This window comes from Silene latifolia, chromosome Y (assembly GCF_048544455.1).
Source record: "Silene latifolia isolate original U9 population chromosome Y, ASM4854445v1, whole genome shotgun sequence".
Taxonomy (NCBI): Eukaryota; Viridiplantae; Streptophyta; class Magnoliopsida; order Caryophyllales; family Caryophyllaceae; genus Silene; species Silene latifolia.
The window spans coordinates 231,649,847-231,721,935 of NC_133538.1; the positions used below are offsets into that span (position 1 = coordinate 231,649,847).

A 72,089-nucleotide genomic window follows, 5' to 3' on the forward strand; every position below is an offset into this window, starting at 1 on the left:
AGACTTGGAGAGGAAGAGGAATCGACGGTACTTGGTAGTTGAGTTGGTGGCGACGCTTGTTCTAGCTGACATAAATGTCAACACAGACATTTTTGAAGCAAAGTTGAATGGGTTTATCGCTGGAAAAGAAGATTTATGGGCCAAGTTATAAAAGAAGCGCAAAATTAAGGCTGTGTTATCGAAAAAGTAAACAATTTGTGGACATATTTTTTATTGAATTGTATTTTGTTTGGCAATCTTGAACTTAGAAAAGAATGTTTTGTATTTTGGTTGGCAATGTTTACACAAATGTGTAATTTTTAAATTGCAAGTGTAATCATTACAGTAATGAAGTGTAATGGTAAATTACACTAATGAAGTGTAATGGTTGACTATTTTTTGGCAGTTATAATCATAGTTTTTTCAAAGTGTAAATGTGACTAAATTGCAAGTGTAACTGTTAACACACTTGTAATTTAGTCACATTTACACTTTAAGTATAACTGTTAACACACTTAAAGTATAAATGTTAACATTGTCAGTGTCAACTTTATCATACTGAAAGTGTGAATGTAAACACACTGAAAATAAATTGAATTTCAGTGTAAATGTGGTGACATGGGAAGTGTAAATGTGGTGACAGCCCAAGTGTAAATGTGAACAAAAAAAAAGTGTAAATGTGAACAAATACAAAGTGTAAATGTGATTATAGGAGAAGTGTAAATGTGAACAAATAAAATGTAAATCTGACTAAATTGGAAGTGTAAATGTGAAGATATTCAAAGTGAAAATGTGAGGATAGAGTATGTGTAAATGTGAAGATACTGGAAGTGTAAATGTGCAGATATGGCAAGTGTAAATGTTAACACCAGTTATTTGAAAATAAGTGTAACTGTTACTTGAAATAACATAAGTAATCCAAAATAAGTTCAAGTAACACAATGTTTGGCTATCTAATAAAACAGAGAGATTTTGGTCTTATGACAGTGTAACTCTAACGTTGGTGTTACTAAAAGTTACACCAACTGCAGTTCAAAGTTAAGCTGCCATGAGACCAATTCCTAATCGCCCGCTCCAGTTATAGCACACCAAAGTTTTAAGTTACACTGTAACAATATATGGAGCAACATTTGTCACTGATCTGACGTATATTCTTGTTCTGATTCCAGCTCTTCCTCCTCCTCTCCTTCATCCTCTTCGGGTTCAGACGACCCTTCGCACAATGGCGTGTGTGCTGAGAAGGGGTTAGGGCAGTTCCTCTTGTCGTGATTTGTCATTCTCTTGCAATTCTTACACTTACGTTTGGGTTTCCTAGCCAACACCATTGCTTTTGTTTTGGCTGACAACAATCTTTTTCCGGTCCCCTTGTTTTTCGAATTCTTTGGTGGCAATATCGTCACTACCTCACATGCCGTACAATTCAGAAATATCTCAATTTGTTGATTTTTATTCAACACTTCCCCTAATGGTGACAGGGACTGTTTAAATGCCCTAATTACAGCGGAAAAGCTGTCAACATCAGCTACTCCTTTGTCTCGAAGGAGCCCTACAGCTTCATGAACTTCTGACCACATTATTGACATTGCAATTTGTTTTTCATCGATGACTTGCATGTTTTCTGTCCCTTCACCATTAGTATTGAAATCCTTAATCGGAGATACTCTTTAATCCATCTATTTACAACATAATCTTCTGGTATAGTCTTTATCCCACTTGCTAAAAAAATCCATATTATATGGCGGCATAGGATTCCGGTTCTTTCAAACATCGTACAACTGCAGCTTGCTTTACGTGTACCTGTGTCATCAGTTAAAGCTAGCATGTAAGTGTGAACGTTAAAAATAGTGTCACTGATGTAAAGTGTAAATGTCATGAATTGTAAAGTGTAAATGTTAAGTTATTAGAAGTGTAAATGTAAACTAATAGGAAGTGTAAATGTCATGAACTGTAAAGTGTAAATGTTAAGTTATTAGAAGTGTAAAAGTTATAGGAATTTAAATGAGATAAAAACAGAAAGTGTAAATGTCATATGATTTAAAGTGTAAATGTCATGAATTGTAAAGTGTAAATGCTAAGTTATTAGAAGTGTAAATGTAAACTAATAGGAAGTGTAAATGACATGAACTATAAAGTGTAAATGTCATTAAGTGGAAAAGTGTAAATGTTAAGGTATAGGAAGTGTAAATGTCATATGATATAAAGTGTAAATGTCATCAATTGTAAAGTGTAAATGTTAAGTTATTAGAAGTGTAAATGTAAACTAATAGGAAGTATAAATGTCATGAACTATAAAGTGTAAATGTTAAGTTATTAGAAGTGTAAATGTTAAGTTATAGGGATTTAAATGTGTAAATGTCATATGATGTAAAGTGTAAATGTCATGAAATGTAGTGTAAATGTCATTAAGTGGAAAAGTGTAAATGATAAGGTATAGGAAGTGTAAATGTCATATGATGTAAAGTGTAAATGTCATGAATTGTAAAGTGTAAATGTTAAGTTATTAGAAGTGTAAATGTAAACTAATAGGAAGTGTAAATGTCATGAACTGTAAAGTGTAAATGTTAAGTTATTAGAAGTGTAAATGTTAAGTTATAGGAATTTAAATGAGATAAAAACAGAAAGTGTAAATGTCATAGGAAATGTAAACTACCTGGACTGTATGCAACTTCAAAATTCTTCTTTCTGGATGAATCTTTGACAGTAGTTACCTCTAGCTCGCCTCTCTCAGTGAAACCTCCTGTTCTACATGTATTAATTGAGAAGATGGCTTCTTGTTTGAATTTCTGAAAAGCTGAATACGTGTACACCTTTGCAGCATGAATCTCAAATGCCAGATGTGTTGACGCCGTTGCGGACGAGTGCTTATCCATGTTGTCAAGCTGCTTCTATGTATGTCTTTGTTGGTCCATAGCGCTCTCAAAACGCATCCAAAACTCAACCAATGTTCCTGACTTATGCTCAAACCTCTTTAAAAAGCTATTTTCGCTCTCTGATCTTTGATTCGTCCTCATAATCGACGCCATCCTCAAGTCTCTGCAATGCGCCATCCCCCACTGTCCCCTTATAGCATATTTATCTGCAAACCAATCATTTACGCCAACACCATGATCTTCAATTATTTGCTCCCAGATACCATCAAATTCTGCTGCCTCAAGCTCATCGTCCCATATAATGTCATTAATTTTACACATGAACTCATTATAATCACTCCTCGAGACACCAAACTTACTGGGCATTTTGTTCATTATATGCCACATACAGAACCGATGGCGCGCTGTCTTGAAAACAAGAGGGAAAGATTTGATAATACCTGGGTCCTAATCTGTAATTATGTACTCGGGTTCCTTACCCCCCATTGCTTGTAAAAACCGGCTGAAAATCCAACTAAACGACTCATAATCTTCCCTTGCAATTAGAGCCCTCAGAACGTCATAGATCGTTTATGGTGGTCAACACCTGTGAATGGTGTGAATACCATAGAATACTTATTGGTGGAGTAAGTTGGGTCGAATGACACCGCATCACCAAATTTTTTTTAATTATCCCGTTCGTGAATGAAAAATTTAACATCCCTATGGAAGTTCTTAAAATCATTTAAGTTTGCTCCAATGTTTTCGTATCCATTCACTTGTTCTTTGCAGGTCTGTATGTCTTTGTTGCTCCTATCTTCAGCTGCCAATCAATCATTAACAGATACGTCATATAAATATAACATGAATGGAATTATTTATTTAGTATAGAGAGTGATTATGTATTACAAACCCTTGAGTTTGAAACGATTATCATCTTGTGATAATCTGTTATGTTACGCGACAATTTCTGGAACTCTCTGTCCTTAAGTGAGATAAGCTCGTGATTGTGACCCTCGTGGAACCGGTCAATTAATAAAATACCATTCTTCATATATAGTCGTATCCTCGCTTTACACCCCACTCTAGTGACCCTGAATATCCTCTGTGACTTCTCCCCAACCAGTCCGTCATCCCGATCTTTACTGGGCGTCTTGTGAGCGAAACCTTCTCGATTACAGACGACGAGCTTTGACTTGATCTCACCGCCACGCCATTTTTTTGTTGTGTACCTACGTACATCAAACCCACAAGCAATGGCGTATATCTTATAAAAAGTCACCGCGTCCTCAACCCCCACAAACTCCTGGCCGATGTACGGTGTAAACCTCTCTCGACCTCCCTACACAGCTCCTGCCTGTCAGGTTGAACTCCATTCTGTTTTAGCAAGTCTGTAAATGTGCACAGAGTGTAAGTGTAAATGTAAATGTCATCAGATATGAAGTGTAAGTGTAAACGTAACTCAAAGTAAAGTGTAAATGTAAAGGGAATGTTCCATAAATGTAAATATTCCAAAAGTGTATATGTGCAAATTATGATGTCCCAAAAGTGTAAGTGTAAATGTAAACATCCAAAAGTGTAAGTGTAAATGTCACAGGTTTAAGTGTAAATGTGCTTTTAAAAGTGTAAATGTCGAAAAAAGTGTAAATGTCAAAAATGCGATGTAAATGTGATGCTTTAAAAGTGTAAATGTCAACAAAAGTGTAAATGTTTTCAGAATGCTAACTCAAATTAAAACTATAATAATAACAATTAAAAGGTGACTATAACAATTAAAAAGTGTAAATGTAAAACTATAGCAAAACTAAATATCCAAAAGTGTAAGTGTAAATGTCGTGACTTTTAAGTGTAAATGTGTCTTTGTTACGAAAGTGTAAATGTCGGAAAAGTGTAAATGTCGGCGAAAATGCAGTGTAAATGTGATGCTTTAAAAGTGTAAATGTCAACAAAAGTGTAAATGTTTTCAGAATGCTAACTCAAATTAAAACTATAATATTAACAATTAAAAGGTGACTATAACAATTAAAAAGTGTAAATGTAAAACTATAGCAAAAGTAAACATCCATATGTGTAAGTGTAAATGTCAGCAGAAACGAAGTGTAAATGTGATGGTCTGAAAGTGTAAATGTCAACAAAAGTGTAAATGTTGTCAGAATGCTAACTCACATAAAAAATATAACAATAAAAAGTGTAAATGTAAAACTATAGCAAAAGTGTTCATATAAATGTTGTCAGAATGCGTTGATGCTACTCAAAACTCAAATTAATGAAAACCCAGCATGAAGATTTACTTCTAACAAAATTCATTTCAAACCCAGTAACAAATAATAAAAACAAGAATGAACAAATTCGATGACATGCAAAATTTATCATTACCTTCATCCATCCTATTAAACTAAAAATATTAAAACGTGACTGAAAACAATGAATAAAATGAAGAAATACCATTGATGCCATCTATTATTTGCATGTTTACGCTGATTTGCAGGATTTAGAGAGAACTTTAGCTGAAAACTTCGTTTTCAGATGGACGAACCTAGTTTTAGAGAGAAGAAAGAAAGAATAAAGTTGGAAATAAGTGTGTTAAGGAAGGAAGAATGTGGGGAGTGTAAACATAGTACAAAGGATATATCCTTTTGTCCGCAGGAAATGATCATTGGTAAGGACAATTTGCAGGAAATGTTGTCCTCTTTCCTACCCAAGTTTTTCCCTTTTTTTTTGGCCTATATTTTGTAAAAAATCTCCACCTTAGATGTTGTCCATTCAAGGGTCCTTATAAGGACTTAAGGACTCAAATGAGGTAAGGGACTCATTAGATCTCCTCTATATATAGGCTGGATCTCGTAAGTTTAGTTCTTATGGTGAGTTTGTGCTTTAAAATCTCACCCATTAGATAAAAAGGAATGAATGGCTGAGATTGAACCTAATATTAACAAAACCACAAGAAAGGAAAGCCTTACAACTTGAATATCAAAATAAACCCACCTGTGATCCTCTCTCTAATCCCCCCCCCCCAAAAAAAAAAAAAACTCTTGGAAATACGATTAATAGCTAGAAATCGCGCAATTCATCTTCACCGATCAAATTTATCACTAAAATCACTGGAAAAATCAATTTTTTTTCCTAAATTTATGAATAATTGATCAATTTCCAGTTAATTTGAACAATTGATATGCGAAGTTTTGCGAATTTTTGCAGAACAATTCAAATCAAGATTGTAATTATACGATATGAAGTATAGCAAAATTACTAAGTAAAATTCCTCATTTTCCTTGTTTTTGGGAAGGTGAGAAGGAAAAAGTGATGGCATAATCGCCATCAAATTAGAAAGTTGTGTATGGAGGTTGGATGGTTAGGATTTGGAAAAGGAAAATCGGTCGATCTTTGTAATACTACGGTTTTATGAGCCTCTGGGTACTCTATCGAGTGGGTCTTACTCTGTCGAGTAAGGGTGTTTTGAATTTTAAAACAGTGTTCTGCCTGTAGGGTACTCGATCGAGTAGCCTGGTACTCGATCGATTAAGCGGCACTCGATCGAGTACGTTAGTTGCTCGATCGAGTAGCTCGGTTTACGGGTAATGTTTTGTCGGGTTTTGTTAATAATTCGAATAGGTATATAAAGATTTCCGTCATCAACACTAAACACTTTTATCAAACCTAATTACTTCAAAAGAGATTTCAACCTACGTATTTCGCATCTTTCGCATTATTGGCAAATCCCGGAGCTTGGGAGGTCGAAATTCATCATCCTCTACATTCTTGTGATCCTTGCGTCGAGGGTAAGATCTACGTGCCGATTTTATAGTATTTTATTAAGTTTGGTTAAACCCTAATTTGGGGGTTTGGGGGTTTTGTTGTCTTTTATGATTGTTAATAATTGTATGATCATATGTTAGGAGGAGGATTCGTAGAAGAGGAGTTTTGATAACAGTTGTTGAGACCGTCTGATTGTATTGCATTCCAGGTAGGGTTTCCTTACTCAGTATTAGTCACATGATGTGTTGGTTGTGATGTGTGATCGTTGAATATTATCGTACGAGTATTGTGACGGTTGTTGGGTTTGCTTACTGATTAGTAGTTGTGATTGATTGTATCTGTCTGTGTTCTTCGGGGTGCATCCCTGGCTGAGTGGAGTCACTTGCGGGAGTGGCTTCACGCCCATTATTCGCCTTCTGTGGAACCCGCCACATAAGGGATGTGCACATTAATGGATTTGGGTTTATCGCTCGATGGAGATGAGCGGGGCTTAGGTGGGAACGGCTGCGGTCCCCCACTGGCGGCGAGGAGTAACCTGTTGCGATGGGTACTCAGGCAGGGCTACACACTTTAGTGTGTAGTCAGTATTGTGGAGTTGGTGATGGAGTTCGGAGTATATCTGTGATGACTGGGCTGTGTTGTGTGTTGTTTTGTTGAGTTATGTAAATTGTGTGATTAGTACTGACCCCGCTTAATTGTTTTAAAAACTGTGGTGATCCATTCAGCGATGGTGAGCAGTTGTTGAGCAGGTATGAGTCGAGATACAAGGAATAGCTGGGATGTGTCGCCATCAGATGATAAAGTCTTTCGCTGTAGTTTTAATAATTTTTAGACAGTTGTTTTGAGATCATGTAAACCATATTTTGGCAGTTGGTTTTGGATTGTATTTACTCACTTAAACATTATGCTATTTAAATGTTGTTTCTTCATTGTCTTTTGATTATCATTGCCTCGGGAAACCGAGATGGTGACATCTTTATACCTGAGTGGTCCTGGTAAGGCACTTGGAGTATGGGGGTGTCACGAAGTGGTATCAGAGCGACGATCCTGAAACCTGTAACTAATGAATTTAATGAACATAGGGAGTCAATTAAAATGAACCCGGGGTAAAGGTTTTAGGAGCTAATGCAAAGGCTTGGGAGACGTCCTAAAGTCGCGAACTCGCCCTACAATTTTGAACCGGTCACATGGGGGGTATATGTCAAGGTCGTATGTGGTGTCTGTTAGTTTGTATGTGAACGCAACGATATATGTTGTGAATTGCTGGATGTTGGGGGCGGAGGTTGAAATTGTGATTGAAAAGTTGGTGGGGTGTGTTTATATGTTGAATTGAATAAAGAGGCATGTTAATTGTTTATAATGTGGCACTTGATAACATGAAGTAGATTATTATGATGATTATATGAGGAATTGTGTAGAATTGCATGCGTAGTTATATTATAATGTTGAGATTATGAAGGTTGCATAGTACGTTGGTGTAGGAAATATCGGTATACATCATCAAGAAATTTGGATTATAACGAAATTATAATTATGAAATTGCTAGTCATAAACGAAATTGCATAAACAAAAAGAGTAGAGATTAGAATCAACCTTTAGTCCTAGCAATTTGGCCTAAGAACAAATATCGAAATCGATATTCTCCTAATTGTTGCACCCAAAATGTTTTGAGAAATGCCTCTTTTATTTGCTAGAATAGATCCCCAATTTCTTATGAATTTTTAGGGTTTTGTGATGTGAGAATTAGGTCAAAAATTAGGTTAGAAAAATGATCCCCTTCTTCCCCTTTAAGCCGTGTAAATGGGAGGAGAATAAGGGAAATTGTTTTTTTCTTTTTTTCCTCTTTTTCGGTCAACAACCCAAACAAAAATAAGGAGAGAAATCTTCTTATTTTTAGGTAGTTAACATATTGTATAAAATGTGTATATATTATCAATTGTCAATTATGTCAACACGTATTTAATAAGTCTACACACAACAGTTTGTAGTCGATTTATTAATGCCGGTCTGTCAATAATTTATTATGACAATGTCGTATAATATATACTTTAACTATAAATATTGCATATTTATAATTTGCTAATTAAATATAATTGGTTACGTTTAATTACGAATTAACATCTTAATTCTTTTAAGCTAACATTATATACATTAATTAAATATAACAGTTTATATTCAATTTACGAATTAACAATTAATTCGTCTCAGCTAATATTATTTAATTATATTAAATAATCGTCTCATCATCACATTGACTAACTTATTAGTCAAATACATGGACTAACCTTTTAGTCATATAAGGCATCAATGTGATTATATTTCCACACAATCACATCTCTCAAACACATCCTTTAGGTGTGACTTTTAGGGACCAGTTGATCACCGCCATCAGTATGATAATAACGTCAAACTTCTAGCAAGCCAACCGTTATTAAGTAAATGTTAATCAACTGATAAAATACTAAGTATACCCTGTGAACCTATAAGAGATTTATATATGTTATCACACTAACTGTGGAGGACACAAGCTCCAACAAACTCCCACTTGTCCTCACAAGTGTATGTGCGATAACCGATTCTCATATCCTAAAATTTCTCCCACTCAATGTAAAACAATTTGCAAAATCCGTATTCATAAAGGTCGTATTTTACAAGTGATCAATATCAAGAGTGGTTTTCCCGACTAGAGAGTAACTTAACTGATAAACGAATCATCATTCGAGCATGGCCATGCATTTCAGTTACAACTCCTCGAGTGGCCCTGAGAAATGACTAAACCTGATAAAGGTTGGATATTTTCTTCAACTCGAATCCTGCAGATATAAGCACGATGAAATGACCCAAGAAAAATCGCTTCGCCTCCTGTTACGGTCGACCATGAGAAAGAAACCAAAGTCACCCAAAAACTGCCTTAATCTCAAGAGACAGTCGATAGTCAAAAGAATCGACTCTAGGAACACAATGGACGTCCAATCCACGACCTGGCACCGAATGTTTTGTAAAAATTTAGGACTCCATTACGTTGTCACAATTGTCCTACGAGGTATCGTTATAACTGGCATCTGTGATCGATCAGCCAACCGTTTGACTTATGGCTCGTTGAACCCACCATCAATCAACTTCACAATATAATAGCCAGAGTTATCAGCTCATGTAGGCGATTACGGACCAAAACAAATATAATGTAATTCAGTTCACTTTGTGGCGTTCAATGTTGTCGTACAATCCACATGAAAAACAAAATATGAAATAATACGATGAAGTTATAAATAGCATATGAAAAGAAAATGTATCGAATTCTTAAGCAACTAGTACAACTCTGGAACACGTTTAATTCCCATGGAAATAACGTGCCCATCATGCTTATCATATTTCAATGGTTTAGTGAGAGGGTCCGCGATGTTGTCATCCGAAGCAATCTTGTCAATCACTATCTCTTCTTGCTCCACGTAATCACGGATCAGGTGAGTTTTCTGATGTACATGTCTAGACTTGTTGCTAGACTTAGGCTCCTTGGCCTGGAAGATGGCACCTCTATTGTCACAATAGATGGTGATAAGGTCATTCGAACTAGGAACTATGGATAGTCCTTGTAAGAATTGACGCATCCATATAGCTTCCTTTGCTGCTACTGAAGCGGCATAGTACTCGGATTCAGTAGTAGAATCTGATACAACTTCCTGTTTGAAACTCTTCCAGCTGACCGCAACACCATTAAGAGTAAAGACGAATCCAGACTGAGATTTCGAATCATCTCGATCTGTTTGGAAGCTAGCATCTGCGTAACCGATTGCACATAGCTTAGTATCTCCTCCATAAGTCAATACCCAATCCTTAGTCCTCCGTAGGTACTTAAGGATGTTTTTAACATCCATCCAGTGTGTCTCACCTGGATTGCCTTGGTACCGACTGGTCATACTCAATGCATATGCCACGTCTGGACGTGTGCATATCATGGCATACATGATTGATCCTATGGCTGATGCATAAAGAACACGACTCATGCGTTCAACCCCTTCAGGTGTCTTGGGTGACTGAGACTTGCTCAAATGCATCCCAGACGTCATTGGAAGGTTCCCCTTCTTGGAGTTGGTGATGCTGAACCTTTCAAGAATCTTATCTAAATAATACTCCTGACTCAGTGATAACATCCGTCGTGATCTATCTCGATAGATACAGATTCCCAATATGCGTTGTGCCTCACCAAGATCTTTCATTTGAAAATGGTTCTTCAACCATCCTTTTACCGAAGATAAGAGAGGAATGTCATTTCCAATCATGAGTGTTTCATCGACATACAATATCAAGAAAACAATCTTGCTCCCACTCGACTTGATATATAAGCATGGTTCCTCGACCAATCGAGTGAAACCATACTCTTTTATCACCTGGTCGAAACGATGATTCCAACTCCGAGAAGCTTGCTTAAGTCCATAAATGGAACGTTTAAGCTTGCACACTTTCTTAGGATTTTCAGGATTTATGAAACCTATGAAACCTTTGGGTTGTACCATGTACAACTCCTCCTCCAAATAACTGTTTAAGAAGGCGGTTTTCACATCCATTTGCCAAATTTCATAGTCATGAAAAGCGGCAATCGCTAAGATTATCCGAATGGAACGCAGCAACACTACGGGTGCAAAAATTTCATCATAATGCAATCCGTGCACTTGAGTGAAATCTTTTGCCACTAACCATGCTTTATAGGTATCTGGTTGCCCGTCTAGAGAATGCTTTATTTTGTAAAGCCATTTGCACTGAAGAGGTCGTACCTTGTTAGGTAAATCAACAAGATCCCATACGTCATTCTCATACATGGAGTCCATCTCGGATTGCATGGCTTCAAGCCATAGCTTAGAGTCGGAACAGGTCATGGCACCTTTATAGGTAGCGGGTTCATTAATCTCTAGGAGCAAAACGTCATTTTCCTCGACCATACCAATGTATCTGTCTGGAGGATTAGAGACTCTACCCGACCTCCTAGGTTCCTGAGGAATATTAACCGTATCATTAGTTGAAGGAACAACTTCCTCCATCTGTACCTCGGTTGTTGGTTCTTGAATCTCCGACAGCTTGAAGGTTCTATTACTTGACTTGTTCTCGAGAAATTCTTTCTCTAAGAACTTTGCACTAGCCGCAACAAAAAGTCGATATTCGGTAGGCGAATAGAAGTAATGACCAAACATTCCTTTTGGATAACCAATAAAGTATGTCTTGACCGATCGTGGGTCGAGCTTATCCTCGTGTCTCCACTTGACATAAGCCTCGCAGCCCCAAACCCGAATAAAGGACAAGTTAGGGACCGTTCCCTTCCACATTTCATATGGAGTCTTGTCGACAGCTTTAGACGGACTTCGGTTAAGTATAAGAGCAGTTGAAAAAAGAGCAAAGCCCCATAAAGAATCAGGTACTACCGTATGACTCATCATGGATCGAACCATATCAAGTAGTGTTCGATTTCTCCGTTCGGACACACCATTTAATTGAGGTGTTCCAGGTGGAGTTAACTGCAAAACTATTCCACAGTCTTTAAGGTGTTGATCAAACTCATTTGAAAGATATTCGCCACCACGATATGGACGGAGTGCTTTAACCTTTCTTCCCAGTTGTTTCTCAACCTTATTCTGGTATTCTTTGAATTTTTCAAAAGACTCACTTTTATGCTTCATTAAGTAGACATATCCGTATCTACTCAAATCATCCGTGAACACTACAAAAAGAATTAAAATAGGCGACTGATTTTGGCGACTAAAATCAGTCGCCAAACGTCAGTCGCGGACCTTAGTCGCCTTTTCTTACTTTGGCGACTGAAAAATCAGTCGCCAAATGACTAAAATGGCGACTGATATGGTAGTCGCCAATTTGGGGACTGATTCGAGGTAGTCGCCAAATTGGCGACTGAAATTCAGTCGCCAAATTTGGTATTAGTCGCCAAATTTGGGTGACGTAGCCAGTTTGGCTGAGGAAATTTGGCGACTGAATTGAGATTTGGCGACTGAATTTCAGTCGCCATTTTGGCGACTACCATAAATCAGTCGCCAAATCTCAATTCAGTCGCCAAAGCCACTGTATGTTTTGGTGGTTTTTTTCGTTTTCATTGCTAGCCAAATATTTACAACCTGCATACAAACCGATGTTCCACAACACCATACATCCCAAATTTCAACACACACAACACCATACATTTCAACCCAACACCTCCCATTTTCTCAAACTTCATTTCATATATTGAAAATGAAAGTTTTACAAGCTAAGCTATTCTAATGTTCAAGTCTAAATTTCAAGTTTTACAAGCTTACATGCTAAAATCATCTTACTTGGAAGCCAACACCGGCTCCACTCCCCCCATGTGGACCATGCGGATCATTTGGATGTAGTTGGGTCTAGGTCCGGGGTTACAACCTTGCAACCAATTCTCAAACATTTCCATTCTTTCCTTCATTTGGCGGAATTCTTCATCACGTTTGGCAAGTTCTTCATCACGTTCATCACGCTCTCTTATTTGACTTTGAAGTTGACTAATAATTCCCGGTTGATACGTGTTGCTGGGAATTGTTGAAGTCGATCTTCTACGCGTTTTCTCATAGAAAGCCGGTGATGAACTTCCGGTACCATACACGTGCCCTTTCTTGAAGCCATCCACCAACTCATACCATATGTCATTATCCGGTTTTTCTGGATTGGCGGCTTTTTCTTGTTCAAATGCTTCCTACAATATTAAACAAATGGTTGTAAGTTAATATGGTAACCACCTTATATACGACATTTTAAAAGAGAATAAATTAACAAAAATTAAGTGTTAGGGAAAACTTACATATAATTGCTTGTCTTTTGGCTTAGTCCAAGTTCTAACCCCTTTGTGGTCAACCCTGGAATGCGTGTCCAAAAACAGTTCCGGTACCGTCGCAATCGGCTTTGACTTCTTCATTCCTTTCTGAATGAAAAAAAAACATACATGTTAGAAAATCAACAAAAAATCTAACATAAAATAAACATGTTGCATTGAAAACAAAAAAAAGTGTGAAATAATAGACAAACTTACACCCAATACTTTATCCCAGAACGACCGTGAACCCGCGTAATGAGTAGGCTCGTTCACGGCATCTTCCTTTCCTCCTCTTTTGTTGAGGGATGCTTGCTTAGACTTCTTCTGAAAAGCTTCACTTTTGGTATGCTTTATTAAGCCTTCATACTTGTCACCTGCAATTACACATATGAAATCATAACTAATAAGTTACTGATATTATTTATAATATAAGAGAGTATATGCTAATTAATACAAATAAAAAAACAAGTTAATTAAATACCTTTCATGTGCTCTGGTTCCTTTGGGCGCCTAATTACCTTCCAGATCACATCCCGATATCGTCGAGTACCGACGTCATTGTACCTGTTACGGACATTATGTTCTTGAGACGGTGACCAAGCAAATGATAGCTACAAAAAAAAGCGACAAAATTTCATATTAGTATAAAATAAAAGTATAACCTTGGTTCTTAAAAAATTTATCGAAATTAATTATTTGGTTTCTAAAACAAAGAATTACGAAAAATATATACCCGAAAGTTATTGAACCACGCCTCTCTTTGTGCATTAGAAGCTTGTGTCCACGATGTAGGAATTGGACCCACGAAATTAGTCTTCGTGCTTTTCGTGACACCTCGTATCACGCAATCGTCCATAAACCTGCATTTATTTCGAACATGTAAAATTACAAACAATTATTATTTTACAAAAAAAAAAGAAATAAAAATAGTAGACTAATAAAGAATAAAACTTACCATAATCTCGCCGGCTCAAGAATCATCCGATGATCCGAAGTCTACCGTATCGGCACCCGTGCTGGCTCGTCGGTAGCGTCAGTCTCCTCACCGTCACCGTCTGTCTGCATCGGATCCTCCTGCACAAACTCCTCTTCCTCCTCCGGACGCGTACTCTGTCCAGAACCTGAGCCGCCTCCACGCTTCCTACCTCGACCTGCTCCAGCCATCTGCAGTAATACAAATAAAAATTAACACAAATAATGATAAATGAAAATTATACAGACTTCTAAATTTTAATAATTTAATCTTGAGGAATACAAAATTATACCAATTTAATCATCTTCATCTCCAAACCCCTCGTCCTCATCCTCATCCTCTTCCTCATCCTCATCATCGTCATCATCATAATCATCTTCATCTCCAAACCCCTCGTCCTTCCTCCTTTTCTCCTCCTCCCTTCTCCTCCTCACCTCATCTTCCCCCCTCCTCTCCTCCTCTTCTTCCCTTCTCTCCTCCTCCTCCTCCTTCGCCTCATCCTCCCCCCCGCCTCTCTCTTCCACATCATAATATTCTTCCTCTTCCATGTCTTCACCATCTTTATTCTCATGCTCATAGTTGATTTCATCGGGTGGAGACAAAAGCGTTTCATTTGAAACGTTTTCTTCTTGGAAAAAAGTTGTATCAACTTGTGACCGTGCCTTTGTCTTAAAGATTGCACACCACGCATTTTGATTTCTATCATTTGTTGTGCTTGGATAAGTAGCAAAATACACTTGATGAGCCTGATGTGCAAGTATAAATGGATCATACTTAGAGTATGTTCTAGTACGATTCACTTCTACAAGCTTGTATTGTTCATGTATTCTCATTCCAACCACAGAATTATCCTTCCAGTCAACCTTGAATAAGACAGTTTTATAAGCTCGGTCACGTCCACTATAACTAATTTCAAAGATATCTTCAACTATACCATAGTATTCGTTGTCATCAAGAGAAGAAATAGTAACCCCCCAATTGCACCTAGCCTTACCTTTACCGTGGTTGAATGTTTGAAAATTAAACCCATTAACTGAGTATCGATTCCACGTTCTTACCATTTTTGAAGGACCAAAAGCCAAACTTCTTATCAAATCATCTTGAATATTCAACTCAATGACATGTTTCTGAAACCATGATGGAAATTGGTCCTCATGTTTGTCCCAAACATCATCCTTACTTATATTAGGATTCCTCTGAATGAAATCATTAACAAACTGTGTTTCGTATGACTCCAAGAGGTCACAATTAGATAGCACGTAAAGGTGGGCACGATTATACTCCTTATCATCCAAATATCTTGTTTGCCCCTTTGATGAACACCCTTCATCATCTTGAGTTTGAAAAAATTCGGGTAAACTTCCGTCTACTTCATCCGGTTTCTCAACATTCAAGTTTTTTGCTTTGGTTTCTATATGTTTTTCAAAGTAAAGAGAACAAAAGTTTGCAATCTCTTCCGTTAAAGAAGCATTGCATATAGAACCTTCCACCCTAGCTTTATTACCAATTTTTTTCTTCAAATGATTAAGAAACCTATAAAAGTTAATGATGAGTTTTATTAATAATAAAGTTAACATATAATAAATAGATTAGTTATTATTATTAATTTTAATTTAAAAATAGCTAGATTATCTTAATTACCTTTCAAATGGATACATCCACCTATATTGGACGGGTCCCCCAACTTTGGCTTCATATGGCAAATGAACCGGTAGATGCACCATGGAGTTAAAAAATGCAAGAGGAAAGATCATTTCAAGCTTACACAATATCTCGTGGTATTTGCTCTTCCAGATTTAATCATGTCATTAACACATATTGAAGAGGCACATAAATCTCGGAAGAATTGACTAATCTCAACAACTGCATTCCAAACGTTTGTCGGCACGAGGTGTTTCAAAGCAACGGGTAATAATCGCTCCATGAATACATGACAATCATGACTTTTCAAGCCTTGCAACTTGACTTCTTAAGATCAACACATCGACTAAAATCTGATGCATACCCATCAAGAAACTTCAAATTTTGTAACCACTCACACAATACTTTTCTCTTAGCTTTGTCGAGAGTGAAAATGGATGTTGGCTTAGACCCGTCGCCGCGAATGTGTAATTTGGGACGATGACAAAATTTCTGCAAATCTTTTCTAGAAGCAATGCTATCACATTTTCACCTTCTACATCCATGATCATGTCAATTAGTTGCTCAAAGAAATTCTTTTCTATGTGCATTACATCCAAATTATGTCTTATCAACATTGTCTTCCAATAAGGAAGGTCCCAAAGAATGCTTCTTTTAAACCAACCGTTTTTCCGCTTTTTCAATTCTTTAAATTCTTCCTCGGTACCATCAATAGGGGATGGTAAATCACATACCGTCTTCCATATCTCATCCCCAGGCACTCGTTTCGGAGGGGCATCAAGCACCTCTTTACCTTTTGTGAAAGCTTTCTTGTTCTTCCTATGTGGATTTCCCTCTCGTAAGAAGCATCTATGACAATCAAACCAGCTTATTTTCTTGCTATTGGGAAGCCAAAATGCTTTACTTTCCTCCATGCAACAAGGACATGCTTTTTGTCCTTGTGTAGACCACCCAGATAGCATACCATAGGCGGGAAAATCATTTATTGTCCACAAAAGGGAAGCTTTAAGTTGAAAATTTTGTTTTTTAGACACATTATAAGTTTCCACCCCAACTTCCCACAAATATTTCAACTCCTCCACCAATGGTTGTAAATAAACATCCAAATTACGTTTCGGGCTTTTTGGTCCGGGAACAATAAGTGACAAGAAGATAAATGGTCTTTTCATACATAACCAAGGTGGTAAATTGTATGGTGTGACCATAACGGGCCAACAAGAATACTTCCTCCCAAAATTACCGAAAGGATCAAATCCATCCGTACACAAGCCAAGTCGTACATTGCGGGGTTCCTTGGCAAAATCAGGATACATCTGATCAAATCGTTTCCATTCTTCCCCATCAATAGGATGACTCATCTTCCCCGGAGCACGTGGGTTTTCTTTGTGCCATCTCATTTGTTCGGCAATGTTTTTTGGTGGCATAGATTCTTTGAAGTCTTGGTGCGAGAAGAAAGTAAAACAATTGGTTACATGCTATTGGTTTCTTACTCTTTTTTGCCCTCTTACTACCGTTGCCTTTTTTCAACACCAAAACTGTATCTCCTTCACTTGTCTCATATCTATCCGCCCCACAATCTTTACATTTGTCAAGCAAAGCATCATCTTTCCAAAATAGCATACATCCTTCAGGACATGCATCAATCTTTTCATGCGATAATCAAGACCTTTAACTACTTTTTTGGTAGTATAGAAACTTCGGGTCATGATATTATCATCGGAGAAAGATTCCTCAAGGAACGAGGCAATGCCATCAACAGCAACAAATGGCATATTAAACTCACATTTCAAGGTAATTAGCCTAGAAGCGGCTTGTAACAATGTCATTCTGCTGCCTTCATACAAGGGTTTTTCCGAGGCTTTTAACATGTCAAGAAAGGCTTTTGCTTGTGGGTGTGGCGGTTGTTCTTCAGAAATAGTTGTATGGTCATCACTATTAAAAATAGTGGAATCCATAGCATCAACAACCATCTCTCTATATGGGTTCTCATCATTTTGTATTTGTTGGGTGTGAGCTTGTTCATGAATTGGAGAATATGTTTCTCCATGTGAAATCCAATTGTAATAATTTGGCTTAAACCCGTTTATAATGAGATGTTCTTCTACTACAATGTCAAGCTGGTATTTCAGGTTTTTGCATTTGGCACAAGGGCACCTAAGTTTTTTGTCTACCAAGTCATATTCATCTTGTTGTTTAGCAAATTCAATAAACTCGCTAACACCCTTTATAAATCTAGCGGTAGGACTTATTTTCTTATTGGAATGGTCTAATCTTCCTTCATACATCCATGAACGTTCCAATCTCTTCATTTTAATCTAAAGAAGACCCCACAATAATTTAAACATTTTTAAAAAATAACAATAATATTACATACAAAATTTAAACATTATACAATAAACATATGAAAACAATATATAAATATTGTCAATAAGTAATCCATCTTCGAATGGGGTCCTTATCACTCCAACATAAACCCGTCAATGTACGTTTCAAGTCACTAGCAAACACACTTGTAATTTATTAATGAGGAAAAAATTCGGCAGCAATTCCCTTCAGTTCTCCAAATACACATCTATGTAGAATAACTAATTACTCCACATATACATGTATTCGGAGAACATTAAAGGGATCGCCACCAAACTCATTCCTTATTAATAAATCACAAGTACATGTTTACTACCTAAATGACTTGAAACGTACAAAGACAGTCCCAAAATGGGGACTATTCAAGAATTACTCCTAATGAGTAATTCGTGAACGGGTACTAAGTCAACATCAAATCAAACAACAACACAATCAAGTACTAAATTAATTAAGTCAATCAATAGCCCAATTCAACCACATAATAAAGGCTTCTATCCTAAAGTCCGTAACATAACTTGAACTAAAATTAGTAAATTTAAAAGGTAACTGGTAAGAGGAGGTTACCTAATCAAGTAAAACCAAAAATGAAAAGAAAACAAGAAGCAACAAACTACTGCGTGCGGTGGTGCCTAGCAAAGCATGTGACAACCCTGAAAAGAGAAAAGAAAAACAAAAATAACAAGGTTATTCTACCTCAATTCATCAATAACATGAATTATCAAACTAAATTTATCAAAATCAAGTCCTAAATAAGGTTCCACTTAGCTAATAGCTAATTTCTCTTAATCCAAAAGACGGTTCCACTTAGCTAATTCCATTAATGCAAAAGACGATTTCACTTAGCTTAATATTAATAATAATACGACGATTTCACTTAACTTAGTAATAATAATAATATTATTATTAATTAAGACGGTTCCACTTAGCTTAATACTAATGATAATGAGACGGTATCACTTAGCTACCCAACACCATACACCACCCACGACCCACCCACCCATGGCCACCCCACGACCCACCCACCCACGGCCGACCGCCACCCACCGGACCACCCCCACCCACAGCCGAATATCCCCCCCCCCCCCGCGCCCCCCAAAACCTAAAGACAAACCTCAAAATCATTCCCTTTTAATTCAAACACAAATTAAACTAAATCTAACTACAAATTAATCTAACATACAAACTACAAATAAATCTAACAAACTAACCACAAATTAATCAAACTAACTACAAATTAATCTAACAAATTAAACTATATAAACTGAAATTAAACAAAAAAAACAAACCTAATTGAAGAGGGTGGTTGTGGCGGTGGAAATGGCGGTGGAGATGGCGGTGGAAGGGTGGTTGTGTGGTGTTGTTCGTTGGTGTCGTCGCCGCTGTTAATCGCTCGTCCCCTTTTTTTTTTTTTTTCGCAAAGAGTAAAGTAGGAGAGAGGAGCGCTGAATGTATTAAAAAATTTGGCGACTGATGTTTTTAATTTGGCGACTGAAATTCAGTCGCCAAATTTGGCGACTACCGTTATTTCAGTCGCCAAATTAAAAACATCAGTCGCCAATTTGATTCCTTTTTTAAAAAAGACAGCCTGGTTTCCATTAAAACTGTTGGCGACTGAAATTCATTTTGCCGACCGAATTTCAGTCGCCAATTTGGCGACTACCCAAAAATCAGTCGCCAAATTTAAAATATCGGTCGCCAAGTTTGATTCCCTTTTTAAAAAAGACAGTCGCCATATTGGCGACTGATTTCAGTCGCCAATTTTAAAATCAGTCGCCAAATTGGCGACTAAATATATCAGACGCCAAATTTCGGTCACCTGTTTTAGTTTTTCTTGTAGTGGAAAGTGATAAAATATCTGTAGCCGTCTCTTGCGGTAATTGACAAAGGTCCACATACATCAATATGTATGAGTCCTAATAGGTCATTAGCGCGCATTCCAACACCTTTGAAGGAAATTCGAGTCATTTTGCCGATAAGACATGATTCACACGTGCCAAACGATGAGAAATCAAATGTGGAGATAGTTCCACATTCAATGAGTTTCTTTACACGTTTTTCATTTATGTGTCCCATTCGACAATGTCATAGATAAGTTTGATCTTTGTCACCAACCTTTAATTTCTTATTATTCACATGTAATATATCTGTGGTTTCATCTAATATATAAATTCCATTCATGGAAACTGCTTTGCCATAAACCATTTCATTAAAAGAGAAAATACAGCTATTGTCCTTTATTGAAAATGAAAAACCGTCTTTATCAAGTACGGAAACAAAAATAATATTCTTTTTTTTTTGGTGAAAGGTTAGAAATTCTCATTAAGATCATAAACAAGCTATTACAAACTATCCATTTTGTGGATACAATTCTAAGGCTAAGTAAAAGGCAGCTAATAAATTACTGTCTTAAACCAAGCCCTATCACTACTCCTTTTAATACAAACATGCCACTCTAAGAATCGACATTTAAGTAAGCACTGAACCTGCTGAACAACATTTTCAGGTCGCTGAACAACCCCTTCAAGTCTAGCCTTATTCCTCTGATGCCAAATAGAATAGTACAAGGCTTGAATCCAAACAAGAGTAACCATTTTCTTAATTTTTGCCCAAGGTTTAGTCTGCAGCCAGACTAAGAGATTAGCAACAGGCAGACCAATATGCAGTTTCTGACTGAGTAAGGCAACCAGTTTTCTGGTATAACAGCACTGAATGAACAGATGCTGATGGGTTTCAGATGCTATGCCACAGAGAAAACATCTATCATCAGGGATAATTCCAAGTAGGAAAAGCTTATCTTTCAGCTGCAGAGCTTCACGAGCAAGAAGCCAACTTATAAAAGAGTGCTTTGCTATGCACCAGGAATTCCATACCATTTTATTCCAAGTAACAGTAGGGTATTTAGGTCTGATCCACTGGTAACCACTGCTAACTGAGTAACCAGAAGAACGTGGCAACCACAGTCCAGTAGAGGAAAAACCAGCTGAGAATTTGTCTTTGACCTTACAAATTGTTTTCCAAGTCCAAGGAGCATCAGGTTTAGGTTGATAAAGAGACCAGGGAACATCTTTCATATAGATGTGGTGTACCCACTGTACCCGCAGACTATCCTGACTAGAATAAATCCACCAGGAGAGTTTACAAATTGAAGCAAGATTCTAGGCAATGCTATGCCTAATACCAAGTCCACCTTCATCTTTTGGTACACACACCTTTTCCCAACTAACAAGAGGGGATCTAACATACTCAGTTGAGCCATCCCATAGGTAATTTCTGCAAAGAGCATCAATTCTCCTTAACACTCCCTTTGGCAGCATGAAGATGGAAGCCCAGTAGGTATATAAAGTGGTAAGCACTGAGTTCACCAATGTTAATCTACCAGCATAGGATAATTTTTTGGCAGCATAACCATGTATACGTTCAGTAATCTTCTCAATAAGGCAAGTGCAGTTCTTAACAGTGAGCCTACCAGCAGAAATAGGCACCCCCAAATACTTAAATGGCAAGGCCCCTTCAGAAAAACCAGAGATCTGCAAAATATCACATTTGACCCTAGAAGCAACCCCATTAAAATAGATGTTAGACTTCAGAGAGTTCATCTGAAGACTAGTGGCTACAGAGAAGGTTGCAAAAGCTCTAAGAAGAATCATGATGGAAGTAGTATCCCCCTTAGAGAAAAGAAGTAGGTCATCAGCAAACATGAGGTGGGATAATTTGAGTTGGCTACACAGGGGGTGAAACTTGAAAGGCATAGTAGCAGTAACATGAGTCAAAATCCTACTTAGGTATTCCATGGTAATGGTAAAAAGGAGGGGGGAAATAGGATCCCCTTGCCTCAAACCTTTTGCCCCCTTAAAATACCCAAAGTTCTCTCCATTAAGCACCAAAGAGTAGGAAGCAGTTGTGACAGAAAGCATAACCAGATGAATAAATTTAATAGGGAAGTTTAAGGCAGTAAGCATTTATTCCACAAAGTCCCAGTGCACAGAATCATAGGCTTTTTTGAGGTCAATTTTCATCAAACATCTAGGAGAAACAGCCTTCCTATTATAGAGCCTCACAAGATCTTGGCAAATGAGAATATTTTCAGCAATACTCCTCCCCTTAACAAACCCTCCTTGATTCTTACTGATAATAGAAGGCAAGACAGAGGAAAGTCTAGTGCACAAAACTTTAGAAATAACTTTGTATAAGATATTACAGCAGGAAATTGGACGAAATTGAGTGACATTTTGAGGGTTGTCAATTTTTGGAATCAAAGTAATGAAAGTATGATTGATCTGTTGAAGCATCTTACCAGACTGGAAAAAATCCAAAATGGCATCACACACCTCATCACCAACAACAGACCAAGAATCTTTAAAAAAGGCACTTGAGAAACCATCAGGCCCAGGGGCCTTATGGTTGGGAATAGAAAAGAAAGCCTCCTTAATTTCCTTCTTAGTGACAGGGGCCAGCAGTACAGAATGATGCTCAGAGTTGCAAATAGGCCCTTGATGAACCACAGAGACACAGACAGGGGTGGTATGTCCAGCAGTCCCAAGTAAGTTTTCATAATACTTCAAAAAGGCAGATTGAATATGGGATCCATCAGAATGAACATGACCTTCAGTATCCTCAATGAGGAAGATTTTATTTTTCACACTTCTTGCCCTCAGGAGACTATGAAATTATCTAGTGTTGTTGTCTCCTTGATTTACCCAGGTGGCCTTTGATTTTTGAGTCAGGAAACTGTCACAGGCAGCCTGCAACTCCCTGTAAACACCAGCAGCTTCCTTTTCCTTAATTAAAAGAGTAGAGTCACCAGGGACAGACCTCAATTGATCTTGAATATTGTCTAAAATCTTCCAGGCATGAACTGCACTATTCTCAATATCATCAAATAATTCTTTGTTTAACTCTTTCAGAGGTCTCTTGAGGCTTTTCAACTTCATAACAACCTTAAACATTTTAGTCCCTTGCCAGGATTGGTTCCAATGATGAATAATGCAAGGCTTAAATTCAGGCACTTGGCTCCACATGTTGAAGCACTTAAAACTCCTTTTCCCCTTCATAGAGGTATCAGGTTCTTGAATAATACAAGGAGTGTGATCAAAAATACCTTCATTGTAAAAATGAGCATAAGCATTGGGCCTATAATGAGTCCAAAGATTATTAACAAGGACCCTATCTAATCTGGAATAAACTGTGGTCTGAGGGTCCTGTTTGTTGTTCCATGTATAATAAGAACCAGCAGCTGGGCTATCCATCATCTGACAATAATCTAAATAAGCATTAAAATCCTTCATCTCTTCATCAGATGAAGACCCACCAAGTCTCTCAGAGGGTTTGAGGACACAGTTGAAGTCACCACAAAGGATCCATGGATCATGAATAGAATCAGCAAAAGAACAAAGGTCTTGCCATAAACTTTTTCTGTCAGTGGTATCATTATAGGCATAAACCATGGTGCAAAAAAACTTGAAGTTGGAGCTAATTTCAGTAACCAACATATGGACAGACTGGGCACTATAATGAACAAAATGCACATAGAAAAGAGAGGGATTCCAAAGTACCCATACTCTGCCTCCAGGGTGATAAGAAGAATTAGTGGAAACAGACCACCCATCACACACACTTTTTCTAACAGAATTTAGAGACAAAGGCTTTACCTTTGTCTCAAGGAGACCAAATAGACCCACCATATGAGAATGAAGAAACTATTTAACTTGCTTTTGCTTAAATGAGCTATTTAGCCCCCTCACGTTCCAGAAACCAATGTTATGCATCACTCCCAGGGGGAGTAATGCACTACCACTTGTACCCACACCAACTCTTGGAGGATTATTCACTAAAACACTTCCAACACCAGATTTTTTGGCAGCATTGTTAAGAGCATCCTGGAACGTGTACTAGCTTAAATGAGTAGTAGCTTTACCAGCACGTATTATATCTTGCCTGCTAAGAGTAGTAACTGGTCTGAGAGGAGGCTGGCCATACTTACCATCCTTGGACCAGGTGACCTGCAAATTATGCTGAATTTCCTCAGGAGTCTTAAAGACCACAGGAGTAGCAGCTATACTCACAGGAGAGGTCACAGGTATAGTTTGAGGCACAACCACTTTCTGTTTGGGGACCCATTTCTGGTTGGTAGGAGCAGGTTTAGGAGCCACTTTCTGCTTTGGTTTCCTGCAGGAAATACTCTCATGCCCTACCCCTCCACATTCATTGCATAAAATGGGTTTCCATTCACTCTCTACTTCAATCTTAACTTCCTGAGAGAATTCATCTAAGAAAAGCACAGAGGCAGGGAGTTTCTTGCCAAAGGGAACCTCAATCAGAACCCTAACAAACCCTAACCTAGTCTTCTCCATAGTTGACACATCACTACGAATATACTTCCCAACAAGGCCTGCAATTCTAGGAAGGCATTTACCCCAAAATTTTAGAGGTAAATCCCACAACTTGATCCACACAGGCACATTCTTAACATTATCCTTTGTTAACTCAATATTTGCAGACTAATTCCTAACAATCAGGGGCTTATTATCAAACAGGAAGTGTCCCTGTTTGAGAACGGCCTCCTTACTCTGTTCATTCATAAAACGGACGAGAAAAATGCCATTAGGAAGGAAGGATACCTTATCAATTGAAAAATTCACCCAAATCCTTCGAATGAAACCCTCCACCACTTCCGGAGGAGGATTTGCACCCAAGATGAAGCAGTATACTGAAGGTTTCCAAAAATTCAGCTCATCACGCACATCCTTAACTGTAAACTGCAGCATCTCTGTTGGTTCTTCAGGAATAGAGGCTAAAGTTTTCTTCTTTTTTCCCTGGGTAACCCACTCTTCCCCATTCTCATCGACTTGAACAGTTTCCAAGTCAAAAGGAGCCAAACCCACAATTTCATTGACGTTCTTCTGTTTATTAACCTCCGATGGTGAAGGTCCGCTCTTTTTTTGGTTGTTATTTGGTAAAGGAGATGAAGTTTTTGGATTTTTTGTTGCAGAATTTGTTTTGGACGAGGAAGATCTCGCCATTATTGTCATGACGGCAGCACTGAAAGCAAGGAACGTATGACCTAATTTTTAGAGCTTTTTCTCTCTTCTTTCTCTCTCATCTTTTGCAAAGTCGGGGATTGTCAATCTAGTAACCTTAGGTCCTTTAAAAAAAAAAAAAAATAAATAAATAATATTCTTAGACAAATTGGGTACATAGTAACAGTTATATAAATATAACTCAAAACCACTAGGGAGTTGGATTACGTATGTTCCCATTGAGACTGCAGCAACTCGTGCTCCATTCCCGAATCGCAGGTCCACATCACCCTTTGCGAGGGGTTTGATATTTTTTAGGCCCTGCAAATGATTACACAAATGAGAACCACAACCAGTATTAAGTACCCAAGTTCCGAAACTTGCATGGTTAATCTCAATCATATGAATATAAGATGACATACCAACAGGAGTGACGCGGCCTGCTTTTATGTCCTCACGGTACACGGGACAGTTCCTCCTCCAATGTCCAGTCTTGTGACAATGGTGGCATTCAACGTTACCGTCCTTGCTCTTTGCCTTGCCTTGTGAGCCACTAGTCTCACCAGGCCCACTATTACCGTTTCCTGACTTTTTAAACTTTGGCTTTCCTACAGTTAGGTCGCCGTGAGCTTTGCCCTTACCCTTATTCTTGTTGGAAATCATGAGAACATCTTGCTTCATGCTCCCACTCAATTTCATATCCTTCTCGGTCTGTACAAGAAGTAAGTGTAGCTCATGAGGACTTTTCTTCATGTCATTCATGTAGTAATTTGCCCTGAAAAGGGCAAAACCATCATGAAGTGAATGAAGCATACGGTCAATGACTATGCTCTCACTGATTTTGCAATCAAGTGCCTCCAGTTTTTCGACATTCTCAATCATGTTAAGAATGTGTGGGCTAACCGTTGGCCCTTACGAGTTCGCATCAAAGAAGCGACAGGTATGCTCATAAGTAACGATTCTCGGTGCTTTTGAGAACTCATTAGTGAGCGTGGTGAAAATCTTCTTTGCACCTTGGGCAATGAAGCGTCTTTGCAAATTGGTTTCCATTGCAAAAATGAGTACGTTCTTTATCGCACCCGCTTCCATGACAAAGTCACTATAAGCAAGTGACTCGTTAGCTCTTGCATTGGGGCCTGGGTTTGGCGGTATTGGCTCGATTAAGTACCGAGCTTACCGTCGAATGGCACATTCCGTAATGATGCCTCCCGTCTGCAAAGTTGGGCCCGTCATTCTTCAGTCGGGTGGACTGATTCATGTGGTCCATGAAAGTTTTGAGCCAGGACTCGCGTGCAAGTGTGGCACTTGGCATAGGGATTTCGTTATTTCCAGCCATTTGTTGTAAGCAGTATTATCAATATAAAACGAATTCTACACTGCGAAAAGAAGAATAAAAACATAATAAGCATACTCATCGTTATGATTTAAGTCTAATGCAAAACTGTTATAAGCGAAGACTCAAGCATTTATACAATTGACCTCCCTCAAGAATTATATAAATGACCCCAAGACTCAATTATCTGTAAATTGATAAGCCAACCTCTTGGCTAATTCTACTGTTATAATTCTTGGTTGATAAATTTCTGTAAATTCTATCTATAGTCCATCATAATCACGAGAAACTCTTCGAATTATAATGTTGAGGTAAAATAAGTCAACACAAACTACTTACCCAACGTAGAAGGGGTCACATGGAGAGTAAGGTCCTATATGCCTACCGACGAAGAAGGGATTCATAGTTGTTTGCCCTTATAAAGACTAGTCTCAATTTTAGTTTTAGAGGAAAATCCCATCAACTTAATTTTAATTCATTTTAAGTGAACTAATATCTAGCATGCGAGAATGAATAAATTTAGATGATGGCTTAAAAAGTGTGACATCTTTATGTCCATGATAACTAACATTCAATCTATATGAGTCAATTTTCATGCATATTAGTAGGTGGTTTGGTTTAGGCGGAATATGATGCACTAATTATCATGCGAATGAAAAGCAACGAGAATGAAAAACGTAAAACAAAATAAAGTCCTAGTGTGGCATATCTACCAAAATGAACATAAATACAACTTTGGAATCCTTCCTAGGACCCGAGAAGCTTGTCTTGATGTTCCATCTTGGTCCATGTAGCGGGAGTGAGCAATCAAATCTCCATCTTTAGTCTTCTCAAAATTACAATTAAAATTACAAAATAAACCTATTTACATTCTAATTTCAAAAACATAATACTAAAGAAAACCAAAAGGAGATTCGAGATCTCAAAATTACATTAAAATTATGTTTCCATCATTACAAAAACATAATTAACTAAGGCCACACTAGGTAATACAAAATTACAACCGATTGCAAAAATACGTAAATTAAACCATTTAACAATTCATACAACTAAATAAAAATGCATCAACTATAAATTAACCATTCAAGACATAATTCCTTAATTATGTAGAGTAATTTATCCAAACCACCTATTTTATAATTATCAAAATTATGTGATAATTTCTCAGTTACTCACAATAATTCCAATCTTAATTCACATTAGCTAGTGATATGAATTAATCCAACATTATTTTAAACCTCTTTAAAATAATTGGGTATCTTTAATTTGTGAACTTTTTCACAACAAACAATTATACATTATAAATTTAATTTATAATAATTATTGGCCAAAAATAAACAAAAAAAAATTTTGTTTTTTATAATTGCCCTCGGTATTCACTAAAAAAAAGAAAAACAGTTTTTTTTTTCAATGCTCTCGGCAAAAGCCTAAAAACGAAAAAAAAAGTTTTTTTTCTTAAAAAAAACTCTCGGCAAAACCGAAAAAAAAAAAAGAAAAACAGTTTTTTTTTTTATCTCGAAAACACAACCCTTTTAATGTGAACAATTTGTTTAAAGTTGCTACTATAACAAGATTGGCATAAACATCAACATTTAATTTAAACATAGTGATTGGCGCATATTTAGCCCCCGAATTAGCCTTGTTTCCATGCTTTTTAGTGCTTATTTGGGTCATTTCTTATCTTTAGTTCTTTGTTTTGCATATTCTTTGAGATTTTGATCCCTTGGTAGGAAAGGAGTAAGAATCTTGCATTTTCATGGCAAAACGAGACTAAATTGACGAATTCAATGACCAAGCATCAAGGAGAGACAAGATTAGAAGGCCTTTGTACATATTATAGTAGAAGAGCAATGTTGAGAAAAGATCCTTGAGTCCCCAAGGAAATCCCCAAGGAATTTATGAAGAAAAGGGAAGAAAAGAAGAAGATTTGTTGCTGACTGACAATCCGAGCGGATTGTCACCAATCCGTCCGTCCCGCAGCAGCACAATCCGAGCGGCTTTGCCACAATCCGCTCGGATTCCCCTCCACAATCCGCCGGATTACCCCGAATCCGCTCGGTTCCAACGCCCAAATCCGCCCGTCCCGACCCTATTCCGCCTTGGATTCTAGCACAAAGACGGATTGTCTTCTCCAAGCTACGAAGAAAGAAGCCCTTCTCTCGAAAAATACCGGCTCCTCCTTGCTCAACTTAAAAAGTGTAATTACTAGTTTAGCCCTTAGTTAACCCTAATGCATCCTCCCTAATTTCCACTATAAATACCCCATTAGTCTAATTAGAGGAGCATGTTCTTCTTATCAATAATTAGTGTAGTTAATATCAATCAAATCTCTCTTTAATATTGTAATCGCTATTAATCAAGTTTTAATCCAAGTTTTAGTTCTTTAATCTCTCTTTTGTTCATCCTTTATTTTGGGTAATTGAAGATTATTTGGGTTATTGTTGGGAGATTGACAACCTCTCAATCAAGCATTCAAGTACTTCTTTTATCTTTGCTTTATTATTGGAATCATTAGTAGGTATAATCTCTTAATCCCTCTTTAATTATTGTTAATTATTTTCATTTATTCATCATGTTTCATATTGTTGGTATGATTGACAACCTTGCTAGCATGATCAACATGATAATGAGTGAGTAGTCTCTTAGCTAGGGTTAATGGGTGATTAGGGGAAACCAACATGGGGAATGATTCATGCTTAAATTAATATGCTTTCATGTTTTATTTGCTTGCTTGTTTTGATCTCAACTCATGCACATGTTATATTTGATGAAATGCTAAGCCTATGAATCCTTGCATTTACTATCATCTTCTATCTTTTCAATGAGACTTGTAAGACATAACCCAACTCGAGTCTCATTAGACCATGCATGTTGTTGAGTAGGGAAGATTACTTCTACTTGTAGGTGTTGTACAATCTAATCGATTCGGCTCCGGGACCCAAACTTTCCTAGGATTGTAAGAAATAACCCAACTCAATCCATCACAACAATAATTGCTTGCTTATAATTTGAGAACATGTTTGTATGGTCATATCCCATGATTCCCCAATGATCCCATGACACCCTAGTGCCTTTAATCAATTGTTTACACCCCTTTAATTCATCTTGCTTGATTATTTTCATTGCTATTTTAGTTTAGTAACCTTCTACATCAACCCAATTTGTGACACCCCCTTAGACACCACTAGTTACAATAGAAATCTCATTTCAACTCCCGTCCCTTGGGATCCGACCTTTACTTGCCTCTTTACTAATTGTAGAGTTGTTTGTGGAGCTATAAATTGTGTTTTGATTCGACCGTGACCAACGACCACATCTTAATTTGTGAACACTTAGCGGGATCGCATCAAAAATGGCGTCGTTGCCGGGGACGGTGTTTGTTTGATTTAGATTTCTTTTTATTGTCATTAGTTGTGTCTTTCTTCGCCTTGAGGAAGTAAAACTCCTCAAGGTTTGTTCTAATTGTTTTCGAGTTGTTTGATATTTTGCATGTCTAGAAGGTTACAAGGTGATTTGTTACCTTTTGACCGTGAAATCGAAAGAACCTTGACGAACAATAGGAGAGTTGTTAGGAGGAATTTACGAGGTATTAGTGAAGTTGTCCAACCCACTAGTGAGTTTGTCAATCCTTTCGCAATAGAAGGAGAAGAAAACCCATTACACAATACCTCACAAAATCCACCTACAATGCCAAAATTCTCGTCACACTCCGTACCCACCGAGGAGAATCTACCAAATGGTACTCCTACACCGCAACATCTAACCGGAAATTTTATTGCCAAGTCCGCCTTCATCCAATTAGTTGAGAGGAGCCAATTCGGGGGGATGCCTAGTGAGGACCCTCATTCTCATATGGAAACCTTTTGCGACTATTGTGATGCTATCTCTCAAACGGGCGTGACTCAAGACCAAATTAGATGGGTCTTATTTCCTTTTTCCTTAATCGGCACCGCGAAGAAATGGTTGAAGGGCCTTGATAAGGCCACCCTTGGAATAGATTCTTGGAAGAAGTTGGCTCTAGCTTTCTACAAAAAATTCTACCCACCGGAAAAGACTAACATGCTAAGAGCTCAAATTACGGGTTTTAAGCAAAGGGATGAAGAGTCTTTGTATGAAGCTTGGGAGCGGTTCAAGGGAATTTGTCGCTCATGTCCTCACCATGGACTTAGCGAATGGTTTTTGGTGCAACAATTTTGGAATGGTTTATATGAAGATTCTAGGAACATTCTCAATATGGGATCAAATGGAATGTTCACCGAAGTTGATGACAATCAAACATGGAACAAGATTGAGGAAATGGCGGTCCATAACTCACAATATAGTAGACCTCGCAAGGCTACTAGAGGAGGAAAGCATGAAGTGGACTCCGTTACTCAATTGGGTGCTCAACTTAGTGCTCACATTGACACAATCAACTTGAAGTTTGAACAAGCTATGGCTAGACTTGAGGAAAACTCAAAATCATCAAAGCATCATGTTAATGCCATGACGGCATCCTCATCAATCCCAAGTGGGATATGTGAGAATTGTGGAACTTTGGGACATGACCAAGGTGAATGTAGGGGAACAAATGAACAAGTGAATGCTTTCCAAGCATACAAGAGTGGTACCCCTTATTCCAACTTTTACAATGAAAACACCAAATTCCATCCAAATCTCTCATACAAAAGCCAAAATGTTCAAAACCCTCAAACAACATACACTCCACCACCCATGAGAAACCAAAATCAAAGACCCTTTTACAATCAAAACCAAGGTTACCAAAATCAAAATCCATACAATCACCAAAATGACCAAGGCTTTGATGTCCAAAAAGCGGTCCTCCAAATGCAAAAGAATCAACAAGAATTTTTCACTCAAATGCAAAAAGATAGCCAAGAAAAGGAAACCACCATCAACAATATTCTAGCTCACACCAAGATGTTGGAAACACAATTGACTCAACTAGCATCTTCAAGCTCACAAAGACAAAAGGGGCAATTACCACCTCAAAGTAATCCCCCTAGACATGAAACGGTTAGTGCCATTCACTTGAGAAGTGGTACAAGGTATGAAGAACCGAAGAAGCAAGTTGAGGATGAAGTTGTGGAAGCTAGTGAAAAGGAAGAAATTGTGCAAAACTCCAAAGATGGAGAATCCAAAAGAAGAAAGTTCAAAGAAAAATGAAGACAAGGCCAAGGAGAAGGAGCCCATTGTGATTAGACTTCCTTTCCCAAGTCGTCAAGCCAAGCCCAAATTTGATGATCAACTTGGAAAGTTCATGGAAATTGTGAAGAATTTAGAAGTCTCAATTCCTTTCACGGAATTAATCAATCACGTTCCGGCCTATGCGAAATACATGAAAGATATCCTCACAAAGAAGAAGTCGATCCGGAAGCTTGAGACTATCGCCTTCACTAAGGTGAGTAGTGCAATACTTCAAGGGAGTTCACCTCCAAAGTTAAAGGATCCGGGAAGCTTCTCAATACCGTGTACCATTGGCGACACAATGATTAACAAAGCCTTATGTGATCTAGGGGCTAGTGTGAGTGTCATGCCGTACTCGGTGAGTAAAAGGTTGGGGATGGGAGAGCTTAAATGCACCAACATCACACTTCAAATGGTCGATAGATCGATGAAGACACCGTTAGGGATATGGGAAGATGTCCCCGTGCGAATTGGGAAGTTTTTCATCCCGGTGGACTTTGTCATTGTTGATATGGAGGAGGATTCCAACATTCCAATCATCCTAGGAAGACCTTTCCTACACACCGTCGGTGCGGTAATTGATGTGAAACATGGTGAGCTCACTCTAGAAGTGGGAGATGAAAGCATAACTTTTAATCTTGACAAGACTATGAGAGCTCCTCGTTTGCATGAGCCATGTTTCATGATTGATCATTATAGCCGAAAAGATGAAAGGAAGAAAACGGAACTCCAATGGAAGAAGAAAATTGAAGATGCTCCATTCAAAGAGCAAGTGAATTGTGACAAGGAGAGCTTGCAAAGCTCATTAAAATCAACCAAGGAAGAAGAGGATGGCCTCATTGGCCAAGAGAAGAAATTGGGAGAGTCGTCTCCATCTAAGCAAGAGATTTTCAATGATCAACTCAATGAAGTTTGTGGTCTTTGGGACGACGAATTTGAAGGGATTTTTAATCCCTACATTGGTAATGCCATCGATCAAGACCAACAACAAGGGCCACGGTCTATTAAGAACCTCTACCATGATAATGAACAAGCTTTTGATTACTTCTTCAAGGTGTTGAGCAACATCAACAACACCTTGGACATGCCCCCTTGACATCTCATCAAGAATGAGAGTTTGGTGGAGTCCTCCCTAAACCACCGCTTGTAAATATTTCTAACTCCCTAACTTACATTTCAATTCTTGTATTGCATTTTTGTCATCTTTGGATTTTTATTTACTTTGATCAAAATAATTGTCATGTTTGAGAGAAGTGAGGGAGGGACTAACGATTTCAATTGATGTGTAGTGCTTTTAGTTTAGTGTGGGGATGGCAATTGCCTAGGCTATCCATGCCTTAGTAGTGCCCCCACAATGATGAACACAAGACTTTAAGAAATAATGGAAGAACGGTATGGGAAATGCAATGTGCACGGATGGAACTGAATCCGTGTACACAGGGGAAGAATCCGAGCGGATTCCAGAGAATCCGCCCGTCTTACAGAATCCGAGCGTATTGCAGAAAAGACGCCCGTCCTGAACTGAGCTAAATTTTGAAAAATTCTTGACTGTGACGGAATCCGGGCGTCCCGTGAAGAATCCGCCCGTCTTGAAGAATCCGTCCGTCTTGTAAAAAAGACGCCCGTCTTTGCAGCTGAGGAAAACAAGTAAAATTTTTCTGGACTGAAATCCGTCCGTCTTTAAGCAAATCCGCCCGTCCCGTGTTCAGCAAATCCGAGCGGATTGTCACAAATCCGCCCGTCTTTAGGCGAGTTTTGCAAAGTTCGAAAGAGCGAGAATCCGCACGGATTGGGCGAAATCCGCACGGATTGCCCTGCGCAGATTCGAAAATTTCGGTCTCTTTAAAACCCCTCCCACCTTCATTCATTCATTCATTCATTCATAAACACTACCCACAACATCAAAACCCTCATCCTCTCCATCACAAAAACAAAAACCCTCAACAACATTCACCAAAATCAAATCAAACCATCCTTCCAACAACAAATTAATCACTCCTTCCTCAACAAAAATCAAAACCAAGCACAAAATCTTCAACCTTTGAGTCGATTTTTGTTTCCATAAAGGCAAAGCCTTTCACCTTCAAATCGATTTGGGCATACTACAAATTGAAGATTTTTCATTCTTTTCTTGGTTAGTTCATCAATGGCAAGGACTAAGGGAGCAACAAAGGCAACAAAGGCACCAAAGGCTAAGGCACTCTCACAAAGGCAAAAGGCTCTTCAAACAAAGAAAGCATTGGCTATGGTGGTAGCAACACCAAACTTGGAAGTGCAACAACAACAACAACCTTCTATGGGAGCAACAACACCTTCTACTCCGGTAATTGATCAACTTTTACATTATCCGGAGGTAACTTTTATTTCCGATACCCATAGAAATACCTTTGTCAAGTTTGCTATGAAGTCATTACAATCCACCAAATTCATATGTGAAGATACCTTAGAAAAATTGGGTGTTCTTGAACAAACAAAAGCCTTTTTCAATGCCATGGGGTTGAAGAAATTGTTTGAAACAAGGGAATTGACATACCCCTCCCTTACCTTGGAATTTTTAAGTTCTTTGAAAGTCACCAAAGTTGAGAATAGGGAGAATATCGAGTTTCGTCTAGCTAATGTTAGTAGACGCATTACCTTTAGGGAATTGGGTGAAATTTTGGGTCTTAGTGATGAACCAAGTTATTTTAAGAGTTATGGAAAGTATGACCCCGAACCTCTTTGGGAGGCAATCTCCGGGAAGAAATTTGAGGATTTTCATGCGAGTCGTGCTCTTTTGGTCCACCATCCGGGCATAAGAGTATGGCACAAGGTCGTGGGTAACACCATAATTGCTAGGAAAGATACCAACCATTTCAAAAGACTTGATTTTATTCTCCTTGAATCGGCTTTGAATATCGGAAGAGTGCACACCAAGCCTTACAATTCTTTGAGGCTCTTGGTAGATAGATGGCTCAACATCGATTGTGGGAAGAAGGGCACGACCGTTATTGTCAATGGCGGCCTAGTTACACTCCTAGCCAAGCACTTTGATCCTAACTTCAATAAGTATAACAAGTACAAAGCAAAGGAGGGTGGCCATCTTGTTGATATGCATACTATGATTCACAAGTTCAAGTGGGTTGCCCATAACCCCCTTGACACTAAGTATGGATGGCTCACTAGTGAAGCTAGATCGTTCACCTTGCCTTCAAAGATTTTCCGTCTAAGCGTCCACCGGACCAATTATCTACTTCCCCTTTCCAAAGAAGCCGAGTATATCATTCAACAACAAAAGGGTGATCTTGAAATGCCCTCCTCTTCCATTGTCATACCACCTTACCCCTTTAAATATGAAGAGTTCAAGCCGGAAGGAGTTGAAGTTGGGAAAGACTATGTGACTCTTCTCATGCAAGCAATGCACAAGCAAGCCTATGAAGATCGGAAAAATGCCTACTTGGCTCAATATCCACCCTCCTACATTTAGCTAGGCAAGGACTACTTGATCCATCTTGTCCTTTGCCTAGTTGGGCGGATAGAGAAGTCTTATTTCCGGGTGCATCTAGGGTCGTTTTGGGTGACAATGAGGTTGTTGGAAATGATGAAGAAGTTGATGATAATATTGAGGAAGAAGCAAGTGAAGAAGAAAAGGATGGTGAAGATGATGATGAGGAAGATGAGGAAGAAAGTGAAGAAGCAAATGACAAGGAAAGTGGTAATGTGACCACTTCTCATGAGGGAAGTGGTGATGATAGCATGATGGAAGATTAGCAAGCCTTGGAGACTCCTACACTCTCATGGTTTGTCTATTTCTCTCTTTGTATTATATTTAATTTTGATCATTGTTGGAGTAGTCCTAGCCCCATTAGAGGACTCACACCTCGGTACCATTGAGGTGTTCTCATTCTATTGTTCCCGTTTTCAAAATCCAAAATGACAAATTAGTTTCATGCATAGCATAGTGTGTGCATGAACTATACCCATCCTTGGACATTAGCAATAGTGTCTCACTCGGTTTGGGGAAGTTAATGCATACGCAACGGGAGGTAATCTAAATTATCCTCTCCGTCATAACAAAAACCATGCATCATGTAGTGTAGCTTAGTATAGATTGCATTTAGTATAGAAATCATGCATCATCTTTGCATAATTTCCATCATTTTGGCCATTGAGGACAATGCCCATATTAGTGTGGGGATGGGAATTCTAACATTTAACTCTTATTCAAAAATCCAAAAAAATTGAAAAATTTCAAAAATCATAAAAATTTGAAAATTGAAAACCCTAAAACATGTTTATTTCCTTTTGTAGTCTTGTATATATTGTCTTGTATATATTGTGTTTGTTCTATCCTTGTTCACATCGATTGACTATGCCACATCCGAGACATGAGGATATTGAAGACCGCATGGTATGATCTTTCCAATCTCCTTTTTCCTCTCTATGTTAATGACTATGTGGCTTTATTTTGATTGATGCGGTATAACAATGTGAATTTAGGACTTGCATTTAGTTTATATGTCATAATAGTTGATAGAATCACTTGCATTAGGATGTTTATATTAGTTGCATCATGGCATGTAGTTGCATGTTAGAAATGTTTTGAAAAATGCCTATTTAGGAACTTTGACAAGAGCAACTAAGCCATTATAAATACTTGTTCAACTTAAGACTTTGCCTACTAGAATGGTTGTAAAACACCCTAGATAGTGTCATACTAGTGTCTTTTGACCCATGACCCAAGGCCTAGTCAAGGGTTTGCATGTGAGTCACCTATCCAACCCCGTGATGCGATGTGGACTTGGTTAACTTGTCTAGGTGACCTTGTTTGACCTTGTGGTAAGGCAACCCAAAAATATTTTTCTATCAATAAGCTTGAAGTGCTCATTTCAAAGAAATTTTGTCATGTGGAAGTAATGTAATGCCAAGGAAACCTCAAATGTTATGAATTGTTGAAAGTTGAGAAAGTTAAGTTGTTTTGATGGAGGCGTACCACTTCGATGTGCTTTGGTGTGGGATCCATTGAATTGGGCCCCCATACGGTTGTGAATTCGGCCGCCCAGAGACAGAGTGACTATCACCCCGAAAAGCTATTGTCTAGAGGTTAACCGGTTGCCTAATAAGCGATTGGCGAAAGCAAAGGACACTAGCCCGGAAGGGACAAACCCCATCTTAAATTTTTGAAATGTGAAAGTGAAATGAGGACAATTTTGAATACTAGTCATATCCACCCGTTGTGAATAAAGATTTGAGCATTTCATTCCCAAAAAGCTTTTTGTCAAGCCACTTGGTCGAGCTTGGGACGATCCATGACCTTTACTTTTGTAGAGAATTCGAGACTTGTCATGTCATATGCCACTACCATCATAGGGATCATCATTCCACCACCATCCGATCGCTCTTGACGAAAGCATTTGGAAATTGAGGACGAAAGTAGTCTAGTTTAACACCATTTGGAGGTGATTTAGTGCCATCCTCTTAGACTTATTAATTTGTTGAACTAGTATTTGTGAAGGATTACATGCTCTTAAATTTGTTCCTCTTTAGTGCCTCCGCCACTTGATGAGGGAGTGGCTATTCTTTTTGTAGATGCATCCATTATGTGTTTTTGTGTGCTTAAAGTTTGGATGTGTCGCCATTTTGGCAAGACCCACCTTGCCTTGATAGAAGGCATCCTACCTCATGGTTGTCTTGTTGTGAGTTGAAGGGGCGGAGTGAGACCCGCTAATTGTCTCATATCGGCTATATTATTAGGATAGGTTAGTATTGGTCCTAGTCTTTGTCACCTCTTTACTCGGGACGAGCAAAGGTTCGGTTTGGGGATATTTGATGTGACCATAATTGGCGCATATTTAGCCCCCGAATTAGCCTTGTTTCCATGCTTTTTAGTGCTTATTTGGGTCATTTCTTATCTTTAGTTCTTTGTTTTGCATATTCTTTGAGATTTTGATCCCTTGGTAGGAAAGGAGTAAGAATCTTGCATTTTCATGGCAAAACGAGACTAAATTGATCGAATTCAATGACCAAGCATCAAGGAGAGACAAGATTAGAAGGCCTTTGTACATATTATAGTAGAAGAGCAATGTTGAGAAAAGATCCTTGAGTCCCCAAGGAAATCCCCAAGGAATTTATGAAGAAAAGGGAAGAAAAGAAGAAGATTTGTTGTCGATCGACAATCCGAGCGGATTGTCACCAATCCGTCCCGTCCCAAAAGAAGACAATCCGAGCGGCTTTGCCACAATCCGCTCGGATTCCCCTCCACAATCCACCCGGATTACCCCGAATCCGCTCGAATTCCAACGCTGAATCCGCCCGTCCCGACCCTATTCCGCCCCGGATTCTAGCACAAAGACGGATTGTCTTCTCCAAGCTACGAAGAAAGAAGCCCTTCTCTCAGAAAATACCGGCTCCTCCTTGCTCAACTTAAAAAGTGTAATTACTAGTTTAGCCCTTAGTTAATCCTAATGCATCCTCCCTAATTTCCACTATAAATACCCCATTAGTCTAATTAGAGGAGCATGTTCTTCTTATCAATAATTAGTGTAGTTAATATCAATCAAATCTCTCTTTAATATTGTAATCAAGTATTAATCAAGTTTTAATCCAAGTTTTAGTTCTTTAATCTCTCTTTTGTTCATCCTTTATTTTGGGTAATTGAAGATTATTTGGGTTATTGTTGGGAGATTGACAACCTCTCAATCAAGCATTCAAGTACTTCTTTTATCTTTGCTTTATTATTGGAATCATTAGTAGGTATAATCTCTTAATCCCTCTTTAATTATTGTTAATTATTTTCATTTATTCATCATGTTTCATATTGTTGGTATGATTGACAACCTTGCTAGCATGATCAACATGATAATGAGTGAGTAGTCTCTTAGCTAGGGTTAATGGGTGATTAGGGGAAACCAACATGGGGAATGATTCATGCTTAAATTAATATGCTTTCATGTTTTATTTGCTTGCTTGTTTTGATCTCAACTCATGCACATGTTATATTTGATGAAATGCTAAGCCTATGAATCCTTGCATTTACTATCATCTTCTATCTTTTCAATGAGACTTGTAAGACATAACCCAACTTGAGTCTCATTAGACCATGCATGTTGTTGAGTAGGGAAGATTACTTCGACTTGTAGGTGTTGTACAATCTAATCGATTCGGCTCCGGGGCCCAAACTTTCCTAGGATTGTAAGAAATAACCCAACTCAATCCATCACAACAATAATTGCTTGCTTATAATTTGAGAACATGTTTGTATGGTCATATCCCATGATTCCCCTATGATCCCATGACACCCTAGTGCCTTTAATCAATTGTTTACACCCTTTTAATTCATCTTGCTTGATTATTTTCATTGCTATTTTAGTTTAGTAACCTTCTACATCAACCCAATTTGTGACACCCCCTTAGACACCACTAGTTACAATAGAAATCTCATTTCAACTCCCGTCCCTTGGGATCCGACCTTTACTTGCCTCTTTACTAATTGTAGAGTTGTTTGTGGAGCTATAAATTGTGTTTTGATTCGGCCGTGACCAACGACCACATCTTAATTTGTGAACACTTAGCGGGATCGCATCACATAGATCAAACTAGACGATTCAATTTTAACCTCTTAAAATGAATATCTAAATCATGATTAAACCGATCATCACAATTGATTTGAACATTATTAAATTGACTTGTATGCCAAAACTATATATCAAAAACAAATGAACATCATTAATCAAAATGATTTCCATTTACATTTTAATTTAATTCTCATTAAATCAAAACATCTACAAATTTATCATATTATCATCTTAACATGTTAAAACAACAATATCAATAAATCAAATGGAAACAAAACATCAAAAAAAAATTGTCTCGGCATAATTTTTTTTAAAAACCGGCCGAACCCTTTTTTTTCTCAAAATTTTGTTTAAATTCATTTATGAAAATCATATAAAATAATTTCGTGGCCTATGCTCTGATACCACTTGTAGGAAATATCGGTATACTTCATCAAGAAATTTGGATTATAACGAAATTATAATTATGAAATTGCTAGTCATAAACGAAATTGCATAAACAAAAAGAGTAGAGATTAGAATCAACCTTTGGTCATAGCAATTTGGCCTAAGAACAAATATTAAAATCGATATTGTCTTAATTGTTGCACCCAAAATGCTTTGAGAAATGCCTCTTTTCTTTGCTAGAATAGATCCCCAATTTCTTATGAATTTTGAGGGTTTTGTGATGTGAGAATTAGGTCAAAAATTAGGTTAGAAAAATGATCCCCTTCTTCCCCTTTAAACCGTTTAAATGGGAGGAGAATAAGGGAAATTTTTTTTTCTTTTTTTCCTCTTTTTCGGTCTACAACCCAAACAAAAATAAGGAGAGAAATCTTCTTATTTTTAGGTAGTTAACATATTGTATAAAATGTGTATATATTATCAATTGTCAATTATGTCAACACGTATTTAATAAGTCTACACACAACAGTTTTTAGTCGATTTATTAATACCAGTCTGTCATTCATTTATCATGACAATGTCGTATAATATATACTTTAACTATAAATATCGCATATTTATAATTTGCTAATTAAATATAACTGGTTACGTTTAATTACGAATTAATATCTTAATTCTTTAAAGCTAACATTATATACATTAATTAAATATAACAGTTAATATTCAATTTACGAATTAACAATTAATTCGTCTCAGCTAATATTATTTAATTATATTAAATAATCGTCTCATCATCACATTGACTAACTTTTTAGTCAAATACATGGACTAACTTTTAGTCATATAAGGCATCAATGTGATTATATTTCCATACAATCACATCTCTCAAACACATCCTTTAGGTGTGACTTTTAGGGACCAGTTGATCACCGCCATCAGTATGATAATAACGTCAAACTTCTAGCAAGCCAACCGTTATTAAGTAAACGTTAATCAACTGATAAAATACTAAGTATACCCTGTGAACCTATAAGAGATTTATATATGTTATCACACTAACTGTGGAGGACACAAGCTCCAACAGTTGGGTTATGTGAGATAACATGCGGGTAGTATGTACGAGTCAGCATGACTCGATCGAGTGGGGGGCACTCGATCGAGTAGGTGAGGTACTCGATCGAGTGGGTCTGACTCGATCGAGTGGGTATTTGACGTTTTTATGATCAGAACCGTGTTTTTGGGTACTCGATCGAGTACGTGGGGGCACTCGATCGAGTAGGGGTTGCTCGATCGAGTGTCATGTCACCGATTGAGTAGGATAGAGATCGGAAGGTCCGTTTTGGAGTGCAGGTCGGGGTACTCGATCGAGTACATGGGGCACTTGATCGAGTAACCTCAGCTCGATCGAGTGGGTTTTGGCACTTGATCGAGTGGGGTCTGTGCATGTTGTCTTCGTGTTTTGGGCTGTGGGTTTTGGCACTTGATCGAGTGGGGTCTGTGTATGTTTATGTCTACCCTTTTCTTTTATAGTGTCAAGATGCCGCCAAAGAAATCCGCCTTGTATGTGAGAGCTAAGAACATGACCACAGAGGATATCGTTAAGATGTTGGAGCATCAAGATGCTCTTACCGAGGCCCTAAAGAGAGTGGGGAAAGATAAAGAGGTTGATCACTCAAAGATCAGTCTCTACATAGCGAGGTTTAACCCGAAAGAGTATAAGGGAACAGGAGAGCCGATGCTTTTAGACAATTGGCACCGTGAGATAGAGAACATTCTGGAGTTAGTGCATTGTCCTGATGAGATGAAAGTAGAACAAGTTGCGTTCTACTTGAGGGAAGCGGCTGGTGAGTGGTGGGATAAGGTGAAGGTGGGTGCTAGGGATATGTATGCGAAGCAGGGTCTGCCTGCTATACCTTGGGAAGAGTTTCGGAGGGCTACGAGGAGAGAGTTTGTACCTGAGCATGCGAGGAGTAAGCTAAGGGAGGAGTTTGATGGGTTCAGGATGACATCTGATATGTCGGTAGCTGAGTATTACCGGCAGTTCAATGAGAAGTCTAGGTATGCTGAGGCCATGGGTTTGAGTGATGAGAACCTAGCGCTGAGGTTTGAGAAAGGGTTGACCCCCAGGATTATGGAAAAGTTACCCGTGGGAATCCTTACTGATGTTAAGGAAGCTTATGAGAAGGTTGGGAGAGCTGAGAGGTTGGTAGAGATGGCCCGGGAGAGAGGAGGTGAGAAAATAAAGGCGAAGAGTGAGGATGGTGGCCAATCTAATTACAAGAAAGGCAACCACAATCAGACTAGAGCGTTTTCTTCTGGCTCGGGGTTCAGTGTTGGGGCTCCCTTTGGGCGTGGCCGTGGGAGCGGTAGTGGTAGTTGGGGGATGACCTGCTTTGGCTGTGGCAGTGTTGGCCACTAGAGACATGAGTGCACGAGTGTACCGGGAGCATTTCATAGATCGGCTCAGGGGAGCGATTCTCGTGGTCCCAACACGAGTTATGCGAGCAATGGACATCACCGGGTCATGGAACAACCGGGGAGGTCAGAGCAACCTGGGTGGAGGTAACCGCAATGGCGGTAATTCTTATCAGAAACCAGCTACGAACAACAACAATCAGGGGTCGGGTGCTAAGCGAGCTTCTGCTACTTGACCCGATCTTGTCCGGGAGGTAGAAAGAAGACCAGTGGAAAGCTGTATATGATGGAAAAGAAAGCAGCTGAGGACGATGCACATGTTATCACTGGTACTTATCTTGTTAACGGTATTCATACCTTTGTCTTGTTTGATTCGGGGGCGTCTCAGTCGTTTGTATCTTCGAGTCATGTTAAACGGTTGGGTCTGAGGGTATACGAGTCTGTAAGTGAGAAAGTTTTTATACCTTCGGGTAAGTCTGTATCATGTGGGAGGTTGTATAGGGATGTATCTATGATAGTTGGGCAAGTTGATCTGCCTGTAGACTTTCTAGAGTTTCCTTTAGACGGTTTTGAGATGATAGTCGGGATGGATTGGTTAGGAAAGTACAAAGCTAAGATAGACTGTCATCAAAAGAAAGTGTCTATGAGAGGTCCTAAGGGCGTTAGTGTGTCTTATCGTGGGTTTGTGGTCAAACCCAAAGTTAAGTTGATTGCAGCTGTGACCTTGAAGTCTTATCTGAGGAAGGGGTTCCCGTTGATCTTGTGCCATGTGAGAGATGACCGGATAGAGAGTCCGACAGTTGATCAGATACCAGTGGTGGGTGAGTTTTCGATGTTTTTCCGAGAGGAGATTCTGGGGTTGCCGCCGAAGAGCGAGATAGATTTCACGGTTGAGCTGAAACCTGGGACGGGGCCAATCTCTAAGGCACCGTACCGGATGGGTCCTAAGGAGTTGGAGGAGCTCAGGAAACAGTTTGATGATCTGATAGAGAAGGGATACATTAGACCTAGTGTATCACCGTGGGGTGCACCAGTTCTTTTTGTGAAAAAGAAAGATGGGAGTTTGAGGTTGGGCATATATTACAGGGAGCTGAACCGAGTGACGGTGAAGAACAAGTATCCTTTGCCAAGGATAGATGACCTGTTTGATCAGTTGAGTGGTGCAGTAGTCTTTTCCAAGATTGATTTGAGGTCGGGGTACCATCAGGTGAAGATTAGAGAGGTGGACATACCAAAGACAGCTTTCACGGCGAGGTATGGCCATTATGAATATGTGGTGATGCCTTTTGAGTTATCTAATGCATCGGTTGTGTTTATGGATTTGATGAACAGAATCTTCACTCAGTTTTTGGACAAGTTTGTGGTGGTGTTCATTGATGATATCTTAGTCTATTCCAAGACTAAGGAGGAACATGAGGAGCATCTGAGGATTGTGTTGCAGACCTTGAGGGAGCACGAGTTATATGCTAAGTTGTCCAAGTGTGAGTTCTGGTTAGAGAGAGTTGCTTTTAAGAGCATGTGATCTCTAAGGATGGGGTAGTGTGGATCCGGCAAAGATTGAGGCAAAGGTGACAAGTGGGAAGCACCAAAGAATGTTCTTGAGATCGAGTTTATTGGGTTTAGCTGGATATTACAGACGGTTCGTGAAGGATTTCTCCAAGATTGCTAGACCTATGACAGCGTTGATGAGGAAAGAGAACAGGTTTCGTTGGGATGAGAGTTGTGAGACGGCGTTCCAAACATTAAAGGAGCGTTTGACCACAGCTCCTATCTTAGAATTGCCTGAAGGGAGGGAGAACTTTGAGGTTTATACAGATGGCTCAAATAATGGGTTGGGTTGTGTGTTGATGCAGAACGGTAAAGTGATTGCCTATGCTTCTAGGCAATTGAAGCCTTATGAGGAGAATTATCCTACACACGATCTAGAGTTGGGTGCAGTGGTGTTTGCTCTCAAGATTTGGAGACATTACCTTTATGGGGCGACCTTTAAGGTATTTTCTGATCACAAGAGTCTCAAGTACATCTTCACTCAAAAGGAGGTGAACATGAGACAGAGGAGGTGAATGGAGCTGATTGGCGATTATGACATGGATATTATCTACCATGAAGGGAAAGCCAATGTTGTTACTGAAGCCTTGAGCAGGAAGAGTGTACATGCTTTGTGTACAACTTTATCTTTGATGAGGTTGAGAGACGAGGTGGGGAAGTTTAGGATACATATGATGCAGAGAGGGGATGCCATGAGAGATTTGGCAGTGCAGCCTGATCTTTATGATGATATTCGAGGTAAACAAGCTTTAGACCCTAACATGGTGGAGTGGAGAACTGGATTAGAGAAAGGGACAGTGTCTAGATTCTCTATTCATTCAGATGGTAGTTTGAGGTTTGATGGGAGGTGGTGTGTCCCTAATGATGAGGAGCTGAAAAAGATAATCATGACAGAGGCACATTGTACACCATATTCAGTGGATCCAGGTGATGACAAGCTATACAAGGATTTAAAGAATACGTTCTGGTGGCTTGGGATGAAGAAAGAGACAGCTGAGTTTGTGGCCCGTTGTTTGACATGCCAGAGAGTTAAAGGGGAACAACGACGACCACAAGGTAAGATTCGGTCTTTAGAGGTACCTTAGTGGAAGTGGGAATCCATTTTTATGGATTTTATCGTGGGTTTGCCAAAGAGTCAACAGGGTAACAACATGATATGGGTAATAGTGGATCGACTGACCAAGTCAGCTCATTTTGTGCCAATGAAAGATACATGGACCTAGGCACAATTAGCTTTAGCTTATCGGAAACATGTGTTGAGATTGCATGGAGTGCCTAAGGACATAGTATCTGACAGAGATGCGAGATTTATCTCAAGGTTTTGGAAAGAGTTGCAAGAATCTTTGGGAACAACATTGAAGATGAGTACAACATTTCATCCTGCGATAGACGATCAGACTGAGAGAACAATCAAGACTCTTGAGGATATGTTACGAGCTTGTGTGATGGATTTTGGTGGTAGGTGGGAGCAGATATTAGATTTGATTGAGTTTTCTTACAACAACAACTATCACACCAGTATTGGCATGGCACCGTTTGAGGCTTTATATGGGAGGAGATGTCAGAGTCCGATTTGTTGGAGTTAGTGTCCTTCACAATAGTGCGTTAACATAATAAATCTCATTAATGGAATATCATCATATATTTAATTATTTGATCCTCGTCAGTTGATTAACGTAAATCGATAACATTTGGCTGACTAGAGTTTGACGTTATTGTCGTGAGACGGCGGTGATCAACTTACCCCTTTCGGTCACACCTAATGGAACGAACCTCAATTGATAACTAATTAATTGTATGAGATACAATTTGTTTAGTCCCTTGATTTATAGACTAAGAGGTTAGTCGATTATTTTTAGAGAGATTTCGACTTGCGAACTCGAGGAGCGGCAGTTATTATTTAATTATGCGATAATTAAATAATAAGTTTTGGGAAACGGGTTTTAGTTAATTAACTGTTAATTTACTAAAATTGTACTAATTGATTAATGTGATTAATATTAGTACGTAAATAATATGTGTAGTGGTACACGTATATTTACGGAGTGAATTGGACGAATTAATTATGGAAGTATTTAAACATGATACGATGTTTAAAATGATAATTACACGAATTTGTGCGACAAATATAAAAACCAACATGGACCCGTATATGGTCAAGTGGACCGTGTAAAATAAGTGTAGTGGATGATTACTCACATAATCATTTTACCTTATTTTGTATACTACCATAATATATATCTTATACTAGATTTTGCATGTGATGTAAGATAAAATTATAAGACAAAAATTGTCCACTTGAGGACTCCACCACCCGCCACTTTTCCCCCCTTTACACTCCATATATTTGTTCACATTTCTACACTACTTCATTCTTACACTCTACCTTCTTTTGCATGTGAACATTTCACTCCATCTCTCTACAATAATTCATCACTAGTATTCATTATTAATATTACTAAGATAAGTTAGTGATATTACTAATATTTATCAAGGGAACAATATTAACAAGTTACTAGTACAAACTTGTTATTATTTTTTGGGTTAGTTCTTGGGTGCAACTTGAAGGAGACTTTCTAGTTGAAGGTTTTTGGAGGATCATCCATATCATTTTAGCTCAAGAACAAACTAGTACGGAGAACTAGTTTGTGTCCATTTTACCATATAATCAATGTAAGGAAATTGTTTTTCCTTATACTTTCATTTTTATGCTTTCATATTAGCATGCATGTTACATAGATCACCTAAATGACAATTTATGAGATAAATTAATTTTATTAGAGAGTCTAATATGGATCTATGATCTTTCAAGTGGTATCAGAGCTAAGGCTTGTAATTTGCATGTTGATTTTAAACATTTTAATGAATTATGAGATAATTAGTAAAAACTCAAAAATTGTGTTAGAAGAGGTTTTAGCACGAAATTTTTGGGATATGCATACCTACTGATCTCAAAAGGTTTGTGGAATTTTTTGGTGATTTTTGAAGTTATTTTGCTATTTTTAATGATTTTTGGTAGAAAACCGAGTCAAAATGTCGCATTTTAGTGAAAAATTGACTAAAATTAGTTAAATGTTGATTCGGTGCATGGATTTTTTATGGTAGTCCATGCATGTTTTCTAATGATTGTATGCAAAAGGTTGAAGGTTGGTTCGGTTTTTTGCATGTTTATTGATTTTTGAGTAAAAAGTCGATAAAAGTCAAATTAATTAATCATAATTTCGAAATTTTTGATTCTGCCCATGATAAATTTATGTACATTTAATAATATTATTTAAATGTCAAAAGTGATTTTGCATGTGTGTTTTCACTTTGTTTTGATGTTTATTGGTTTTAGTGGTTAAAAACCGAAAAATATCGATCTTTTCCTTCACAAAATTTATCCTGAATTTTTTGGCAATTTTTCTGACATTATGGTGTTCTTGGGAGTGTTCCAGAATACTAAAAATTTTTGTTTCGATTTTTTGGGTAATTTTTCAATTATTTTTGATTTTTACTTAAATATTATGATTTTTCCGATTAAATTAGCAAAATATCACCAAATCAAACTAATAATTTATCATAAAATTAGTGAGGACTAATTTTGAGGTTCAAAACAGTTTGGACAATTAGTTTGGACTTAAATGAGATTTAAGAGTTAATTATTGATTTTTACATGTTAAAATCGATTAAATCCACAAAAACCGAGATGGATACCAACGAATGATAGATAGGGCGATTTTGGCATCATTTTACAGCATTTTAAGCATATTTATTTAAGTTGAATGATTGTCATTTATTTAAAGTATTTATCTTGTTGTACCTAGTATGGCCTAGTTAATTTTAATCGTTATTACCCGAAATGAATGGGAATATCGATTTGTTTGTAATTAAATACGATCTCGTATCGTCGGTTTGTAATTAATTAATAGTTTTATTTATTTATTTTATTAATTAATTTATAATAGGAATAGCTATGTAACTTAATTGTAATAGTTATTTTACCGGCGATTCCAAAAGACGGATTACAACGAGACGGAATCTATTTTTGGAAGGTGTTCCAAATCCCACAAGAAAGAGCCACTTATGGAATGAAGAGGCTGAGGCAAAGGACCAAGGAGTTGGTTTCCGAAATGTAATAGACTAGTTTTTATTAACTAGGTGGCCATACTTGGATTTATTCATATGCTTACATGTTTGCTTGTTTTATTTTCGCGCATGCCAAAATCGCCAATCACATGCATTTTATTTTCGCCGTTGTCAATTCACGTCATTTACATTCACCGAATTAATTCACTTATAAGGAATTTATGACTAAATTGACAAGATCTCTCACATAACTAAAATTGAGATTAGCCTTACCAATTAGTAACACCTAAGAATCTCTTGTTCATTACAGCCACGCTCGCCCAAGCGGGGTGTTCTCTTTTTACCTTGGGTAAGTAGGGTGGTAAACGGTTATCACACGCTAAAATTGGTTGGACTCAACGGGATATAAGACGGTCTTGTGTTCCGGGGCTAGTAGATGAATTTGAGGAAATTCGTCGACCAAGAATTCCAGAGGTAGAATTAGTCAACGTGACTTACCGAATTTACGAAATTATGGGCTGTTTCGCCCAAGCGATGCTCATTTTTGTTTAATATTTGGGTCTTGGAATCATTTATATAATTTGGTGGGAGGTCATTATATAAATGCTAAAACTTGTTGAACATGTTTTTCACAAGTATTTCTAAAACATTGAATGTTAATTTTTCCTATTTTTCGTTCATTCTCATAAATGTGTGACATCGCGCACTTCATCCTCCTTTCTCTATTTATTGTTATACTCATTTCGTTCTTTCATAGGAAGCGGTTTCTTTGAAGGAATTCGGTAGCAATGATTGGTAACATGATTTACTAATTCACTTATATAAGCTTACAACAATTATTGCGATTATTATACAACTTAACATCCATACATATTGGCAGTTATTATTTAATTATGCGATAATTAAATAATAAGTTTTGGGAAACGGGTTTTAGTTAATTAACTGTTAATTTACTAAAATTGTACTAATTGATTAATGTGATTAGTATTAGTACGTAAATAATATGTGTAGTGGTACACGTATATTTATGGAGTGAATTGGACGAATTAATTATGGAAGTATTTAAACATGATACGATGTTTAAAATGATAATTACACGGATTTGTGCGACAAATATAAAAACCAACATGGACCCGTATATGGTCAAGTGGACTGTGTAAAATAAGTGTAGTGGATGATTACTCACATAATCATTTTACCTTATTTTGTATACTACCATAATATATATCTTATACTAGATTTTGCATGTAATGTAAGATAAAATTATAAGACAAAAATTGTCCACTTGAGGACTCCACCACCCGCCACTTTTCCACTCTTTACACTTTATATATTTGTTCACATTTCTACACTACTTCATTCTTACACTCTACCATCTTTTGCATGTGAACATTTCACTCCATCTCTCTACAATAATTCATCACTAGTATTCATTATTAATATTACTAAGATAAGTTAGTGATATTACTAATATTTATCAAGGGAGCAATATTAACAAGTTACTAGTACAAACTTGTTATTATTTTTTGGGTTAGTTCTTGGGTGCAACTTGAAGGAGACTTTCTAGTTGAAGGTTTTTGGAGGATCATCCACATCATTTTAGCTCAAGAACAAACTAGTAAGGAGAACTAGTTTGTGCCCATTTTACCATATAATCAATGTAAGGAAATTGTTTTTCCTTATACTTTCATTTTTATGCTTTCATATTAGCATGCATGTTACATAGATCACCTAAATGACAATTTATGAGATAAATTAATTTTATTAGAGAGTCTAATATGGATCTATGATCTTTCACGATTTGTTGGGACGACAGTGCTAAGGCAGTGGTTCTAGGACCAGAGATGGTACATGAGATGGTCGAGCAGATTAAGATGATCAGAGAAAGGATAAGAGCGGCTTAGGATAGGCAAAAGAGTTATGCAGATCTACATCACCGGGATATAGAGTTTCAGGTTGGGGACAAGGTTCTTCTGAAAGTGTCTCTTATGCGTAGGGTTATGAGATTTGGGAAGAAAGGCAAGTTGAGTCAGAAGTTCATAGGACCTTATGAGATCTTAGACCGGGTTGGAGAGGTTGCTTATCGTTTGGCTTTACCAGCTGCGTTAGAGAGAGTGCATAATGTGTTTCATGTATCTCAGCTGCGGAAGTATGTGAGTGATCTGTGTCACATGTGTTAGAGGCAGAGAGCATAGAGCTGGATGAGTCCTTGCCTTATCTTGAGGTGCCTAAGCAGATTCTTGACCGGAAGGTTAGGAAGACTAGGAGTGGTGAGACAGTTTTGCTTAAGATCCTTTGGTCTGGTGGAGGAAGCTAGATGGGAGGCAGAGGAGTCCATGAGAGAGCGCTATCCGTTCCTTTTTGGTCAGGTATGTATGGTTACGGGGACGTAACCTTATTTCTTTTAGGGGGGTAGGAGATGATCGCAAATAGTTTTAAGAGTTTTTACATCTTTTGTGTTGTGTCGGTATGGTTAGTAATGGTTTGAGTCGGGTTGAGTTTGGTTGGTAGCATGCTTTTATGTTGAGTTTTGTTTTGGGTTGTTGTGTCGGGAGTGTTATAGTATGTCTTTTCTTTGTTGAGATTTGAAATTCGGGGACGAAGTTCTTTTTAAGGAGGGAAGACTGTAATATTACGGTTTTATGATCCTCTGGGTACTCTATCGAGTGGGCCTTACTCTGTCGAGTAAGGATGTTTTGAATTTTAAAACAGTGTTCTGCTTGTAGGGTACTCGATCGAGTAGCCTGGGCACTCGATCGAGTACGTTAGTTGCTTGATCTAGTAGCTCGGTTTACGGGTAATGTTTTGTTGGGTTTTGTTAATAATCCGAATAGGTATATACAACTTTCCGTCATCAACACTAAACACTTTTATCAAACCTAATTACTTCAAAAGAGATTTCAACCTACGTACTTCGCATCTTTCGCATTATTGCCAAATCCCGGAGCTTGGAAGGTCGGAATTCATCATCCTCTACATTCTTGTGATCCTTGCGTCGAGGGTAAGATCTACGTACCGATTTTATAGTATTTTATTAAGTTTGTTTAAACCCTAATTTGGGGGTTTTGTTGTCTTTTATGATTGTTAGTAATTGTATGATCATATGTTAGGAGGAGGATTCGTAGAAGAGGAGTTTTGATAACAAATTGTTGAGACCGTCGATTGTATTGGATTTCGGTAGGGTTTCCTACTCGGTATTAGTCACATGATGTGTTGGTTGTGATTTGTGATTGTTGAATATTATCGCATTTGTATTGTGACGGTTGTTGGGTTTGCTTACTGATTAGTAGTTGTGATTGATTGTATCTGTTTGTGTTCTTCGGGGTGCGTCCCTGGCTGAGTGGAGTCACTTGCGGGAGTGGCTTCACGCCCATTATTCGCCTTTTGTGGAACCCGCCACAGAAGGGATGTGCACATTAATGGATTTGGGTTTATCGCTCGATGGAGATGAGCGGGGCTTAGGTGGGAACGGCCGCGGTCCCCCATCGGCGAGGAGTAACCTGTTGCGATGGGTACTCTACTGGCGGGCTACATACTTTAGTGTGTAGTCATTATTGTAGAGTTGGTGATGGAGTTCGAGTATATCTGACGATCGAAATGTGTTGTGTGTTGTTTTGTTGAGTTATGTAAATTGTGTGATTAGTACTGACCCCGCTTAATTGTTTTAAAAACTGTGGTGATCCATTCGGGGATGGTGAGCAGTTGTTGAGCATGTATGAGTCGAGATACAAGGGATAGATGGGACGTGTCGCCATCAGATGATAGAGTCTTCCGTTGTAGTTCTAATAAGTTTTAGACAGTTGTTTTGAGATCATGTAAACCATATTTTGGCAGTTGGTTTTGGATTGTATTTACTCACTTAAACATTATGCTATTTAAATGTTGTTTCTTCATTGTCTTTTGATTATCATTGCCTCGGGAAACCGAGATGGAGACATCTTTATACCTGAGTGGTCCTGGTACGGCACTTGGAGTATGGGGTGTCACAATCTTATATTCATAAGTGATATTTTGTTCTTCGGCCTCATCTTCTTGCTTATGATAAGCGTAAACCTCATTACCTCAAGATAATCAGGTTATTTTGTTGTTTCTGTTGTTATTTTTGTTGTTGTTGATGATGATGAATGTAGTGTGTGGGTGTTTAGTTTGTTGTTTTTCGACGATTTCGCGGTGTTAGTTTGATAGCTGAAGTGATGAAGTTCGGAATGGTGGTTTTTGTGAGATGGAGGAGGATCGGTGATTGGTGGTTAATGGTTAATGGTGTTGAATTTATGGTCTTCGAATCATGATTGTACTTCCACAACTCATAAGGGTATGGTGTCGTTATGCGGGACTGGACTGGCAGTACAATGTGTTATGCGAGTGAAGAGAGGGTGATTATGATACTGATTGGTGAATGCGAGAATCTATCCTGCATTTATTAAAAATTGAAGTTGCACAAGATAACAATAACACTACAATAACATCAGAATAATACTCCAATAATACACTAATAACACCACAATAACACTACAATAACAACACAATAACACGGGGAAAAAAAGAGAAAAAAAAATTAAAGTAGTAAAAAAAATCAAAGTGACACCGGAATAACATCACTATAACAGCAGAATAATAGTAGAATAACAGCACAATAACACGTGCTAAAAAAGAAAAAAAAAATCAAAGTTGTAAAAAAAAAATCAAAGTGGCACCGGAATAACATCACAATAACACCAGAATAACAGCACAATAACATTCGGTAAAAAAAGAGTAAAAAAATCAAAGTAGTTAAAAAAATCAAAGTGACACCGGAATAACATCACAATAACAGCAGAATAACAGTAGAATAACAACACAATAACACGTAGTAAAAAAAAAAATCAATGTCGTAAAAAAAATCAAAGTAACAGCAGAATAACATTACAATAACAGCGGAATAACAATAATAGCACAATAACACGTGGTAAAAAAAAGAGAAAAAAAAAAATCAAAGTAAAAAAAAAAAAGCACAATAATAGTATAATAACACGAGGTAAAAAAAATAACAGTAAAAAAAATTAAAGAAAAAAAAATTTGGTACAAAAAGAAAAAAAAAAGGTAACATAATGAGAAAATTAGAGAAAAACATAAGAGAAAACAAAATCAAAGTCATATGGTTAAGCGCGTTAGAAAAATGACAACAATGAGTTACATATTTTAATTTCTAATATAATCTAGTGGCTGAGATTATATATATATATATATATATATATATATATATATATATATAGATAGATAGATAGATAGATAGATAGATAGATAGATAGATAGAGAGAGAGAGAGAGAGAGAGAGAGTGAGAGAGAGAGTTAGGTTCTTGTAAGTTTTGTTTCTTATGGTGAGTTTGTGCTTTGAAATCTCAGCCACTAGATTATATTAGAGATGAATGGTCAAGATCTAATCTTATCTGTCATATAAAATCACTGTCATTTACTTATTTTCTCTTTTTTCTAGTGTTACTCTCTTTTTTTCTACTTTAATTTTTTTTATCTCCTTTTTATTTACCTCGTGTTATTATGCTGTTATTGTGCTTTTTTTTTACGACTTTGATTTTTTTTTTTTCTTTTTTTTTAACCACATGTTATTGTGCTGTTATTCTGATGTTATTGTTATTCTGGTGTTATTGTGATGTTATTCCGGTGTCACTTAGATTTGTTTTTTACTACTTTGATTTTTTTACTCTTTTTTTTACCACATTTTATTGTGCTGTTATTCTAGTGTTACTGTTATTCTGGTGTTATTGTGATGTTATTCCGGTGTCACTTAGATTTTTTTTACTACTTTGATTTTTTTAATCTTTTTTTACCACATGTTATTGTGCTGTTATTCTGGTGTTATTGTTATTCTGGTGTTATTGTGATGTATACCGGTGTCGCATTAATTTTTTTTACTACTTTGATTTCTTATGAGTTTGGTTTCTTGTGGTGAGTTGGTGCTCACATGTTATTCTAGTGTTATTCTTATGTTCTCAAACTTCTGTAATTTTCTCATTATGTTACCTTTTTTTTTTTTTTTTTTTTGTTACACGTGTTATTCTAATGTTATTCTTATACTTTTTTTTCGTGTTACCACTTATTATTCCACTGTTACTCTTATGTTCTCACGGTTTTTTGATTTTCTTATTTTGTTACTATTTTTTTACCACGTGTTAATCGGGTGTTATTCTGTTGTTATTGTGTTGCTACTACGGTGTTATTATGGTGCTATTATGTTGTTACCCCGTGTTATTCTGGTATTATTGTGTTGTTAGTGGTGTTATTCTGATGTTATTGTTGTAGTACCTTATCATTGATAATTCTACTCTCTATAGCTATTACTCTATTAGCTTAATATAAGACCATTCCATACAAGAATAATAATTTAACTAATTAGGAGAACATCAAGATAAATATGACGAAATAATTTAACTAATTAGGAGAATATCAACACAAATATGACGAAGCTGAAAGACGGTGAGAAAACCAGATTGTAACGAAAATATGACGAAGCTGAAAGACGGTGAGAAAACCAGATTGTAACGAAAATAAGAGTACAAGTAAATTGACCAACCAAGACAGCACAATAAAAGCATAGAGGTTGGAATGAGACATGAGACATGAGACATGAGACATGAGACATGAGACTTGTTCCTTGTTCCTTGGGAACCTAAAAGATACCTCCAACAAGAATGCGCACACCCAAATAACAGTAGTGACTAGTGAGGCGCATAAAACTTAATTGACCAAGAACATCAAAATAAAAATGCCGAAGCTGGATGAGCTTTTTCATTCCCTTGGGGAGATAGCTTGTCTCATCCAATAAGTTTCAGTGTATGGTTTCAGGCAACCAGTTAATCAGTGTAAATGACAAATCAAGGTAGCAAAGCTGTGTCACATTCCCTACACCCAAATAGAGAATGACTCCGGCGACGATACCTTACTCCGCATCAACCACCTCCAACGACTCCGATGACAGCCGACCACGGCAGATGACACCTCACACCCAAATTTCATCTCTCTCGTTCCACACTAAATCGCAAAAGTCGACCTACAAAACGTAGAGAAGAACAAGGTAAATCGTCGGTGTCGCCGCCGGTGGAGAGATCTTATTTTATTCGATGATCAAAAATCATGGTATTTATTTGATGATCTTCTAGAGAAAACACACATCGAAACAACACCAGGTCGAGGATTTGGCATAAAGGAGAAGAGTTTATCAGAGTTAGTTCATTTTGCACCAACATTCTCCGGCACCGACGTCCTAACCATCGCCACGTCATTGATCTTCGACGGTAATTCATCAATGTCGGAAACGAGATCAATCCGTCGAAATTCGATTCCGATCGACGGTTGAGATTGAATCCATAATCTCCATTAACGGCGAATAAACGACGAGACGAGAGCGCTGCGGAGAAACAGGAGAAATTGACGGCGGAAGGAAGACGGAGAGAGGAATTAAGAATTGGTTGAAGAGCCATATTCGCTGAAGTTATCCCCATACGTTTGACACTATGTGCAAATTAGCCCCATAACTTTTGACAGTTGCAAATTTACCCCATATGTTATACAAGATGTGCAATTAAGCCCATTTTTAGAAATCCGGCCATTTACTCCCCGGAAAATCTTGACATGGCATCAGAAAGATGATTAGAACTATGACTAAGACTGGATTTATATAATTAAAAAAAAAAAAAAAACATGATTTTAATATTATACAACAATCAGGCAGCAGCCACGTTTTTGATGATTACGGTATCGAGATAGTTGAATCGGGATGAACATACCTGGATTTTTTATGATTACTGCATCGTTATTTACTTTCAATTATTCAATAGAACTTGAAACTAAGTTTTAATTTTCCCCAAATTTCATTAGTAGTACTTGACTACAAATTTCAATAACAAAAGCTTGAATTCAAAACCATAAACCCGTCAAAACCCTCTCTTCTTCCTCCTCCTCTTCATGCCACTACCTTTCTAAACTCATCAAACAACTGCGCAATATTATCAAAAATCTGACTTTACTCAAAATCAAAATTCAATCAAAATGGCCAAATTCAGGAAGCTTAATCGCCATACGGGTCATCGAATGTCTGTGCTCAGGTTCATTTCATGACATATGAGAATGAGGCTTTTAGACTAAGAAAAAAGAATGGATGTAAAGAATGGAGTAAATGGATGGATTTGAGGGAGGAGCTTAAATGTGAGAGGAAGATAGATAAGAAGTGACGAGGTGAGCAGGAAGTCAGCATTAGTGTCAAACATATGGCCTGAATGTCTTTTTTTTTTTTTTTTAATTATATAAATTCAGTCTTAGTCATAGTCCTAGTCATCATTCCGATGCCATGTCAATATTTTCCGGTGAGTAAATGGCCCGAATTTCTAAAAGTGGGCTTAATTACACATCTTGTATAACATATGGGGTGAATTTGCACCTGTCGAAAGTTATGAGGCTAATTTGCACATAGTTTCAAACGTATGGGGCTTATTTACCACTTCCCCGGATTTTTTTGGGATGTAAATCGATGATGAAGAGAACCATGTGCTTGGGAGAACGACTTGTTTATTTTGATGCATATTGTGTTTTATATTTTAATTAAATCTCAGCTGTATCCCCTCAAAAAAAGAAATCTCAGCAGTTGGTTTTCCTAGATTTAATGATTGAGATTTTAAAGTACAAACCCACCATAAGAATCAAACTCACGAGATCCCGCCTATATATATATATATATATATATATATATATATATATATATATATATATATATATATATATAGGAATGGAATTATGTGAGTATACACTATCTTTTTCAGGATTGAGGATTTCGTTACAATATCAGAGGTTCTTCAATACAATATCACAGATTATTCGATAAAATATCACAAAAAAAAAAACACATGTGCAAAAATAAATTATAATTTTTTTTTTGGCAAAGGTCAGATTTTTCGTGATATTGTATTGAAGAACCTGTGATACTGTATTCACTAATCCTCACTCCTCAAATATTTAGGAGTTCTCACCGAATCCCGACTCTCTCTCTCTCTCTCTCTCTCTCTCTCTCTCTCTCTCTCTCTCTCTCTCTCTCTCTCTCTATATATATATATATATATATATATATATATATATATATATATATATATGATCCTATGAGAACTCCCTTTCCATGAGAACGTCATGTTCAGAACCTCCGTACCAAAGGTTCATAACTTTTATATCAAAAGTTTAGAACGTTTATACCAAAAGAACGCTAAAAACGGCCAGCTAGATCTATTTCCATCATAACCATTGCTACCATTTAAACAGATTATTTTATTCAAAATCCCCACGTTGTTTTATTCCAAGTCGCGGGACGTATCGAAATAATGTCGATGGGTGTATATCATCTAAAATCAAAATCGATAGGTACAATCATGTGGGTAATAGGACTAGCATTATTCTATAACAATGCATATTTTCTAACAGACAACTATTTTGCAAATGTGTAGAAGAAGGGGACGGAGGGAGAAAAGTTATCATCAAAGTTCCACTGCGTTGAATATTTTTCTTTTTCACTATTTATAACTACTTAAAAGTGGGAAATATAAAAGACGCAATGCATATGTAATGGGGAAGAATGCTAAAAACAGTCCTCTCCGAATAAAAAAGCGAAGAATAGCTATAATGTTCTTCGTACTATTTTATTGACTTTTCCTGTTACACAAATTTTAACTTAAGACAACACTATCCGTCTTAAACTTAAGACGGGTTAAGTATGATGCCACTTGTGTATATAAGACAAATACATTGATTTTCTCTATGCATTTTTATATACACTATTGATATATACTTAACCCGTCTTAAACTTGAGACGGATAGTGCCGTCTTAAGGGGACTTACTATTCCTGTTAGTATGTTTAGAACAATTTCTAAACAAACCTTGTGCTATTAAAAAGGAAAGTAAACGTAAAATAGTCAACTTTAAGTGAATATAAATTTGTTAACAAATGCAAAAGAACATGGATAAATGTTTTTTTTTCCCTGTGAAAGACCAGTATACTCTTTTTAGTGGGTTTATTTCTAACGTGTTTTTCTATAACACAATATCATTTTGCGTCTGGTATTTTGCGTGCATAGAATCTCTGAATTTTTGGGATAAAATTTGTGAACCTAAGGTATAAAGGTTCTGAACGTTTGGTATAATAGTTATGAACTTGAAGTTCTCATGGTTCTCATAGGAAGAGGGTTCTCATAGGATCTCAACCCTATATATATATATATATATATATATATATATATATATATATATATATATATATATAGAGAGAGAGAGAGAGAGAGAGAGAGAGAGAGAGAGGAGTTCTCATAAGTCCCTTACATCTTATGAGTCCCTAAGTCCTTATAAGGACCTTAGGATGGAAGGGATGGAGGGATGAGATTACATCTTATTCAAGGGTCACAAATGAACCTCCCTAATCTCCCTCTCTAATTCTGTATAACTCCTCCTAATTTTGTATAACTCTTCCACCATTCTAATCTCCCAACTCATTTTCTCATTCACTCATCCTCTATCACTTCTCTCATTCACTCTTTCTCTCTCATTTTCCTCACACCCTCTTTAAACAAAAAAAAATAAAAACCAAACTGAAACAAAAAAAAAACCAAACTAAAAAAAAAACAACCATCTTCCAGCCCTCCATTTAGCCCCACCCACCACCACCATCTTCCAATCCCCACGACGCCACCCACCACCACCAACTTCCAGCCCCATCACCGCCAACTCCAGCCCCACAATTATGGTGTATTTTTCGTTATTTACTTCCGTATTTCAATTCCATTATTAGTTGCCATATTCTGCCTATTATGCATTTATGCTTGATCATGCATTATTGATTTTTTGTTGTACAATTTTTGTATATGAATGCATTATTTTATTATGACTGACTATTTTTATTTTTTCAGGAATTAGAAATTGTCACAATACTATTATACATACACTTGTGGCGGTCGATCTCAATTTAATTTAAAAACTCTTAAGGTGGTGTAGGAACTTAGAAACGATTATACGAATGTGGAAGAAATACTTTTGTGTGTTGTATTACGTTCAAAGGCTTACAATATATACAACAATACAAGGCTGTAAAATAAGAAAATATAACAAATATCCTAAACCTAATCCCGTAAACTAGGAACTAAATTATTTACACAATCACCATATTATTCAGTCAACTATACACCAAATAAAATCCGAATAATATGCTAATACCCCCCCTCAAGTTGGAGCATGGAGATTCGAGATGCCCAACTTGCCCAGCAGACGATGAAATTGAGAGCGTCCGAGAGCTTTCGTAAGAATATCAGCCAGCTGGTAGGTGGTGTTCACATAGGTCGGTGCAAGGGTACCACGAACTATCTCATCACGAACAAAATGACAGGCGATCTCTATATGTTTCGTTCGTTCGTGAAAAACGGGATTATTAGCAATGTGTATCGCAGCCTGGCTGTCACAATGCAAAGTAACCGGTTTCAAATGATCAAAACCCATACTATGAAGCAGACCTTTAAGCCAAAGTATCTCACACGTAGCGGAAGCCATAGCACGGTATTCTGACTCAGCAGAAGAAAGAGACACGGTGGCCTGCTTTTTAGTCTTCCAAGAGATTGGTGAACCACCGAGAAAAACAAAGTAGGCCGTAAGTGAGCGACGGTTATCGGGACACTGTTCCCAATCAGCGTCGCAGTAAACTTCGAGCTCTATTGACGCATTAGCTCGTAAGAAGATACCTTGCCCCGGATTACCTTTGAGATAACGAAGGACGCGTGAAACCGCATCCCAATGGGCCTGTGAAGGGGATTGCATAAACCGAGACAGCATGTGCACGGAGTAGCTAATTTCTGGTCGAGTAAGAGTAAGGTAAATCAATTTCCCAACCAAACGACGGTACTTCGAGGGATCAGAAAATAATGGCTCTAAAGAGAGACTTAAATGATGATTTTCCTCCATAGGAACAGAAGCGGGTTTGGACCCAAGATGTCCTGTTTCTGCCAATAAGTCAAGAGTATATTTCCGTTGACATAGAAAAATACCTGTGGAATTTCGTGCAACCTCGAGGCCCAAAAAATACTTTAGCTTACCTAAATCCTTCATATGGAAACATCGACTTAGGTAAGCTTTAAAATCACAAATGGCTGCTCCATTATTGCCCGCAATCACCAAATCGTCAACATAAACAAGTATATTTAGGACAACATCGTCCTTGCGATAAATAAAGAGTGAATGATCAGACGGACTGTGAGTAAAACCATAAGAACACAAGGCATTGGCAAGTTTGGCATACCAGCATCTTGGAGCTTGACGAAGTCCATACAAAGACTTGCGGAGACGACAAACCTTACCTTGTAAGCCATGACTGAATCCCGGAGGAAGTCGCATGTACACCTCTTCAGATAAATCGCCATGAAGAAATGCATTGTGTACATCCATCTGATGTAATTCCCAATTATTAATTGCAGCAAGAGTAAGAAAAGTTCGAACAGTAACCATTTTGACAGTAGGAGCAAAAGTTTCAACAAAATCGACGCCCTCTACCTGATGGTTACCAAAAATCACAAGTCTAGCTTTATACCGCTCTATTGAACCATCGGACTTATGCTTAATTTTATATACCCACATACAACCAATTGCCGTCTTATTTGGAGGTAAATCTTCCACGGTCCATGTATTATTAGCTTCTAAAGCATTAATTTCTTCTTCCATAGCTTTTTTCCATTTTGGATTACGAATTGCGTCTTTGAAAGAGGTAGGTTCGGTTTCTGTGGTAATTGCTGCAAGAAATTGTTTATGGGCAGAAGAAAACATATTACAATTAACATAATTAGCAATAGGATACGGTGTACCTGAGACCGGAATCGATGTGGGTGACGGAGTGGAGGAAGCCAGTGTCGTGTTAATATGTTCTTGGAGCGCGTCCCATGGCAAAAAATCCTTATGTCGGGAATTAGCAAATTTTTCACGCTTTCCACGACCCATTTCTTCCGTTGGAACCGTAGGGGACTTGTATCATTCTCCTCTATATTTTCAACTGTTTCATTACCATCACCATCACCTCGTGTAGGCTCGAGATTATTCTCACAACTAAGTTGGTTCTCGTCACCATCAGTGGCCTCGGTACTAGATGGAGAAATCCCCCCCTCGGCAGCAACAGTATCATTAACCGAGAGTGGAGGGACCTCGACAAACACCGAATCATCAACCTCATCTAAAGACGTGGCAACTGGTTCGATATTCGGGTTAATTGACGCAGCAAAGGGATACGTATTTTCAACAAAATGAACATCACGGGATTGAAAATAGACCCCTGTCTCAAGATCATACAAATGCCAACCCTTCTTTCCGAAGGGATACCCAAGAAAAACACAACGTCGACTTCTAGTATCGAATTTATCAGTGGGATGAAGATTCTTTGCATAACATAAGCATCCAAAGACCCGAATAAGACTAAGGTCCGGTACTTGACCAAATAACAACTCAAAAGGGGTTTTGTTATGCAAAATACGGGTGGGGGTCCGGTTGATTAAAAAAGCAGCCGTTAACACACATTCACCCCAAAAATCAATAGGTAAGGAACTCTGGAAACGCAAAGCCCTAGCAACATTCAAAAGGTGACGATGTTTACGTTCAACTCGAGCATTTTGTTGAGGAGTTTTTACCATAGATGTTTGATGAATTATGCCATGTTCTTTAAAATATGGAATTAAACCACGTAACTCCGTCCCATTATCGCTCCTTAAAATTTTCACATGAGAATTAAATTGACGAGCTATAAGAGCAAAAAACTCACGCAATAAACGAGGTACCTCATCCTTAGTTTTCATCAAATAAACCCAAACACCTCTAGAAAAATCGTCAACAATGGACAAAAAATAGCGAGAATTGCAAGCACGATTAGGTTGATATGGCCCCCAAACATCACAATGAATCAAATCAAATAAATTCGCAGCTTTATTATCACTCAACGGAAATGAAGTACGAGTTTGTTTTGCTCGGAAACAAATATCACAAGGTTCAGAAATGAAATTACGGTTGAAATGGGAAATAGAAGGAAGATGCTCCAATGCCCGAAATGATGGATGGCCCATTCGTTGGTGCCATAGGTTGGCGTCGAAAGACATGACACAACATTAACACGCACTGGCTCCTCCATAGTCAGGTAAAAGAGCCCCTCTGATAGCTCACCCACACCAATCGTCGTCAAGGCACAATCCTGTATCACACATTGAGAATTAGCAAATTGTATATGTAATTGTTCTGAGGCTAATAATTGTGACACGGAAAGCAGATTACAAGTGAATGAAGGAACAAGTAAGACATTATAAAGAATCAATTTGTCATTGAGTCGTATAGTGCCAGCCTTATGAGCGATCAAACTCGTACCATTCGGTAAACCAATATTAATAGCCTTGATAGGATAGCAATATTCAAATAATCCTTCATTATTGCAAACGTGTGTCGATGCACCCGTATCAATAATCCAAGTAAGATTTTTCTTACCATTTAAGCGCACCATATTAGTCACAACTTGAGGCTCACCATGTACGACATTCGCTTGAAGCGAACCAGTGGCAGTGGAAGTCGAACCCTCCCCTGTTTGATTGGAATGACGAGGATTGCGGTCGTCGGGATACCCATGCTTTTTCCAATACCTTCTCTCGGTATGGCCAGAAACGATAACACCAGACGATTGATCATTAGTCATGATGAATGATCAAGAGACTGATGAAAAGATTTTGGAAAGAAAAAAAGAAGAAAAAATCGCAAGATCTTTAATCCTGCTCACGATACCATGTAGGAACTTAGAAACGATTATACGAATGTGGAAGAAATACTTTTGTGTGTTGTATTACGTTCAAAGGCTTACAATATATACAACAATACAAGGCTGTAAAATAAGAAAATATAACAAATATCCTAAACCTAATCCCGTAAACTAGGAACTAAATTATTTACACAATCACCATATTATTCAGTCAACTATACACCAAATAAAATCCGAATAATATGCTAATAGGTGGCCATATACTACAAAATCTAATTTTATACTTTTTTTACGGGAAAGAAAAATCTAATTTTATACTGTACTTTTTTTCTTTTACAGGAAAGAATGAAGATGAAGAATTGAGTCTCACTTCATCAACCAAGAAAGGCCTGAAGAAATAAGCAACCATATTCAAGATTTATTTGCTAAATTCTTAACACTTTTGATGATTCAAGACTTCACTGGAAAGATCCATGTCCCTGATATGCTACGTGTTTTCGGATAAATAATGTCCTCTACTAGACTGTTTTAAGGTTTCTTTTCTAGGCACCTTATTTAAATTGGTATTTTTTAATGTTGTAGGTTATAACTTATACATGATTGTAGTACAACAATATGTTTTTTCACATTCTAATGTTCATTATTTATTGATTATTGATCCAGGTTTTTAAGTCAACCTCTGTTAGATTCGAGTTATTATAAGATGATCCTATAGACGAGTTGCTCCAATACAATAATTCAATATAATCTTGGTAATCTTATGTCCAAGATCACTAATGACGTAGCTAGAAGCCTAGAACATGTAATTTGTACTTTGGACTTTTTAATATACTCTTCAAATGTTCTTCATAATTGGAGAGGATAAAAGATGAGCTTTTTTCTCTTACAATAGGAACACTCTTCAAAAGATTATAATGTGCTTTCTATAGAAAAAAATGGAAAAGAGTTCTTTTGATCTCTAGGAGTTTTAGGAAAAGAGCAACAAGAGTTAGCCCTACATCGATATTCCGTTAAAGAATTTTTTACTATAAGTTTTATCGATTATTAGGATGATATGACTTGAAACACTTTTTACTCGCAAAAGTAGCATGATTTATCTCGCCAAGAGTAGCATGATTTATCTAGCCAAGAGTCATGAGGAGTATGATGTAAATAATTCACTAAACTGTTGACAAATGAAAGTTACTTAAAAAGAAAGAAATTAAAATAGTAGCATGATTTAGTAACAACCGTATACTATGAGATATATATTGATGACAAAAGGCAAAGAGTAATACAATGCAATTGTGATTTTATGATAAGTAGACTCTATTAATATCATACAATTATAATACCTTTATATATGAATGAAGTATAACTCAATTAAGAAAAGTTCTTGTGTCCTTCGAGAGGACCGTACTCCTTACACCTAAACCTTTATAATATTTTATTTGGTGGATTGCCTTTAGATGTAAGGACCCGTGAAAAAGTATGCACTCCATTAGCATCATTGTTTATTTTTTCTTAAGCATGTATAAATGCTCTTGCAAATCTACTACTACACCATAGAACCTTCATTGTAGAAATACAAATTTCACTTTTGTGAGTTTGTGCAGTATGATTGGGTTATTTACATAAATGAGTTATGGGTTATGGCCTTAAGGGTTAGCTAAGTCAGCTTGGAGTACGTATGAGAAAAATATTCAATTTCTTGGGATGATTTAAAGTAAACAATTGAGACAATAAAAATTAAGATGATATTGTGATACTAACTTAGAGCCGCAAGCAATTACATAACCCGAAAATATAATACGAAAGATACGAAATTAACGGGATTGTGTTGAGTTTTAATGATCATTTATATAAGTGGGCTTGACACAAATATTACACGACATTTATCATGGTCGTGTTTGAGTTGAGTTATCTAAACATGAACCCAATAAAAATAACAAATTTATTAAATTAATCACAATTTTATACGATCATGATGAGAATTAACGCAATTGGCTAAATTTCTTATACCATTTGTTGTGTATATAAGCTTATTATGTATTCCAACACCACCCCTTTTAAAAACGTGCTTATACTAATAATGGATTTATAATACTTATAGGTTATAATGACCGTGTAAAATTAGTCTTAACTATTTAAGTGTTGCTATTAATAGTGCATAATTTGGTCATTTTGGAATTGTACTAATAATTATTGCGTAGAATTAGTCTTAGCTATTTGAGAGCTTTTATTGAACTATAAAGCATTCGAATGAGTAATTTTGTCAACTTGAAGTTAGAGTTCGCATCGGGCCTCTTTGCCCCTGTTCTTTTCAGCGTAATTTCACCTCTTATTAAGCTCACTCCAGCTCGGTTCAGTTTAATTCAGCTCGGTTCAGTTAAGCTCAGCTTATTTCAGCTTTATTAATCTCAGCAAATTTCAACAATTTAGTTCAGTTCACTTTAGCTCAATCAGTTTAGTTTAGTTCCATTTAACCCAAAAGAGTAGAGCCTTTGTAGATGAGAGTTGAAAATTGTACTGATTATTTTATAACATAACGTTTAACGGTGGTTGAAGAGACAGAATATTACAAGTGGCCCGGACATCGTCCGGGCATTAAATCTAGTATCTATCTATATTATTAAAGGAAGCTTTTTTTGAGCGATTACAGAGTCTCCAAATTCTGCAAAATACCTAAAATAAATCTAATACGTTTTAATTATTTTTAAATATAATGGTAGAATAAGAGTTCGTATAAACAACTATCTAGATAACATATTTAAGTAAAACATAATTGTCTATTTGATCTTAATCACGTTAGATCTATTTAATTGTGAATAAAATTTGATTGTGAATAAAACTAGAAGTTGGGCATGAGAAAACTATATAACTACACATACATGCATATGACGGAGTACATGTTTAATTCAAATTTATTATTTCTTCTTAATTCTTATTTCTTAATTGCAAGCTTAATTAGATGACTCTCTTTTTTTTCTTCTTTATAAATTATGTATATGTGCATATTAATATTGTATAGCATATGCATGTAGCATGTTACGTAGAAATATAGGGTACGGTGTACCTATTTTTTATGTTTCAGCAAATTATTTCTTAACAATTACTTGTATATAAAGTTATTATCTTCTGTACTAATAATTTGTTGAAATTTCAGGTACAATGTAACATATAAGATGGTCAAATTCATGGATGAAAGTTTTTAAATAATTTATTCTTAAAGGTATGGTTTACTTTGATATGTTATTTTGATACTGATATATACAAATAATCTCTAAAGTACCTTTTCAAATCGTAAAGACATGCGGAGTATATTTTTGATACGTTTTCTTTACGCAACCATAATAGTTTACAAATTCACCAAATACATTAAGCATATTGAATCAAAATTATGAATGAATGCTGATCTAATCTCTTTTGTCTTCTATGGCAGGATATTAATAGAGCGCATGCACCTAATAAGGGTAATTCAAACTCTTTGTATACATATACATGATTATAGCAAATCAAAACAACAAACATGAAATTCTTTTGCGATTTTTTCGTTTCCTTCCTGCTTCCCGATTCTTTTGTAAGGGAAAAAGCTACAAAGAGCTAGATTGTGCTACGTATACTACATATATCATGCATGTTAGCGGACCTTTACATGTTTCGATCGAAACCGACAACTACATTAAAGTTATAACATATACCACAAAATAGTTGGACTAAAACTCAAATTTGAGGAGGCTTATTCTTCAAAGACTACTACGTAAATAATCATGCGAGTAATTACAAATAGATTACTTCCTACCGTAAAAGCGAAACCGACAACTACATTAACATATACCACAAAATAGTTGGACTAAAACTCAAATTTGGGGAGACTTATTCTTCAAAGACTATTACGTAATTAATCATGCGATTAATTACAAATAAATTACTTCCTACCGTAAAAGCTACTCCGTAAGCAATAAAGGTTTATGGTTTGTAGGAGTCGAGGGTGGTTTAAAAGCCATATACTAAGGACGGAGTCGTGTGGTTTACTGTGAGAACAAAGAATTCTCATTAAAATTAAATTCATATGAACTTGCAATTTGTGTGAATTGAACAAATGTTGTTTGGTTGAATATAAACTTTAAATTGTATGGGAAAATCTACTTAGTAAGGGAGGCTATGTTTTGTAAACTCTGTAGAAATTGAGTTCTTCTCATGAATTTGGAACCAAACAAGTGGTTAGACATTGACCTATACTTACAAACTTTTTTAGCGAACACATACAACATACAAGTATATAATTGTACACGTAAATACTCCGTATAATTATAACACTTAGTTTTGTGTACAACGAACTTACTTAAACCCATAACTTAAGTCATTAACGTAGATATGACCGTAAAACATACTGCGTAAATAAATAAAGCAATATTTTATGCATCTTTTGTATATCACTTTTAGACATCTACCCCTTCCCCTCCTGTTTTATACGCTTTTTAACATTTTTATGTTACTACTTATCCGGAGTACATGATAGAAAACTACAAATAGGCCCGTGCATCGCACGGGCATTAAATCTAGTATCTATCTATATTATTAAAGGAAGCTTTTTTCGAGAGATATTAGAGTCTCCAAATTTTGTTAACTTCCTAAATATAAAAATAATATAGTATATCCATAGTTTACGTAATACAAGGAATTTGGATATATCCTACCACCATTAAAATACTGAATGTGATGTAGGACGGTTCCATGTACTAACAAATAGGAGTATAGTTAAGATTGGATAGAATTTGGAGTATATAGAAACCTAAATAAACACTAAAACCTTAATATGTTTACGTATATATGCATATATTTTCATCCAAGAAATTAATAATTACCTCTTTACGTTAAATTGTTTTGTGTTCTGGTTTTTGTTTTCAAAGATTGTATATGACATTATCTTTGGTGTTTCATTGGATCTTAATGTTTACATTGTGTTTAAATTTTTAATTTGTGTAGCATTAGTCTCCTGTTATGTGTTTTTGTTTTGAATTAGATTTCTGTCTAATGATTTTCTAACAAGTCTTATTTATCGTATGTGTAGGTTAGCACATATTATGATTTGGATGGAGATGTAACAATCAGTATTATTCGAGTAAGGGTCGCTTTTTAATTTTAACAAAGAGTAGCATATATGTTTATGTGTAACATAAATGTTTCATTTTCTGAATTTTTGCATACACATTATGTAAAAGACGTTATTTCTATGGAATTTCATTAGATCTTAATCAATTTGGAATTAAGGTAGCTTTGTTGATCACATTTTTTTCCGCTTTGGATTTAATTTATCTCATGATTTTCTTATTCGTCTTTCTTATTACAGGGTATATATATATAGGTATGCACATATTATGATTTTGGAGTTAAGCTGATCAATTTATTATTTGGGTGACCGTCTTTCTGAAAGTTTTACAACAGATTATCGTATCAAGCTATTGTTTTATTATTAATTATTAATAATTGAGGTTTTTTTATAACTACTACCTTTGAGATAAAATTGACTACTTAAGATGGAAATTCAAAAATACATAGATAAGATTGTGTTTTATAGGGTTTGAATGGAACTTGGTAGATTTTTTTAAAAAAAATCAAACTTATTGGTAGTAGTTGAAATTCAAAAATACATGATAAGATTGTGTTTTATAGGGTTTGAATGGAACTTGGTAGTGTTTTTTTAAAAAAGAAAAAATCAAACTTATTTGGTAGTAGTTTTTAAACGAAAATTATTTTGATAGTAGTTCTTAAAACAGTATAGTACAAAGGTAATAGTTATTAAAAAAACCCTAATAATTGATTGATTACTAAGTTCAAGTAGGATAAAAGATCATGAACGTAACGCAACTATAACTAATAATCAAATAATGTTAACAAATACTACCGAATCAAACATTATAAGCTTATTGTATATACACATTCCATTTACGTACAAAGCCTTCAAAGAGTAATTCACGACATCTTTATCTCTCTTTCTTAGTTTATGTGTATTATAAATCTCGCAAAATTAGTTCGTTACAGCCTTATTACACTTTGTTTAACTTAGTTATATGTTTCATCAGACATAATTTTCTATGACGCACAATTGTGTTGATACTATGTTGTTTACATGGAGCCTTAATGATTTAGTAAGTTATTTCGTTCATTATTAGTTTATTACAGTTGTAAGCTTCATGGAGGATGAAGTTCCGAGACACTTTAACTATGCGAAAATAGATTGGGAACAAACATCTAAATAACAAGTATAATAGCATTTAAACAACACGGATTTGTTTAAATTATTATGATGCTAATCTGATACAATTCTTGAATAAAAGTAAAAATTCTAGAATATAAGGAAACGCATCAAACATTTGCAATATTATTCTGATAACCTTGGAGCCTATTTTGATTTGTTAAGTACTTAACGATAAATAATCGACAAATTCTTGTGTAAGGTAGTCTTATACAAGAAATTCGTACAACGAGTTTTTAATAACTGACTTTTCATTAAAAGCAGCCTTTTTCGGAGAATAATTACAGAAACCATGACAATATATACTTACACTGCCGAATTATAAAACACAAAAATTCCGAAGAAACGGTCTCTCAATAGCTTTATTGAGAGACCTCTCATATAATGGAGTGAGAGACCAACCAAAATTCTTTTTTCCCTATTATGTCTCCCACTAAATTAGTGAGAGACGGTCTCTCATAAGACATACTGAAGAGTCCTAGAACATTATTAAGACCCTATGTATGGACAAGTTAACAGTAGCATAAAATGGGATTCTACTCATATATAGAAAATATTAAGTTAGGGGTCGTTTGGTTGCCCACTAAATTACACAGGAACTTTAATTCATGTGAATTGCAAAATGGGTAGGTTGTTTGGTTACCCCAATTCACATGAATTGGAACTTCCCATGAATTCCAATTCCTTCATAATGGAGGAAGTTGCTTACCTAGATCCCCTTAGGTAAGTGAGAATGCATACATGAATTACAATGCCTATATGTAACCAAACAACATTTTCTAATTCACATGAATTCTAAATTCATGTGATATGACACTTCCTAGGCATTGTAAGTTCCCGTATGTAACCAAACGACTCCTTAGTTAGTATTAAAGTTCCACTTAAATTACTGAACAACATAAGATATTTGTCAAATAATTACTCCCAATATGATCTGATGTGATTGCATAGGGGTGATTGTTAGCCAAGACAATGCTAAAACAATGTAGTACACGGAAGTTGATTTAATATTATATAAAATAATATTAAATGATAAATATATATATATATATATATATAACATTGTTATCGCAATGTAGCAAAAGATAAGAATTGCTTTGATAACGATTGCCAAGATATAACTTTTAAATTTTAACATTGATTCAATTTTAAATTATAAATCTAAACAAATTATTTATGAAAATTATGAAATATCTATATAGGTACTTAATAAAGCATGAATAGATTGAAAGCGATTACTAACAGACTCGTGCATCGCACGGGCATTAAATCTAGTATCTAGTATATATCTAAAAGAGGCTTTTTTCAGGCAATTCTAGAGACTCCAAATTTTTGATACTACCAAAAATATTTTTTTAAATTACTATATTTTAGAGATAATAATTATCAAAGATGAAGCTAATATTTTATATTTTAGAGATAATAATTATCAAAGATGAAGCTAATATTTTATATCATATTATAGTCATAAACCAACCGTATATACATTGATTAGAAATAGAACTACCAAAGAATTGATATATAAATAAAACCATTAAATGATCAAACATTTACGCAACAAAAATTCTACTTGAGCTAGAACATTAGTAGTTATCAACTTCTAACCTGTATAAATACTAACCAAATTTCAATGTGGTCCTACTCCATCATAATATGCGTACACGGTACACTAGCAACCTATTTTTTCATTGATTTGATTTTGTGTGATTAATTTTCATTTGAGAACTAATCAATTGCTTGATTTTTATTTGCAGGATTTCGGGAGAAAAAATTGACAAAAGGGCAAGGAGAGGATTTTAAAGTAAGTTGATGAATCTAATTTGTTTATTGAATCAACAAATGTTCCGAGTTCTTACAACTTTATATTGCATCCTAATATTTTTGTTTGCGAGGGTAAGAGTGTTGTATGTGGCCTAAATTTAGGACTTATGTTTTCAAGTGCCCTTGATGAACTAAAAATAAAATAGGTAAACAAATAATCAAACGATATACAAGTTTTTATAGTTTTTGTATTGTTGGTTGGAATTTAGGAAAGCTTCTACTACGAAGTATATCCTGGGGATACCCTAATGGCCTCATATCATTGAAAATACCTCCAAAGTCTTTCGATTTCGCCTTATTCTACTTGAATGTTTTCCTAAAAAGCATAGTTTTCTTATACATCTGTATTTGTTTTAGCTTTCTTATAATATTAACACTATTTTATTTGGGATCTAACAGGTTATCTAATCATGTGGACGATGTGGTTATTCAACAATATCGGGATGAGTAGCAAGAAATAAGCTACTGTTGCTAAAAATTCGTATATTATAGAGACTGAGACTTAGATCAAGAATTAGCAATTAACAATCTATAGGAAAAATAAGCTATTGTTGCTGAAGATTCATATTGTTTTTTCCAGGCTTTGAATACGTAAATGGACAATATATAGTCTACTACTACTACTATCTATTAGGGGACAGAAAAATTTGGAAAAAATATTAATCTTTAACTTCTGTGCAAAGTTGGTGTGAAAATTTGACTATGTCTCACACGGTCAAACGCGCTACTCTTTTTTGGTATATTGATATCATTTACACTACCTAATGAGTTTTATATGAGAAAAACAACTTTTTTGTTTTAGAGGAATGTACATTTGACTAGATAACAATTACCTGAGTAATTTGATCGAGGCTTGAATATCTACAAATTATAGGAGTTTGTAAAGTAATCTAATACTCCAACCTTATCTTATGACTATTAAGATCACTAGCATCGTAATTACTCATTTTGGATGTAATGTTAACAATCTTTATATATTCTATTTGTAAAATATTACAAATATTCTACGAGTATCTAATATGTACGATTTTCTAATGAGTGCCTAAAGACACACTTTAACTCTCGGGATGATCAAATTGTTCATCAAAAATATTCCCAAAATAGAAAGGTAAACAATTGACTGAAACACCCTAAAATGAAATAGTTAAACAAATAACTGGTACGGAGGAAATATAACAATGATTTTCCAAAAGATCTGACGAAACTCATGAGAGCATGCTATCGCCTCTCGCCTCTCGCCTATCGCCATATTGTTTCGTATGGAGAGTAGTTGTATTTCATTTGAGTATGTCATATTGTTTATAACAAATTCTGATTTATTTATGTACCCAAAAAAAATTCCCATTTATTTC

The 72,089-nt window shown here is 36.6% G+C and overlaps 2 protein-coding genes, 1 long non-coding RNA gene and 1 other non-coding gene across 4 annotated transcripts; all 4 read right to left on the reverse strand.

Moving 5' to 3' along the window:
- Positions 1-13,067: 13,067 nt before the first annotated feature.
- LOC141633602 (uncharacterized) lies at positions 13,068-13,780 on the reverse strand. Its single transcript, XR_012538392.1, has 3 exons — positions 13,627-13,780; positions 13,399-13,514; positions 13,068-13,293 (listed from the first exon to the last, which is right to left on the reverse strand). It is a non-coding gene; the product is annotated as an uncharacterized LOC141633602 (long non-coding RNA).
- Positions 13,781-20,778: 6,998 nt separating this feature from the next.
- On the reverse strand, positions 20,779-21,459 carry LOC141630233 (uncharacterized). Its single transcript, XM_074443084.1, has one exon. It carries the CDS (start codon positions 21,457-21,459, stop codon positions 20,779-20,781), a length of 681 nt encoding a protein of 226 aa, XP_074299185.1.
- An 888-nt stretch (positions 21,460-22,347) lies between these two features.
- LOC141630235 (uncharacterized) lies at positions 22,348-24,069 on the reverse strand. The gene is made up of 2 exons (XM_074443085.1): positions 23,086-24,069; positions 22,348-22,944 (listed from the first exon to the last, which is right to left on the reverse strand). The coding sequence occupies exons 1-2, from the start codon at positions 24,067-24,069 to the stop codon at positions 22,348-22,350; spliced, it is 1,581 nt and encodes a 526-aa protein (XP_074299186.1).
- Positions 24,070-30,796: 6,727 nt separating this feature from the next.
- Positions 30,797-30,903, reverse strand: LOC141637127 (small nucleolar RNA R71). The gene has a single exon (XR_012541689.1). It is a non-coding gene; the product is annotated as a small nucleolar RNA R71 (small nucleolar RNA).
- Positions 30,904-72,089: the final 41,186 nt, after the last annotated feature.

Excerpts from the sequence above, each read along its gene's own strand:
- LOC141630233 (XM_074443084.1), bottom strand. The coding sequence starts at position 21,459 with ATGAAAGATGTTCCCTGGTCTCTTTATCAACCTAAACCTGATGCTCCT.
- LOC141630235 (XM_074443085.1), bottom strand. The coding sequence starts at position 24,069 with ATGGTGGGTCTATTTGGTCTCCTTGAGACAAAGGTAAAGCCTTTGTCT. Across the intron at positions 22,945-23,085 it reads AAAAATCAAAGGCCACCTGG|TATTATGAAAACTTACTTGG; the intron begins GTAAATCAAGGA and ends GCCTTTTTGAAG.